Below are 72089 nucleotides of genomic sequence, written 5' to 3'. Positions count from 1 at the left end.
GAAATCCTGAGCGGTGCAGGAAGCTACTCAGGGAAGCGAGCCGATGCTTGGAGCCTGGGCGTAATGCTCTACACAATGCTGGCAGGCCGCTACCCATTCCATGACTCAGACCCAGCCACGCTGTTCTCCAAGATACGCCATGGTGCCTACGGCCTACCCGAGGGCCTCTCAGCGCGGGCGCGCTGCCTCGTGCGAAGCCTCCTGCGCAGGGAGCCCAGTGAGAGGCTGAGTGCCACCGACGTGCTCCTCCACCCATGGTTCCGCTGTGGCACTGAACACGACATCGACGAACAAGATGTCACCTTGGCTGAGCAGAGAGTACCTCAGGTGCACATAGAGTTGAACGAGCATCTCTTCTGCTGACAAAAACTTCTCAAATGCTCTGATTTGGACCAAAACCAGCTCCTTTCCTGATGAAACTACACCATGGTTCAAATTCAAAACTGAATGGTTCTTTAATTTAGAGCGGGACAAGCAGCTATTCTGTGGATGAGACCTCCCCAGTGGTTTGGATTTGAGACAAAAACTCAGATGTGCTCTTACGGGTTCTTAAATTTTAGACTTGGGCACAGCCGTGATTTACGGGCTCTAAAATGTTAGTCCTCAATGCTTTGGATTTGGACCAAAAACTGTTTGACACACCCTTATGGATCCTTAAATTTTAGACTCGGGAACACTTGTTAATGTTAATTTATGTGTTCTTTAAAGTGTATGCACTTGTGTATGTGCTCAAAGTGCCATATTGTCTGTGTTAGGTTAAGAGGCTTGACGCGCATTGGTTGGTGTACAATGAAGTGATTTTGGTGCTAATGACCTCCTTTATCCTGCTGTATGAAGTGAGCATTGAGGCATGGAAACTACAAGGCTGTCATAAAGATGACAAACCCCAGCTGAGTCCTGAGGACTCTAAATGTATTAACTAAAGAGGGGGAAGGGAACATGAGCCTGAACTGTAGATCTGCTCACGCTGTCCAATACCAAGGAATTCACTAACTCACATGCTGACTACAACAGCACCAAAATGAGCATGGACGCAAATATATATCTACATTGAGGTGAATACGTGGCATCATAACTCTCCAAAAGGTGCGAAAGGAGTGAAATAAAGGCCAGTCTCTGACCTCTGGGTCTCGCAATGCTTTTGTGGGCAATAGTTGACCATTGCAACTACTAGTATTGGATTAACCCTTGTCTAAAGCATATTGCATCCACTTTTCAGAAGCCTCTCATTTGTAAGTCATTTCCTGTATGATGTTTGACCCACGTACTACAAAGTATATGTGTTGAGATGTTATATAATGTTAACCTCTAGCCAGTAAACAAATTTATTCTTCAAAGTGTAAGACTATTTAACTAGATATTGAAGGACACTGAAGGACATAAGTACCATATCCATATTCATAGCAAATGCAACATTTCTTTACTTGAATTAGTAAAAGATGGTGCTTTTAGCACAGCTGGCAAGGTCATCTGTAGTCTTGACAAAGAAGTGAATTAAGCTGAGATTATTCTGATTAACGTGGGAGGTTTTTTTGCTTTTTTTTTTTTTTTTTTTTTTACTTTTGATCTACTGTAATCCAAGGTGACTAATAAAGCCACAATAACTCCGCTGAAAGGGTAGCACCTATTTTTGGAGGCTCTAATGTTTCCTCCCCCTCTGTTGCAGGAAGTTGTACTGTATGTTACCTCTGAGGCAAAGTGCTGGGCTCAAAACAATGTCCATGCTTTGAGAGTGATGACACGGGTGTGCAAAGTTCATATTGCACTGTGAATTCTGTATTTTATGACACAGCCTCAAGGTTAAACAATGAGGCCCTAACGTAAAATATTAATTGTAAAAGGAAAATGTGTAAATATGTACATATTATAAGTGTGTGAACAGATTGAATAAAGATGACCTTTTTTTCCATATTTGACATTGAGTTTTCTGTCAACAAGCCTTACAGAGCCTTGCAAAAGTATTCACCATCATCCCTCCCGAGCTTTCCCCACATTTTATAGTTCGAATTTGTACATAAATGAATTAATTAATGTATTATGTATCATGAATCCACACAAAATAACCCATAATATTGACGTGGAGGGGAAAATTCAATATGCCTTGCAAAATTGTTTACAAATAAAAACAAATAAATGTTGTGGTTGCATAAGTATTCACCCCATCACTCAAAATTACTTCTGGTGCAGTCATTTACTATCAGAAGTCACATGTAAATATACCTGTTCCTGGAAAACCTCAGTGTTTCTTAGAGAACAGCAGCATGAAGACCAATAAGCTTGTAATTTTGCAAACTATGGACACCACCTCCCCCCAACCACCCCCTTCCTTTTTCATTATTACGGGGAAGTGGTGGCTCAGTGGTTAAGTCATTGGTCTACTGATTAGAAAGTTGTTATTTCAAATACCAGCACTGCCAATCTGCCACCATCAAGACCTTTACCCCACACCTACTTAATTGTATTCTGTCTCATTTGTACGTCACTTTGGATAAAAGTGTTACCCAAATGAACAAATGTAAATGTATTATCGAGTGAGTTATTCTAAAAACATATGTTGACTTTCTGACAAACAAAATGTTAAAATTTTGTATTATGTTTGCATATTCTATTTGGAAATTCTATTTGGAAATTTTTAATGAATAACCAATATTACACAACAGTAAGTTCCGGTCCACTGATATGATTGGTCAAGCGTACCCATGAGTGCTGATATTTAGTATAAGAGCACTGGTACATTTCACTATTTGTATCATCATAGTTTGTTACATTGAAACCGTTACTACAACAGGCAGTAATTCAGTCTGGGCGTTGGCATGGCAACACACAACAGCTTTAAAGTTATACAGTGATGTCTATTATGTGGGAATTCTTGAAAATAAATTATCACGACCAATAGGTTAAGGGACAGGTTTATCACCATATTCTGGAAATGATTTTGAATATTTTTGTATAGATTTATGACATAGAGTGTAATATTATAAAAGTACAAAATGTGGAAAGGATCAAGAGGAGTGAAAACTTATGCAATCTTGTACTTATACAGTACTTATGTGATCATAAAAATGCCAGCAGTCATGTGCCATCTTGTAACTGAAATATTTAATAATTTTGCTCACTTGCCTGCAGGCTTCACCTGGATCAAGTGTCAATTCTGTATTTTAATGAAAGGCAGGTGAAAATCGGTTCCTGTGCTAAGTGCTGGGGGACTGAAAGAGAACGCTTGGCTTGGTTTATGATATAGGGAGTCAGGTATCTGCAGAAATCTGTTGTGGCTTCAGAGCACCTTGCGTAAGCTGCTGATTAGGTCTGGATTAGCTATCAAGATCATAGTGTTGCGTCATAGTTTCTGGGAGGCTGCCAGGCAGCGTCTCACGCCACAGATGCGTCTCTCTAACATGTCACGACCAGCTTAGATGACGCTTTGACTCTATGTGTGTGTCTTATGTTTTTATATCTTGTTGAGGACTTACTGTCCCCACAAGTATATGACATTTTTGATCTTGTGGGAACATTTGCCTAGAAATGAAACGTTTTGTTTGTTTGTTTGTGTTTGTTTGTTTAAAAACTGTAGCTTTTGTAACAAAAAAAAACTAAAAGAGTCAAAATGTTTCCATTTGGTTACTAAGGTTATGGTCAGGGTTAAATTAAGGTGAGAATAATACAGTAATTATGTCAGTGGAAAGTCCTCACAAGGATAGTAAGACAACCGTGTGTGTGTGTGTGTGTGTGTGTGTGTGTGTGTGTGTGTGTGTGTGTGTGTGTGTGTGTATGTGTATATGTGTGCAGTCTTCAGGCAATAAATTATGGGCAATATATCAGGAGTTGTTGGCATGTGTTGTTGTTGGACGCTAACACATTGACACTGTCACTACGTGTGATATTAATTTCATATAAATGTTATAATAACTCTCAGGGATAAAATTATTTCTTGAAGCTACAATATTTTTGGATTTTTGAGAACGTAATATTTCACAGTGCTCTCATCTGTTTCTTTTCAGCTAAACCTTCTTTACATAAATCATCAAAACTAATATTCGGGGGGGGGGGGGGGGGGTCTCTTTAAAGGTCAGGCTCTGAAACAAAAACAATGACCAAACAATCCAAGTGTCAGGAAACTTCTCAGCACTGAGGTAGTCTTTTCTGCCAATTATTACTTTCCCCTATATAATTGTAGCTTGGGGCATGGATGGTGGTGCAGTGGGTAAGTAACCACATCACAGCTTCATGATTCTGAGCTGGGGTTGCTGCTTGTGAAACTTCACACGTGTTCTCCCTGTGTCTTTGCGGGTTTCCTCTGGGTTCTTGTGGTTTCCTACCACCTTCCAATGCATGCTATAGGATCAGATGGTGAATTAGCTACCCTATATTTCCCCAGGGTGTGCATGGTGAGCTTTGTCCTAGAGTTTCTAGAGTGTATTCCAACATCACGCTCAGATTCGCCAAGTGCTCTGGATTCACCACAACCCTAAGAAGTATAAAGCAGTTACTGAAGATGAATGAATGAATGAATGAATTGTAGCCTATAAATAAATAGAATGCTATGCTAGTTTAATAGAGTAGGAAGCTTGCATGATTAAGCTATAAGTTCAAACTTAATATAGCAATAGCAGAGAAGTTCAACCAAAAGTTAAACCAACAATGGCTTACAATACAAAAGAGAATTAAAAAAAAAAAAAAAGAGTCCGGAAAAGAAAACTGAGATGGAGGAAAGACAAGAGTGAACAACAGTGTGTCTTTTCAAGGCTGGGGAGATTTGAAGGGAAAACCTGAAAAGCTGAGCTTGCCAGGTAGTTATTTCTATGGTATTATTTGTTATACTCAACAAAAAAAAAACTCTCATCCTCCCAAATAGTTATTTTTCTAGCATACAAAGGAAAGGGCTGTTTGCTTGGATGTAGCTTACAAAAGCTCTTTTTTGAGACAGACTTTGTTCCATCATGCATTTTCTATGAATTCAATCAGTGCAGACATTCAAAGGAGCCACTTCAGGGAGAATAATACATTGAAAGAAGACCACAAAGACTATATAACAAGGCCCAGAACTTCCTGCACAAATTCCTGGTAAAATCAGGTGTTGGAACAAAACACGACTGGTTCTTTCTGGATCACAATGGACAACATCAACATAATCGATTCATCAAGTCAAGAGTAATGTGTGATTTATACATAGCATACATAATGTGAAAGCCATCGTTTCTTGTGTAGAGCTGGCTAAAGAAACAAAATATAAATTATTGATGTCAGATCTAACTGTGTCACTGCTATAGGACAAAATAAAAGCTTATTTGGCATATATTTTTTTGTGAAACTATGGCTTTCACAACAACAACAAAAAAACAACTGAAAGCCATAGTTTTCATTTCATATTTCAGATGAATATGAGATGATAGAGCAGAACTTCAGCTTCCATTTCCTGATACTTACATCTCCGTATGTTAAGCAACTTAGAACATGGCACCTTTTATTTGAACCACTCGGTTTTTCATGTGAAAAATATTGGAACATGTGACTGATGTGTGTGCCCTGTAAAATTTATTGTTTAAAAAAAAAATGTCTTCTCCTGGTTTCACCTGTGAAGACTGCATTTGTAGAAGTAGGTTGAATATTTGCTATGATTAAAAGTTAATATGTGATTTGGAGGGTTGTGTCACAGCCATGTGGACGTTCCAGGAACTGCACTCACTGTCTATTTTATTTCTATTATTATTTATTCGCTCGTTTTTAGTAACTGCTTTATCCTCATGAAGGTTGTGCTGGATCTGGAGCCTATACTGGGAACACTGGCCATGAGGCAGGAATCCATTGTAGCCCATCACAAGGCTTACCAAGATTAACTTTACACGATTAATGACAAAACAGTCCCTTAATTAATTAAAAACAGTGCCTGCTTAAGTTGAAAGCTTACGTTTACTACTAGGAAGTAACAAATTCCTGTTTAAAGTGCACCTATTATGGTTTTGAAACGTGCCTAATTTAGTTTTAAAGCTCTCATACAATAGATTTACATGCATCCAAGGTCAAAAAACACTTTAATGTGCTCATTATTTAAATTGCAGCATTATCTTTTTTTCCCCTAGTGTCTCAAACGACTCGTTCAATGATCCGTTCTAAAGTATTCATTCTAAACTCCTTTCAGAGAGCATACTATGTTCTGATTGGTCAGATGTCCCAGTCTGTTGTGATTGGTCTACCGCTGTCAGCGTGTTCAAAAAGGAAACGTCCACTACCATAATGAGTTTCAGCTCTGTCTGTTCGCGAGCAGCTGATGAAAACCAGAGGCAGGGTTTTTTTGTTACAAACCTACGTAGGTTAGTACAGGAAGCAAGTCTGGAATCACTACCGACTCGTTTCAGCTGTTCAGAATCGCTTCCTTCTTTTGAGAATCAATAACCCTGTTTGTCATACATTTTGATTTTTGAAACTTTGCAGACTTTTTACATTCACAAACAGCTCTATAACACACCACATGAAAGGTAATATTTGAAAAACCATAATAGGTGCACTTTAAAGTAATACATCACCTTTAAGTCAGTTAGAAATGTAATATCCTAAGGAAACAAATAAAACCAAGTATTCGGATTTAAAAAGGTGTTTGCAAAGCTTATTTGTGGTAAAAGTTAAAATAGTTTCACAATATTTGTGTGTGTGTGTGTGTTTTTTCTACAGTCAGCTTCAGAATTATTGGCACCCTATATTTCAAAAGCAGTGATCCTCTCTTGATTTACTTTTCATCCTGCTCATATTTCCTATAGACCTAGAAACACCTTTTGGATGTGGCTGTTATATTAAATTATATCTGGGTTAGAACGACTAAAAATATTGCTACACATTGGACAGCTGATGTCCTCAACCGACATCCTATTACTAGGACTCCTTATTTATTGGTACTTATGATGGTTTCTTAGCAAGGCATTAAAAGAAATACTTCAAGGCTGATCCATAACAGCTTATGAAAAATTGAGTCTGATGCACTACAGCATTAATCCTCTCTGCACCAGGGGCACTGTATTATGGCTGACCCCGCGCTCTGACCCCAACTTCCTGACATGAATTTCACTCTGTTGTAATGTATATGTGACCAATGAAGACTCATTATCATTATTAGCCATCTACAGCTACAGAAAGGTTTCCAAGTACATCCCAAAATAGCAGCTCTCTGTGGTGTGCGTTATTTGAAAGGATTTTCTATTGAGTTTAAACACAATAAATTGACCTACATTTTACCCTTTTTTTTTTTTTTTTTTTTTTTGCTAGTTTCTAACTCCCTGGAGATTAAGAGATTATGCTTTACAAAAACAAACTGTTTTCTCACATCCTAATATTATTGTGCTAATCACTCTTATAGCTCATTCGTCTTCAGTAATTACTTTAAGCCTGGTCAGGTGGTGGATCAGAGACTATTCCAGCAACACTGGGCATGTGGAAGTGACACAACCTCAATGTGACACTAGTCCATCACAGAGCACCAAGCACACACACATTCACACCTAGGGGTCCTAGAGAAGCCACTCTACCTACTGCCATGTTTTGGGGAGGTGGATAGGAAAACAAAGAAGCAAGTGGAATACTGTAGAGTAACTATATACAGAAATTGAAGTTAAATAAATTATTTAGATGTGCTCAGAATTATTTTATAAAAAAAAAAAAAAATCTTAGAAAATTATTTTAAAAACTGCCCAAACACCCAGGTAACACCATTCGTTTGATGAAGCATGGTGGTGGGAGCATCATGCTCTGGAGTTTTCAGTAGAAGGACCTGGAAAGGGCAACATGGATAGAGGGAAACCAAAGAAGCAGGAGGAAACCCACACAAACATGAGGAGATCCAACATGGACATGAGGAGAAACTTCACTGGTCAAACTGAAGTAGCTTACTCAGAACTACAAGACTGATTGAGATTGAGCAGGAAAGATGAGCAGGACAGGAAATTAAGTTTGAGCCTGTCTTTCCACTCTGTCTGACAAATATGTGTGTGTGTGTGTGTGTGTGTGTGTGTGTGTGTGTGTGTGTGTGTGTGTGTGTGTGTGTGTGTGTGTGTGTGTGTGTGCGTATGTGTGCGTATGTGTGCTGGTGGGTTAATTGACCATATCAAGGAACCATCAAGAAACAGTACAATTGTTTGTTTATAGCAAAGAGTCTTTTGTCATACTTTATCAGTCTGTCATGGTATCTTGCTCATTCATCCATCTTGCTCACTGAAATTGACATGTTCTCATCACTGCTCCTGCACAGTCTTTCTGCTTTTCTGATTCTACCTACAAATGTGGGCTGTAGTTGTAGCTACTGAACCACAAATATAACAAAAGCCCCTTTGTGGCTGGATAGTGAACAACAATAATGTGAATGTGACAGTAAATCTTAGGAAAGCTAATCTTTTAATACAATTGTGAAATTGACCAAACTCAAATTAATGTTAATACTTCAGAACGTGCTAGGTACATCTTGTAACCTGAACAACACTGTCAGCTCAAAGGTACAGTATATCCATATAAATTCACCAACCACTTTAATTGGAACAGCTGTAGAATCACATGGCAACAGAACAATGCAAAAAAAATCATGCAGATACAAATGCAGGTAAAGAGTTTCAGTTAGTGTTCACATAAGAATGGAGAAAAATGTGATCTTAGTGACTTTGACCATGGCATGGTTTGTTTCAGAAACTGCTGATCTCCTGGGATTTTCACACACAGACACACAACAATCTCTAGAGTTTATACAGAATGATGTGGAAAACATCCAGCGAGAGGAAGGAAATGCTTTGTTAATTTGAGTTGTCAGAGGGGAATGGCCGGACTGTTTCGAGCTGACAGGAAGCTCTAGAATTGTATCTGTATGATTTTATGCACTGTGCTGCTGCCACATGATTGGCTGATTGGATGATCGCATGAATAAGTAGATGTACAGGTGTTCCTAATAAAGTGGATGGTGAGTATACTGTGTATATTCACTCATATAATTCACTGTCCTAAATGGACCAGGAAAATATCCTAGAGCTCAAGTAAGTAGGCTGGGAAAAGCTGTTAAATGTCACTGGGGCTGAATTCTGGCAAACAGCCAAAAACAACAATGGGGTTTGGACCAAAATTGGGTCTTTCTGCATATAATATACTCTGACATCTAAACTTTAAGAAAACATAAGTGTAGTTACCCAACGGAATGTAAAAATGTTTTATTAACTTTCTAACCTTGCCTTGGCTTTCTGCAAATGTCATGTTAGACAAATAAGGAGTCAGTTAAAAAAAAAAAAAAAAAAATTCTGTAGGCTATGAAAAAACTCTGGTATAGAAATAGACATACTGCTCATATATATTGTTTTTATATATGAGTGCACGGCAAAATTCACTCAAATTCACATCTATGGGCAATTTTATGGCCAATCCACCTACATGTTTTTGGACAGTGGGTGGAAACCAGAGAACCCAGAGGAAGCCCATATGAACACGGGGAAACATTCCACACAGACATTAACCCAAGGTCAGGATTGAACCAGGGACCCTGGAGCTGCGAGGCGACAACACAACCCACTGCCACACTCTGCCACCCAGTTACCTGTTAAATTCAATGTGAATGAAAGAAATGACAGTTATTTTTAGACAACTGGTGTGTTGGTGTCTCAGTGGAGGTGGAATGAAATCATTCAAATGTAATTTTCTCTTATTTCACTTTTGCCGCTGTCGTTTTATTTGTAATAAACCTTTCAAGGGTTTTCCACACAAACAATGAATCCAGAAAATATTCACATCCCCCCGCCAGGTGATTTATTTCACTCTTTGCTGTGTTGCAATATCAAATTTTGTATAAATTACATATTAGATTGGGGTATTTTGTCACCAACAGTGAGCCACTGAGTCAAAGCACGGGGCAAAAACTACAAAGGAGTGGCTTGAAGAAAAGGAGGTTTGTGTTCTCGGATGGCTGAGTCAAAGCCCAGACGTAAAACCAATTGAAAATCTGTGGCATGATGTGAAAATTGCTGTCCACCAACATTCTCTGTCTAATTTGGCAGAGTTGGAGAAAATTAGCATTAAACAATGGAAGAAAATGCCAAAATCAAAATGTGAAAAGCTCTCAAATATGTAAAAGCTGCAAAAGCACAATGCACATAGTGTTGACTCTAGGTGTGAACACATCAATTAAGCAGTATTTAGATTTATTTTTTTAAAGAGTATTTTTTTTTAATAGGTGAGTTTTTCTTTTTCTTATCAAGTTTAAGAAAGAAAAAAATGTGTTGGTGATGGAACAAGTGTTTATAGCTTCTAAAACATAAGTGATGATAGCATTTAATGGTTTTGTGTATGTTTAACCACATTAAACTAATACATTTAAAACATATTAAAACATATGACAGACCAAAATTGTTGGCACGTTGCTGGGATAAGAGGAATAAAACAGAAATAAAAGACATTTGTGGGCTGGTACCAATCTGAGAACATCTAAATAACTTGTTTAATTTTATTTCTGTAGAGAGTCATTTAAAAAAAAAAAAAAATCCCATTCTAATTTGACACAGTAAAAAAGCGAAATATGCACCAGGGGGGTGAATATTTTCTTTGCTTAGAACATACCTGTTAAAAACGATGAGGCCACTAGGTGCGTGGCAATATTCCATTTTCATATGATGACAATTGCCCAGACTTATCACCATTTTCCATATCGCGTTTGGTTATTCATTTACTGCACTATTAACATTCAGCCACATACCCTCAAGGACCTGTCAAAAATTTCAAACCTGATTTCTGATTACGACTCATGCAATGCTAAAATGAAAAAACAGCTGTGTTCATGCTGTTTTGACTGGAATACACTTTATCTTACACCTTTATCACAAACGATGCCCAAAAATGATGTCTAGCCACCAAGGGTAGAAGTTTGAACTTCTAACATTAACATCTAACAAGGGCTTCTAACATTCATTACAGGGCATTATGTATTCAAAGAAATATGAAGATTAATGATCAACACAAAGGAAGCTCACACAAGGGAAGAGAAGATATTTAACAGAGTAATAATGTAAGAAGGCTGGTGCTGAAGTGTAGGCCTGAGTTACCAGGTTTGATTCTTTATAAATCTTTTGAGCTTACAGTATGTGGTTTTTTTTTTTTTAATCTGTTGTCTCAGTAACAATAGCTGTTGTAATCACCAAGATTTCTGAAAAATGTGAGCAGAAAAATAACCAGTCTAGAATCTGGTGTCTCGATCCATGACCTAAACATGGATGACATGAATGGTCACAAGAACTCTAGTGTAAACAAGATAGGGTCAAGTGGACCTGTTTTAATAAACCCAAATGCAACAGAAAGACCAATCCTTCGAACTACAAGCTTGTTGGTAATATGTAATATACTCATTAACATTTGCTTCTAGATCTTTGTTAATATTCTGAGCTACCAGCACCAGCTAATTACATATTATTCCCTTAAGCATCCGTGTTGTTTCTCCACCTGTTTGACTTCCCCTGTGTGCGTGCATCTGTCGATAGTGTTGTTGAGACAACTTGCCTTGGTCTCTAATAGGCTGTAAGAGCAAGTTGCCTAAATAAATAAATAAATAAAATAAACAGGTGATAATTTTTTCTGTCTCAGAGCATGAATCATCACTGACTCAAGTCCACAATATATTAATAACTATATTAATTAAGCAATTTGCAAAGATTCAGGTTTTCCCTGTACATTAACAAACCTGCTCCAGATCATGATGTTATGGTAGAAAAGATTATAAGGAGTGTAAAATCTGTAAATGTAAATCAAACTGTCATTAAATAAGAAATTTTATTAATTACATTAAACTTTATAATAAAAAATGTTTAACTTGATTTTATTATATAAAATGTGTTAAATTTAATACTGTAATGATTCATTAACTGATGTTGAATTCTCGAATCTGATTGGTCAAAAGCAAGTCACAGGTTTCTATTAATGCTGTAGTATCGTTTCTATAGTAATAGCTACAGGGACTTGTATGGTGGATGCTCGACATCAACAGATTAATCTGTGTGTGTGTAATTGTTGATTCAATACCGAGAATTAAAACTACTGCCTGGTAAAGCTGTAACTAAGTTTTCCAACACAAGTCATCAGGACACAGGGCTTTTGTGGTTTCTGAGTTACACGACAAGGTGTTTTTTTTGTTTTTATATGTAAAGTTTAAGACAGAAAAACTGTGCTGGTGATGGAACAACTGCTTATAGCTTCTATAACGTAAGTAATAACAGCATCTTAATGGTTTTGTGTATGTTCAAGCGCATTAAATGATAAATGATTAAGACATATGACATCGCTCTTTAAGGAATTAAACTTTGTAATTAAAAAATGTTGGGATATAAGAGGAATAAAACAGGAATAGAAAACTTTTGCAGGCTGGTACGAATCCAAGATTCTGCTCGAGGATAAAGAACATTACAAAAATGGGAAAATGCAATTGGGAAAATTAGCAGTGAGAAAGCCTACACAGTAATCCCACAAATTATTTAGCCAGTTTGCTAGCCATGTTTCTTTAGATTCACCAGAAAGTGTTGCCTAACCTCGAATACCAATGAGTTCTTGTTTTAAAAGGAAATCTGTCAACATACAAAACTAACCACAGCTCTCAAGTGGATTCACAGGCACTTTAGTATTAGCAGGCTTGTTATTAAGTCATGGGCCACTGCTGGATTATAATTATAGTCACTGTTGAATTGTAATTAAAATTAAGGGGCAAAGAGCTTTCACCTGTACCTTCTACTGTGTCTAGACCGTTTTATTTTTTATGCTGTAAATCACCCATTTTTAGACATGAATGAGACAAATGTTATGAATCAATAGTGTCCATGTCTAAGCAAGAACAGGTCAACGTGCAACCACAATGACAAGGCACTGAAAGACCATCTGAGAGGTTTTGTTTGTTTGTTTGTTTGTTTGTACAGATATACAGTATAACTTAACCACTTTCAGTTGGCTCCAAATTTATTTTCAACAAGAGCGAGTTTTTCAGACCATTTCACTTTATGAGCACCTGAACCATGGATAAGTGCTGCCCTGCATGCATAATATATAGATGTGACTATACTCCTACATAATGTGATGCCTTGCAGTCTCTTAAAACAAACTAATGAAACCATGATGGGACATGGTTCAAGGCTGATGAGTGCCATTTTCGATTAAAATTCTTTCCATTTCTCGGTTCTTGCAAATAACTGGTACATCTGAGATTAGGCAGGATGATCACAGAACATACCCAATCACTTAGTGTTTTTGTTAAATCACTAAATATAGCACCCATCAAAATCATTCAAACTAGTGTACAGTAGATAGAGTCATTACTCATGGAGAACACCAATAACACCTGCAAGTCATCAGTTCAAACACACATTTCTGGTGCTATTCCAAATATGATAGATATATTCCGAGCAGATGGCCAAGAGTAATTTAAAGCTGAATTTAAAGAGGGTATAATGGAATATTAAAGTCGCTGCACAAATTTCTCACTCAGTCTCACATTTTGAGCTGTGCATGTCTCAATCACACACAATTCTGACCTTAGACTTAAGCTCATTTTTCTTTTACAATATCAACCTGAGTGAGGAGCAGTATTAAGTCCAGTAGCACTGTCTGTTTGTTTGTAACAACAGCATGCATTGCTGAAACTTATATTTGGGGTTGTAAATACACTCTAAAAACTATGGAATGCCATTTGAGACCAATGTTAAATGCACAGATACACAATGGGAATTAACTAAAAGTTATGATCCCCTTAAAGTGCATGAAAAGTATATATATATATATATATATATATATATATATATATATATATATATATATATATATATATATTTTATACAGAGGACATCTTAAGACAAATGGATGCAAATGCAGAAAACAAACACACTGACAAAATAAACAAAAGCAGGTAACAACTCATAAGCCTTGCATACAAGACCGCCTCAACAGACTACACAGTAATATGCTAAGCAGCTAAGAGGGTGGAACACAGAACTTATAAAGGGTAACTAATCAGGGGGAACACAGGGCAGGTGTGTGGCAACACAGGAAACCAGTGGAACAACAGAGCAAAAAAAATTTAAATAAATGTGAGGGTGCCCTCTGGTGGTCTGGCAGGGAATTGGAAATGACAAATGTACTGTAGTATTAAGACTTCTATTAATTTCAATGTTTGCCATCTTCTCCTTTATATATTATTGCATTAGTCTTTCTTTTTATTTGTTTATTTTCTTAATTGTCTTTTTTGCTTTTATGTTACATTGTATTTCATTTGACAGCGTGTGTTGTGGTCTATTTCTTTAGTCCGTACTTTCTATTCACCAATTTTGCGGGCTTAAATTCAAGTGCTTTTGTTTCTAAAGATATTCCTAAAAACTCTGTCTGTGATGCTGTTACTGAAGAAGATTCTGACAGCCTGAGTCATGAACTACACGCAGAACTGATTTGCATAATCTGAATGGGGCATGACGTAAACAGTCCTAAGCAGTTATATAATAGGAGTAACTTTTCCCGTGTAAATATTGGTGTAATTTCTGGACTTAAGTCGCCAATTCTGAATATGTGCTTTTTGGTTCATAGAGTTGTTTGCCTGTAAAGCTCCATTTGATGTTTTTGTTTAGGAAACCTGTATAATGTCCCTGTCTCATGCAAAATTCCTAGGAAAGTGATGCTATGTGATTTCAAAGAAATTAACTTGAAACCTTGAAAGTTAACCACTCTAAATGTAACCACTCGCAACTTTTAGCAAGAATTGTCTCATTGATCACACCGAACATCTAAAACCCTCAGGCCATGTTAGTTCAGCATACACCACTACTCAGTTGCAAAGCCTTACTACTTTGTAGATAACTGCATAGAACTGCTGATTGCCTCATGCCTCATGGGTTTTAACAAGTAAAAGCTAGCTGCATGGTGCTTTGCTCATTCTGTACTTAGCTCAGTCCTCCATCAGCCCATTATTAGAAGTCACTTCATTAAAATGGTGTTAATGTATAAAACATTAAATGGTGTTTGAAATGTGAAAGACTGGCAGAAATGAACGAGGGGAGAGAAGTGTACGTATGAGGATGTTTGGTAAAAGTGGGACAGATTTAATTGCATTTCATCACTGCTCTTTTTGAGATGCCCAACCTGTGGTTCTGGTCATCGCCAGCTGATTATTAGACCTTTGCTTTTGGATTGTAATTATTAATAATTATTTAAGAGCATTTTAACTTTTAGTGGCTTTGGACTGAGAATGTCTCTAAAACTTTCCACACAAGTTGTTAAAAACTATGTCACAACTGAAATTTAAAGACATCTTTATAAAACATTGTGTGCTCTTTGAGAACATACATGTTCCTGCATTCCTTTGAAGATTTCTCCACCTCCAAACAAAAAAAAAAGCCACATCCAATACCTTTATTAGGACTGGTATCATTGAAGTGGTTTGATGTCGTTGCGAGACAGAAAAGCTGTGATGTGTTGCGTTTGTTCTTTTATATGCAAGCTTTCCATGGATAGAGTAATAGCACAAGACCTCTTCCTGTTACATCTAACATGGTTGTAGGATTCTTGGACTCTCCTTCATGCAGGACATTTCAAGTCTCTTCATATTCATAAGCTTGTTCATATGGACAGCACCCTTCAATTCAGACTGCAGGATCAAATCCTGAGACATTCATTGGAACATGTGCTCCTACAGGAATTTCTACATCACTTGGGTGTATCTTGGGAGGACAAGGTTTAACCTCCTGGCAGAGGCAATCGGGTATTGGGCAAAAATGCCATGTTTGTAAGACCCCTGGACAACTTGCCATAAAATAGTGCATAATTCTATGAGCCATAAGTATGCACATGATATTTGTTTACTCACAGTCATTCCTTAGCTCCTTAGCTTAGATTAAAAGCAAAATCACAGTACCACATGCGTCATTTGAATTGAAATCCAAACAACTGGCACAAATGATTCCTCAGGTCAATCTTATGGCATGTGTAGTCCAATGTTTCTTCAATTCCCCACTCACAACTTTATTTTCTACCTGAAATTAGTTCCCATTTACTATGTGATACACAAAAGTGGAAGAAAAACATATAAATATAACATCATGTGGGGGACCCGTGGAGTCCGGGGAGTGAATTTCAAGGAAGGACGGTGTTCCAGTTCAAACTGGCTGCATTTTTTTTTCTGTGAAATGAAGAAGGTTTCTATCTTTTATCCACTCAAAAGCCTACGAAAGTGAGTTCCACACATAAATGCAAGTTCTGCACATAAGCGTAGCAGGGATATTATGTGTGTTGTTGTGCAATGTTAACTTTTGCACCTAATGGGAACACTTCTCTCTCAGCACACATCCTCACAGGACTGATCAGACCACCTCAGGTGAATTAACAGAGTATTAACAGAGCTAAACACCTTAATAGAAACAGTTACTTTAACAGATGCGATAGGAGAAACTTTGATATGGATAAGGCTGCGGGCTTTATTTTGAACGCCCTTATTCACCTTAATTAATTTTCACTATCATAGCTTGCTGAGTATTATATCCACGGTTATATTAGCCTACATGTTTATTATAAATACTGGTCAATAGTTACAAAGAGATATATGGAATGTTTGTTAAGCTATCACTCTTATTCTTGTTGATAGTCCAAAAAATGCAAGAAAATAACAGAATAGTTTAAAGGGGAGAGAGACAGTTGGTTGGGCAGGATGTAAAAAAAAATATTAAATTACATTGGACCACCTGGTAAAAACGCTAGAAGTGAGAGGGCATAGGGCCGTGATATGGAAGATAAGGACGAATGAACTATGTTTGTTTTGTGCCACAAATAATTCATGAATGTTCCTGTCTTGACACTCAAGAAAATATATTGTTTTACATAATCTGCCCCACTACAGTCCCCCCAGTGTATCTCGGCCATTTTCACCATTGCATATAGCTACTATCATTTTTCATTAGATATAAAAAATAAAAATAAAAAACACAATGGACATGCAACAGTAGTAGCAGTCAATACATGCCCACAAGTGACAAACTACAATGTTAATGAAATTTCATTAAAAATCAAAATATGAATAAAAAAAAGTTTGTCTGCCAAAACATGGGTCAACAGTGGCATTATTTTTTGGTATTCGCAATAGCATCATGCCTAGTAAACATCATATATTATTTCAAAAGATAATATGTGCATTGTAAATAAAAATATTCTTCCTTACTGCTGAGAAAAAAAATCAAAGCATTTGTTTTAGTTTTTGCAAAGAACACATGCTGGCTTTCAGCTGAAGCAAACAGCAGGTGTTCATTTATGTCTGACCAACACAAGCCTCCCACAGTGCCCTTCACCTGTGCTGGATGAAGGTCATTTCCCCCCTGGCTGACCGCAGGATTTCAAACAACTATACAGCTTTGAGTAGATCCACCTCATCTTTCTGGCTTTTAGAAGCCATAAATATAAAAGTACTATGATGCACAAAAACAAGAGGATTTTTTTTTTCTTTCATCTAGGTCATATGACATTCTGCAGAATAATGTATGGAATGCTGCAAAATTCTAGCACAGACCACAGCATGCATATCAAGCTAAAATACATCTTCCAAACTAGTGACAAAGACTGAAATGACAACTTAATCTCATGTGGAATTTATAGGAATTCTAACAATCTGGAGTGATATTTTATTTATTTATTTATTTATTACTTCTTAGAAGCTTTAACACCACTTCACACTCTGGGCTGTAGATGGAGTTGAGTAAAGGACAGAGTGAGAATTTAATACAGAAATTGTGCACATCTGTATTCAGTCATCAAACGTAACCACAGACTGTAGACGGTCTCATTTCCCTCCATCACAGACTTTTACACCACACACTGCATTCGCAAAGCCATCAGCATTGTCGATGACCCCACACACCCCTATCACACAGTCGTCACCCTCCTGCCATCTGGCAAAACGTACCAAAGCATTCGGGCCCTCACAGCCAGAATGTGTAACAGTTTCTTCCCCCAAGCCTTCAGACTCAACAGTACCCAGAGACTGGACTGGCACTAACACAGACACACACACACACACACACACACACACACACACACAAACACACATTCATACTCGACTTAGCACCATTCCACTACCTCTGCCATTATTGCACATTTCTCTCTTAAATTGCTGCTAGAACACCTTAAACAAAATACTGCATTGATCGCTTGCATTTGTGCTGCTAATTAGTATCTTATGTTTACATTCACAACATGTATTATCATATTGTAATATTTCTTTGCACCTTATTTCACACAGAACTGTGTACAAGAACTGTGTACTGGTCTGCACTGCACTGTCCTTTACTGTGTCTATTGTACTGTTTATTAATTATTGTACTGTCTTGCGCTGTTGCACACATTTGCACACATGCACTTTATGTACAGTCCCCTTCAAAACTATAGGAACAGCAAAGCCAATTATTTTATTAATTTTTTTTTGCTCTAAACTGAAAGCATTTAGGTTTGAGATCAAAAGATGAGTGTGAGAAGATAGTTTAGAATTTCAGCTTTTATTTCCTGGTATTTATATGTAGATGTGTTAAATGACATACGACGTAGCACATTTTGTGTCAATCCACCTAATTTTTAGGCAAGCAAAAATACTGGAACATGACTGAAAGGTGTTTCTTGTTACCCAGGTGTGTCCTGTTAGACTGGTTGTTTAAACAACGAATAGCTCTGAACATCTACTCTTGGTTTTAGCCTTCAGTTTCACCTGTGAAGACTGAATTTGGTATTAAAAAGGATAAGCCAACATAAAGATCAGAGAGCTGTCTATAGGAGAAAAGCAAGCCACTTTGAAGCTGAGAAAAAAAGGGAAAATCAATAACAGGCATTGCACCAACAATACAACAATTTGGAATGTCCTAAAAAAAAAGAGAGAGAGAGAATGAAATCACTGATGTACTGAGCAATAGATATCAAGTGGGTCAGCCAAGGAAAACAGCAATAGCTTATTTCAGAAACATTGCGAGAGCTGTGAAGAAAACCCCAAAAACAACAGTCAGTGACATAAACAACAACCTTCACAGGGCAGGGGTGAAGGTATCACAATCCACCATTTGAATAAGACTTTGAGAGCATAAATATAGAGGCCATACCACAACATGCAAACCACTCATCAGCAGTAAGAATCAGAAAGCCAAACTGGAATTCAGAAAGAAACACAGAGAGAGTTATGGAACCAAGATTAACTTCTACAAAAGTGATGGAAAGGCCAAAGGGTGGAAAAATAATAGTTCTGCTCATGATCCAAAACATACAGTAGAAACTCATCCGTCAAACATGATGGACGTAGTGTCATGGCTTGGGCTTGCATGGCTGCTTCTGGAACAGTCTCACTAATCTTTATTGATGATGTAACTCAAGATGGTAGAAGCAGAACGAATTCAGAAGTTTACAGGAACATTTTTACAGAGAAATACATCCAAATTAATTGGGAGAAACTTTATCCTGCAGCAAGACAATGATCCAAGAAAAAAAAAACCTACCAACTCAACAAAGGACTTTTTCAGAGGGAAAACGTGGAAGGGTTTAGAGTGACTGAGTCAGTCACCAGTCCTGAACCCAATTGAGCAACATTTCACCTCCTGAAGAGGAGACTGAAGGGAGAAACCCCCCAAAACAAACAACAACTGAAAGAGGCTGTGGTAAAAACCTGGAAAAGCAACACAAAAGACGAAACCAACAATGTAGTGATGTCAGTAAGTCACAGGCTTCATGCAGTTATTGTAAGCAAAGGATATGCAACTAAATATTAAGTGTTATTTTTTACTTCAAGAAGAACATTGTTTCATTCCACTGTGTACTGTAACACTGTGTACTGTACTGTATATGGATGAAATGAAAATAAAGGAACTTGAACTTGAACTATTCAGATGTTACATAAGTAGTTAGACTTGCAGGCTGGAGTTTGCCGAAAGCAGTGGTGTGTCTCAGTTACACATGATGTTCTTTAATTTAAACTGATTGTTTTGTGAGATATCATTCTAGCTTGTGCTAGAAACAATATTAAATCCAGCGCCGCTGTCTGACAGTTTGATCTGACTACTATGTGTCATGCTGAAATTTATGACATTGGCTGTCAATTTTAAATGCATAAACATGACACTATTAATTCATTATTAGCTTCGTCCCCTACAAAATTTTACTTGTGTATTTTTTTGCACAGAGTACATTGGAGGAGACACCATCTAAATCTGAGACTCTGATTATGTCAAGGACCGATTTTTATATTTTATTTTTTTAAACACTTATGAGCACCACATAAAGTGAGCTAGAAGTACAGTTGTGCTTACCCCTTAAGGAATCTGCGAAATGTTAATAATTTACAAAATAATAATAAGAGGGATTAAAATTGCATTTAGTTTTTTATTTATTTCTGCCCTGAATAAGCTATTTCACATAACAGATGTTTACATATAGTCCACAAGACTCAATAATAACTGAATTTACACAAATTAACCAGTTAAAAGTTTACATACGCTTGATTATTAATCCTGTGTGTCGTTACCTGGATGATCCACGACTGTGTTTATGTTTTGTGATAGTTGTTCATGAGAGTTGTCCATTTGTTTGTCCTGAGCAGTTAAACTGCCCACTGTTCTTCAGAAAAATCCACCAGGTCCTGCACATTCTTTACTTTTCCAGCATCTGTTGCATATTTGACCCCTTTCCAACAGTGACTATATGATGTTGAGATCCATCTTTTCACACTGAGGACAACTGAGGGACTCATACACTTTATTACAAAAGGTCCAAACATTCACTGATGCTCAAGAAGGCAAAACGTTACATTAAGAGCCAGGGGGGTGTAAACTTTTGAACAAGATGATCGGTGTGAATTGTTATTATTTTGTCTTCTGGGAAACTTGTAAGTACCTTATGTAGCTTCCGATGGGCAGTACTAAACGAAGAAAAAAAAGATATAATAACAATTTACAGCTAAGACAATTTATGCAAGATATTAGTAATATATAAGACTCCTATTATTTGTTTATTTCAATTCTTGCCATCTTCTCATTCGTATATTTAGTCTTTTTTTATGTTTAATTTTTTTAATTGCCTCTTTTTGGACTTGGGACTACAGCCCTGTAAGCATAATTACTCTAAATTTGCAATCATGTGGACTGTTATGAACATGTCTATTAGTCAAGTACCATAATGCAGTTGACTGTTATTGGCCCTTGAGGTACATAGAATTTCCACCATGAACATCCACTGAGCACAACTAGGAATATTCTGACCTTGGGATTGAAGCTTCAAGTACTCATGATTCAAAATTCAGCTGAGGCAATCACTGCTTGGCAGCGTCAAAACTTCGCAAATGAATCATTCATCTCATCCAGGGCTGGAGTGACGTGCAAAGTCTTCCTTGTGGTGCCTGTAGTGAGCACAATGGGCCAGGTTTCTGCAGGGAGGCAGTGGTTTTTGTTTGGTATAATTGCAACCAATATGATTCAGTGCTTGGTATTCGACAGCGCTGCTCTTGCGTTTGAGACGAGCTCCCGTTCTCTGGGGGAAACTGGACTGCAGGAGGTCCAAAATACTTCACACTGAATTCTAACATGACTGCCTGCATAATATGAAGGTGGAATGGAAATACTAGGAAATATCTGTCTGTTCCAGTGCCGGGGTAATATGCAGGGGTAGCAGGAATTACTGATTTAATTACGTTAAATTCATGTCATATAAATCTAAAACTAATGTGGAAATTTAACTTAAAGGAATAAAACACAATGCTGTCATAGGAAAATAATCAATGCCCATCAATCAATGTTGTGATTATTTTCCCGGATTGTTTTATTCCTCTCCTACTACAGCAATATGCCAGTGTACACTTGCTCACTCTGTACTTAGATTTAATATTAGAACATGACAAGAAGATAAGTTGTCACTTATAAACCTTTATAACAGCTATAAACCTTCGTTCCATAATGACCCAGATTCCAATAACAAATTAGAACAAGTGCATTAATATGAACCTCGCATTTGGAACTGCTGTCAGAGCCGTGCAGCGATAGAAAACATTCTGTGGTGTAAACAGTTTGATTTTTCCTCATTTATTCCTCTTCAGTGAGGACTTCATTCTGGTCAGGTCTGTGGCTGATATCTGGAGCCTATACTAGGAACACTGCATGTAAAGCAGTAAAGCAGCCCATCACAAAGCATCCATCTCTATCTCTCTCTCTCTCTCTCTCTCTCTCTCTCTCTCTCTCTCTCTCACACACACACACACACACACACACACACACACACACACACAGACACATACCTAGGGGCAATTTAGAGTTGCCAATCCACCTACTGGTGTGCTTTTGAGAGGTGAGACCAAAGTAAAAGAAAATCCATGCTGACATGGTGATAATGTTAAACTCCAAACAAACAGTAAACAAGGCTCAGGATCATGTATAAGTGAGCAGATGTACACACCCAAAAGCAATGTTTCACAAAATATTATCTTGTTTGCTCACTATCACTGCCATATATATATATATATATATATATATATATATATGTGTGTGTGTGTGTGTGTGTGTGTGTGTGTGTGTGTTGACATCCCCCCCCCTTACAAATTTGTTTGCAGCACGATGCCTCTATGAATATGATATCTCACAGTATTGTCATGCAGAGTGCATACTTCTCTACTCGCATGATTATCGTTGTGCTCAAGCCCTCCTCTGCTCTTTCATGTGTCTACACTCTCCATGACTGTGCTTGCTGTGCTGCTTTGCCATGCTAGCACACACTAGCACACAGATACAAAACCACTTAACCAGTTAAAACTGTCATCCCTTCCACTCTTTGATTGCTTGTAGCAATTAAGAATTAAGAATGATCAAATTAGAGACGATGTTAAATAAATGAATAGTGCAAGTATTAGATAGTATGCTAGTCTGCTACAGTTATATATAAATGTACATTCATTTATCTATTCATTCATTCATTTATTTCTGTGAGCAATTTGTCCTGGTAAGGTTTGTTTAGCTTTTCCTTGTTAGGTCAGCTTCCACCCACAAGGTTAGTGGGTTAGCCTTCACTTTCTAGGTTAGTTTTCTCTTGCTAGATTAGCTTTCTCTCATTAGATTAGTTTCTCTTGCTAGATTAACTTTTTATCATTAGGTTAGGTTCTCTTGCTAGATTAGCTTTCTCTCATTAGGCTAGGTTCTCTTGCTAGGTTAGCTTTCTCTGTTTAGGTTAGTTTTCTCTAGCAAGGTTAGCTTTCTCTATTTAGGTTAGTTTTCTCTTGCTAGGTTGGCTTTCTCTTGCTAGGTTAGCGTTCTCTCATTAGGTTAGTTTTCTCTTTCTAGGTTAGATTTTGCTTGCTATCAGTTTCCACTTGCTAGATTAGCTTTCAAATGCTAGGACAGACCTTCACTTACTAGGCTAGTTTTCTTGTGCTAGGTAAGCTTTCACTCACTAGGTCAGCTTTCATTTGCTAGGTCAGTTTTAATCACTAGGTTACTTTTCTTCTATTATGTCAGCTCTCACCCGCTAGGTCGGTTTTCTATCACTAAGTTACATTTCTCTCACTATGTTAGCTTTCTCTCGCTAGATCCATTTTCACTCGCTAGTTTAGCTTTCACTCACTAGGTTAGCTTGCATGCACTAAGTCAGCTTTTGCTCGCAGGGTTACTGGGTTAGCCTGTACGCGCTACCGGCGTGTTTTTGAGAGCTGGAAGGAAGAATCCCTGGAAGCGGAGAATCCCACAAAGAAAACTAACATATACTGGGAGAAGATGCGAAACTCCACAGACAGTAACCTGAGCTCAGGAACCCTGAGGCTGTGAGCCAGCAACATGGCCTGTTACACCACCATACCGGCCTTACAAAAATATTACACAGTAAAAAAATAAAATAAAATAAATAAATAAAAAGTGACATAACTGATATTACTTTCAGGGGTGCATAATATCTGTATGGAGACATTGGAAAATGATTTTCTCTCAAATTCACTCAGTGTGTGGTAATTGCATCACTAGCCAACACTGTTGTTTAGATAACTGATAGTAGGCGACTGATTGTTTGGTACTCAAACTCCCCAAACTTGACTTCCATCGTCACCCCGGCATATTCCAGCGCTTATATTCCCCTGCATATCTCAGATGGTTTACAATTCGTCCCCCTGAGTTAATCAAGTTAGAATAAGGCTTTCAGCCTGCTGGCACCCCACGCAGTGCCTTTCCATTGTGTTTATTATTGCTGCTGCCCAGCATTGTAATCAGTCCTCTCAAAGCTGGAATTTTCATCACTGTGACTGACCTGGCAGCCACTAAAGCTAAGAGTGATCAAAATATGCGGGTACAAGTGCATTGCTGCAACAAATGTGAAGAATGCAAATGAAGCAGGGGGTGAGGAAATGTGTTACCAAAGGTACATTTACATTTCACCCAGTTATGTGGTAGGCACTATTATCTAAAACTACTTACAAGTAAGGCAAACAAGCATAAAGCCACATTAAAGGATAAGGGACTTGATTTGAACTCATCTTCCAGTCACTAACACAGAACCTTACCCGGGACTTCTGTTTTGTTTTGTTTTTATCACTATCAGCGCTTCATGTTCTACACAGTTTAAATGTCAACGCTCATCTCAGTTAATGGCTTATCTACATGCTCTTTTGTGTTCTTTAACGGCGCAGACAGGGTTCAGGGATATTCAATCATCCTCTATAAATATACGCCTTTTAGGAAAAATATCTCCAACATTTTGCGCTCAGCAGTGATGTTGTGTTTCTCAACAATAGCTTTCATGCTGCTGATTAAGAATGCTTTCCATATTACCAAGACGATAAAGCAGAGAGTCATCATTTGAATGCAGTTTAGGATGTTCAAAGGAAAACTGGTTCCGTTTTTGTGAGCCCCAATGGATTCATTTTTAACGTTGTAGGTCGACAGATTATAAAATAAAAGACAACGGCTTCGTCCTGTCTTCTTCCAGGTTAACTGAAAAGTTTCATATCCAGCCATGATTGTGAGCTTGTTCAGGGAAAATAGGGATAAAGATTATGCAGGATTTATTCACATGACAACAATGCAGGCAGAGCAGGACTAGAGGTCTGGAACCTGTAGGAACCTGCAGCCACTGAGGCAAGACACCAGCCAGATGACGGAAAGGAAAGTGTAATGATCTGTTTATGCAAATGAAAACCAATTAACCACCCAAAATATTCACTCGCTCTCATACTCTCTGATGACAGTAAGAGAGATTAAGAGTTTTAATGAGTGTTTATTTCTTTCCTCTTAAAAGTTAAAAACACATCCTTAAGTGCTAGTACAGTCCAAAATATTTTGATGACTCTGCGATTTCAAAGCTTTACTCTGTATCATTTTATAACATTGAATCTAGAAAAGTTGCATTTAACCATTAAAAATGTGTTACCTCATTTCATGGTTTCCAATAACCGTGGCATTTTGCTCTTAAATGAGTAACAGGTGTGAGTTTCCTAGCACAGGGTCGTACATTTATCACAATATCAATGAGAAAAGAAAAAAGAATGAAAGAACTTACTTCTCTTCAGGTAATTCAGATTATGTATCTTCCTGTTGAACATGTGACTTGAACATATGAATATTCCAAATAATTCATTCAGGTGTCAGGGTTCGCCTCAAACCACCAGGGCTGGCTGGTTTTATTAATGTTTTAACTTTTACAAAGTACTCTGACACTGTTTAACATCAGCTGATTTTGGTAAATTAATGTCTAACCTCCAACACTAAAACATATATTTTTTTTTACATGGTTTAGCAGAATTAAAAAGAAAATCTGCTAGATAAAGTTAAGATAGATTATATAAAGTCATAATAATGCTTGGGGCATTATTAAACACAGATTATCACACTCAGATGAAGTGTAATATTTTTTTCTATCACAGTCCCCAGTGATCACATTTTTACACTATATTAAGTCTCGACACACCTGAGCAGTGTTCTTGTTTGTGTGCTTCAACTGTGTTGGGAGCTGCAGTAGAGACAGTGTTAAGGTCCCTGAGGTCTGGATGAGGGAACACTGGTATAAAATAATGAGATGAGTGGGACAAAATTTCCATCATACACTGGCAACAGTTGGCAAACCGGGTTATTTCTGAAAAATCATTACTCAAAGATTCTACAGACATGTGCTGATATATATATATATATATATATATATATATATATATATATATATATATATATATATATATATATATATATATATATAGTTCACTCCACTAATATTGGCACCCTTGGTAAATATGAGCAAAGAAGGCTGTGGAAAAATTGTCTTTATTGTTTTACCTTTTGTTAAAAAAAAAAAAATAAAAAAAAATACTGTGCAGGTTTGTCCAAAAATATATATATTTGTTATTTGTTAAATATAGGTGTGCAACAATTATTGGCACCGCTATGAATTCAAATGAGAAAAATCTATTTGAAGTATATTCCCATTGGTATTTTACTTTTTTTATTTAGTACACCTGGGTGACTAGGAACAGGAAATTGTACAAAATCAAGGTCCTGCCGTGGCCATCCCAGTCCCCTGACTTGAAACCCATAGAAAACCTGTGGGGTGAACTGAAGAGGAGAGTCCACCAGTGTGGACCTTGAAATGTGAAGGATCTGGAGAGATTCTGTTTGGAGGAATGGTCTCAGATCCCTTGCCATGTTTTCTCCAACCTCATCAGGCATTATAGGTGAAGTTATCTTGGCCAAGGGAAGTAGCACAAAGTATTGACTAAAAGGGTGCCAATAATTGTTGCACACCCATATTTAACAAATATATATTTTTGGATAAACCTGTGATTTATTTGCAATTGTTTGATATCCATGAAAGCAGAGTATTTATGTGATTTTTTTTTAACAAAAGCTCAAAAGGTTAAACAATAAAGACAATTTTTAACAGCCTTCTTTGCTCATATTTACCAAAGGTGCCAATATTATTGGAGAGCACTGTACACTATATGGCCAAAGGTTTGTGAACACCTGACCATCACCGCCAGTATGTGCTTGTTGAACATTTCATTTCAGAGATAGTCTCCCTTTGCTGTTACAATAACCTCCACTCTTCTGTGGGGATTTGAGTTCATTCGGTCACAAGATCATTAGTGAAGATGGGCACTGATGTCAGCTGAGGAGATCTGGGGTGCAGTTGGTGTTTCAGTTCATCCCAAAGGTGTTCAGTGGGGTTTAGGTCAGGGTTCTGTGATGACACTCAAGTTCTTCCACTTCAACCTTGGCAAACCATGTCTTCATTGAGCCTTGCTTTGTGCATAGGGGCATTGTTATGCTGCAACAAGTTTGGGCCTCTTAGTTGAAGGGAAACTGTAATGCGAAAGGATACAAAGACTTTCAATACAATTGTGTACTTCCAACTTTGTGGAAACAGTTTTGGGAAGAACTACATATGTGTGTGATGCTCAGATGTCCACATACTTTTGATCATGTAATGTACAATATATCAGATATCTAACTGGCATGATATTGTTATCTTGAACACAAAGCAAGTGTTATATTCCATTCCTTATATACCCATACCCTTATATTCCATTCCTTATATACCCATACCCTTATATTCCATTCACAAGTCAGCTTGTGGGCCAGTTCTGAGACATGAGATTTGTGTGTAATAAAAAGGAAGTGTAAAGTCTTCTAAGGCTGTGGTTGTCAAAGTGAGATCTGTGAAGCATAGCCAGAGGGTGCATGCCTTTTTAATTTAGTTACTGCGGTGGAAATTACAACCCACCATCCAAGTTCTTATATTTATTATTGAGTTATAATAACCTATTTACTTGGTCCCTTGATTTGAATATAATTACTCCAAACCTCAGTAACTCAAAAATAAGTAGGCTCTAATTAATGTCAGCCTAGACATAATGTGTCATCAGTGGAAAGTTCAGGAAGAAAAATTTCCCTGGCTCTAATAAAAAGCTAAAAATTGTATTGTACACATTTGAATCATGTTCATTAAATAGATGTGTACTGAGGGAGTCTGTGGGATCTAACTTCCAGTTAAAAGAGGTCCCTGGCTACAAAACAATATTTGATAAACAATGTTCTAACATACTGTGCCTTATTTTGGTCGATCAGACATGTAGTACTATACAGCTAAAGTTCCATTTAAGTACAACCAGTGCCTGAAGTTACTACATCTAACCTGTGGACCAAGTTGTATTAGCAGAGTAATGAGGTTTCTGCCGCAGACACACAGTATACTTACTATAGGCCAATTCTTTACCGTTGGTTCTCTCCAGGGGAAATGTAACCCTCTTCTTCTTAACAAAAGTCATCCCATGATTCTTTGATGTCTCATAACTCTCCTTTTCATTAACTGTTTTATCAGACGAACTGAAATAATTCTCATGGATCAATTGTATGGCAGGTATTTTATGTACCTTGCTAGCTAGCGTTAGTTATCTAGTTAATTTAGCTACCCTTTCAACACGTGTGCTAACGCTATTTTAAAAGTCCAGTTGTGAACCTAGCTGAAAACAGGAGCATGGATCACAATTTTATTGAGGGTATTTTAGATAATCATTAGTGTCATTCTATTCTACTAATGCTAAGCTAAAACGCTAGTGAACGGTTATCAGTAAATAAATGATTTAGACCAGACAAGAAGTCCTGAATGTGATGCCTGCTAAGGATCATTTTTCACTCAAAAGTAATTGATGATAATATTGTAAAAGGATAAGCCGTTATCGTGACAGAACTTTACAAGTCAATAATCATGATTCATACGCATGTCAAATTTACACACTGAGTTTAAGACATTATGTTTCACATATTTTCATAGTTTTTTTAATGATTTTTTAAAAATCATAATTGATTTATTTTCGTCTCATTTTCCCCCATTGATTTATTTATTTTCATAATTTGTTTATTTTTACTTTTTGCAAAAAAAAATTATTTTTGCATGTGATTTTTTTCCCAGCATAATTCATTTATTTTCATGCAGTTTTTTCAACCAAGTTCATTTATTTTTACAAAATTCTTTTTTTTTTTTCCCATGTGATTTTTAACACAGGCCATTATTTATTTATTTATTTTTTACGTGATTTTTCACATGATTTGTTTAATTCCACATGCTTCTCTTCCACGTAATACATTTAATTTCTCTTTTTTTTTCCCCTCCACACAATTAATTCATTTGCACATGATCACACGTTGTTCATGTGCGTGTATGTGCACCTCAGGGCATAACTTGTGAGTTATGAAACTCACTTCTACATATTTTTCCCCATATGATCACATATAGTCATTATGTGAAAAACATGATTACATCTTAAATGTATTTCAGAGACAAAAAAAAAAAGGTCCAAGTGGGTGGATTGAGCCTCGGGTTTCGTTGAGTTCTATAGAGCTAAGCTGACGTAGAGTGACAGAAAACGTGCAGCTGTGCTAATAGGTTAGCGACAAGCAGTGTTCTCTGAGACGCACCTCCACTGACTCACTGCTCTAGAAGCACACAGGGATTACAGACTGCAATGGTGTAACCACAAAGCTCATTTTTCAACACAGGACTGAGAAAGAGACAGCGCAAATACACACAGACCAAACAGGACGAAACGCTTAACAATTCAATACGTCAATCTGTATGCTAGCTGATTTTATTAGACGATGAAAGCGTTTTTTCCACACTGAGGCTCTGTCATAACAGGGCCGAACAGAGTAATAACAGAGTGCAATTGTGAGAGGAAACAAAGAGCCACCTGCACCGTCCCTCAGGCTGAGCGCAATATCACCATCGTCTTCTGATAACCTACACACAGTGCACAGCCACAAATCTGCCACCAATCACCAATCACGCTCACCGCTTGGCTAAAGAAGCGCTCATTAGGGGGCAATTGTTTTGCGGCAGCATTAGAGCCAGAGCTAAAGTGACGCACAAAGAGAGCCTTGTTGCCTTTGCGCACGGCCATTACTCACTGGTGGTGGCAGCTGTAATTACGTCGCTCTGCCCCAGCATCCCCATGTTTACCCACAACGGCTCTGAGACATAGAGACATCGCACTCAGATAATAAAATACCCTACTTCCGAAGGTCATAAAGAGCCTCGTCTCAGCCATATCTCACAAGCATACTAACTGTGTTATGGGATTATTTGCTGTACTTGTGAATTTCTCTGGTCATTGACTCAAGATTCTGCAAATATGCTCACATATTTCACGGGCGATCACCATCAACTTAGAGACCACGCATTTATTCAGTCACAAAACTCATAGCCGAGATATCAGCCCAGAGTCACCACTTTAGAAGTTTGAATTTAAATGCAAAAATCTGAATTTGAATGTTATTATTTTGAATTTGCATCACACCATCTGGAATTTAATTTCGCTATAGGGCAATCCTCAGTCTGAATCTGAATTTTCATGCTGAAAGGACGTCTGAAGTTCAAAATGGTATACACACAGAAAATCCATTCATTCTCTATTAACCACGAAATTCGATTTCAGTTCAAGATCCAATTTCAGATGGTAGGGTACGAAATCATCTTAGAGCGATGCGTCGAGAGCGAGTGGTTGAAAGTTTGTAGGATTTATATGGAATTATTACTGTGACAAGCAGATGAACTGATTAAGATTTGGGAATTGAGCCAAACAGGGCCAAGGTCACAGCAAGGTCAAATAAGTTGGTCTTCAATAGTTTCCTTCCTATTTAAAGTAGTATATACTGTATATATATTTTAAGCCTATTTTGAGGCATACAAGTAGGATAAGATTTGTTGTAAGTGTTGCATTTAAATTCAAACGTCTAACGCAACGATTGTAACTCCATAGCCGAGTCCCGGGTAAAGAATTATGCGCTGCATAATATAGCAATACACTGTATATACTTTTGGAAACTCATCCTGAGAGTCAAAGCAACGGAATATGAAATGTAAAATGGCCGGTTTGAAAGAAACGCAGACTTAAACCCACTCCCATCAATCATTGTGTGTAAATGTACACAGCAGTGTTCTTTTTAACATTCACAGTGTTATATTCCTCCTTCTAATAACTACATACCCTTCCTGTTTATCCTCACTGAATCTCATTACCGAATCATTAATACGATTTAGTGAATCACATGCCTTAAGACGACAAAAATAAGCTGAGACTTTAAGTTGTTAATACTTACACTATTGAAACAAGACTATGGTATCAACTGAAAGCAAAATTGTGATTCATTTTGTAATTAGTTTTAAAATTGACCGTGTTTGAATCATTTATTTGTGTCTATTTCTAGCGTTTGGGAATTTTGTGTGTGTGTGTGTGTGTGTATGCAAAATATGATCAATTTTTATAAAGAATAATGAATATGATTTAAGGATTTGCAGCATTTGTGAGCTGGCCTTGAACATTGGGTGTTCATTTAATACTGTAAAAGAGCTGTAACCCTGGTCAGTTGTAACACCCTCGGTTTCTCTGACTTGTTCTGTACATGCTCATTGTAGAATTCAAACTTCACCTGAAAAGGTCTACAGGCCAGTTAAACAGGCTGAGTTTAACACGAGTTGTTTTTGTGGTTGACATTCCTGTGATACACTAACAAATATTAAACTTTTTATCAGATGAACCACAAATATTTTCGGATGTGTGAAATACCTCTGTTTTTAAATGAGCCTTAATGATTCATTGCAAATGTAACGACAAACTTCATTTTGTTACATCAATGTTTTTGTTTGGAGAAATTTTACTATTTGTCACGGGTTTGTTTTGGTTTCTGTCCTGTCTCCGCCCCTGTAATGTAATTGGTTGTTTCCTAATGTGTCTCAGCTGTCCTGTGACATTCCCTTAATTACTTTGTATATTTAAACCCTTCGTGTGCGCGTTTGTTCAGGGTGAAGTATTATAGGCTTCAGTGTTTGCCGCCTTGAGCCGTACTGAGACTTTGTTCACTGTCCTCGTTCCCGGTTTTTGATCCTGCCCTCGTTTCTCATCTATGCCCTGTTTATGCCCGTTTGTAGATCGCCTGATCTGATCCACGCTTGTTTCTGGATATTGATATTGCCTCACGATTTGGATTCGTCTACCTGCCTTTCATTAAAGCTTTTAACTGCACTTGCATCCATCTCCACTTTGTTTACACGACACTATTACTATATAATATTACTTGGCAAATAACCATTTTTGCATGGTCAGCCATGTGCGTTATATTCTGTATATGCCATTCTACTTTTACCACTATATTCATCAATATATTGTTGTTATTTCACAACAGAGCACATTACAGGTCAATCGTAACAGTTCTCTCGTAGTGTTTAACACGTACTTAAAGCAAGACATGTATAGCCAGCCAGCTGCATCTTTTCGAACTGCTGCTCATGCTGCATCCCAGGTCAGTGTAACACACACTGAGGAAAGTGCTGTCTGCCTTCTTCCGCATACATGAGCGTACGGATGTCTCTCAGTGACTAGTCTTGTTGTGATGGCCAGCGGAGAAAGTGTATGCCATCCCTCACACCCAGAAAACCAGTTTTGCTCCCTCGGCTCCTGGCCATGGAGGGCTGTGTCTGTAAGATTTCTGCATGAAATTTTGGTTAGTCAGGACTCATCAACTGGAAGACCCAGCAAAGTATCACAGCAGACCAAACCAAGAGACAATAAACACAAAAAATAGCTGCAACTCTAGTAGTTTTCTAAACATGCACCATGCTTCTGTAGTAGATCCTCTGATCAGGCATCCAATCACGTGCATGCATGTAAATATTTAGTTCAAGGAAGGACATCAGACCGAGGCTAGCTAGAAACAAGGCTATTAAGCTAGAAAGTGTAGTTTTCACAGACTTTCATAGATGACGTAGCTTGTTTAAAAAAAAATAATTAAAAAGACAACGAAAAACAACGTTTAACCATGAATGGACAGGGAGGTATGCATTTATTCTCTCCACATCATATTCAAAACAGGTGTGGCTCATCTGTTCAGAGTCGGTGGTATTAATCAAAAGTGGTAACATGAAGTGTCACTAGGAAAACAAACAAACAAATAAACAAACAGAAAACAGCCATTTCGAATTGTATCCGTAAATGTTATGTATTAAGCGGTAAGTGTTTTCGCCATTTAGTCATCATAATCAGACTTTTGTAAGCAAAGAAGTTTTACATAAATGGTCTGAAAGTAAACTGAAATTGTTACCATCATCTACATAAAATAAGATCAGAGAGAGTGTCAGAGAGTGTGAGCAGCATTACAGATATCTGTGCTGCTGAATAAACCGCTGGTTTATGATATTTACTTAACTGTTCATTTACCTCTATCAGGACTCAGAACTTGTGGAAACACTTTAGGTGTCAATTCAACGAAAACAATGTGGGACATAGAGATGATGCAGTTTTTTTTTTTTAAAGCGTTGAACATACAGTACAAGGTGCATATCTGTGTCAGTTCACCTCTGTCCCTCCAGCTCATGCAGCACGGCCGGTTTGCCCAGCCTGTCCCTGCGTCTCCTCTCCATGATCGCGTCCTCCAGACTCTGAAACTCGAGCTCGTGCGCCTGTTTGCCGTTCAGCAGCAGCTTCAGCTTGTACGGCTGCTTTCCGATGCGCAGCTCTCCGCCCATTTTGAACTCCCGCCTGCCAAACTTGCACCAGGCGGCGAAGCACTCCGAGTTCCTCCAGCTCAGCTCGCGCTCCTTCATGCCCACGTGCTCGGTGGCGTTTCGCACCACGGCGTTGGCGCTCAGCGGCTCGTACTTGTAGAGCTGGTTCACGATCCGGCAGCGTCTGCCGCGGCCCGCGTCCATCACGAAGCCGCACTTCACCTCCGCCCTGTGCAGATGCACTACCTGAAAGTCGCCGATGTACACAGCCCAGTGGGGACTTTGGCCGGCGGCGACGAACTCCAGGACGTCCCCGGGCACGCACTTGCTCATCAGGGTTTCTGCGGACTGCGCGCGCATGTCTCGCGCGCGCCTCTCGTACACGCACGCGGCCGTGTGGTAGACGGCGCACTCGAGCTCGTGCGGTGGAGGCGGCGTCCTCTCGTCCGTCCTGTCGTCCGTCAACGCGTCGTCGTTGTCCGTGGAGAAGATGTAGGACACGCCGATACGCGCGCCGTCGTCCTCCGCGTCCGTGCCGCTCGGCTCCGCGGTCGGCACTTCGGCGTAACTCAGGTGCGCGAGTTTATCGACGTGGTTGCCCATCAGCACTAAAGCCGACGTCCGGTAATCCCGGGGAAAGCGAGCACTAGGAACGCGCGCTGCACCTGTTAACCGCGCGCCCAAATACCGACATGCGCGAGCCACATTTCATTCGAAACACGCGCGCGCAACCGCCCCATAAATAACTTTTTCGGTTAAATGTACAACTGAACCCGTGTTCTTTTACATATCCGGTCATCCTCACTTAAAGATTTTTTTTTTTTTTGCTTTTATACCAAAAATCTGCATTTAATCCTCCAAAAAAGTTACACGAATAACGACAACTCCTATAAGGTCAGCTCTGTAGACTATATTTTAAATAAGCGCGTGAAATGTAACAGAAACATTACTTTCCAATAGCTCAAGGATGATAAACACAGTAGCAATCCGAGTTTGTGGGCTGTATCCGCCTGGTGTGTGTGTGTGCGCGCGCGCAAAATAACTGGATGTTGCAATCACACACACACACACACACACGGCGTTTCGCTTAAAGAGACAGTGCACTATTTGTGTGACACGAAAATCCCAAAAACCTGTTGACCATATACAACAGAGATGAGACACAATACCACGTGTCCAGAAAATATTGAAACAATGGTTGTTGTTTTTTAAGTATTAATATGTTAGTCTATTTTCACTTTGGCTAACAGTTTCATACATTAAGCATACTTCAAAATGGCTACCCATTGATACTGGTTCCAGTAAGAGCCTAAACAGTGCAATGGAGCAGGGCTTTCGTCCTTTAGTCTGTACACTGTGCTCAAACAAATCAGCTTCCAATCAGTCCCTCCAGGATTTGATGATTTTGCGACCACAGAAATTAACACAAAAGCAAGCAAACTCCACAATATTCGGAGAAGGTTGCAATTTTCCAAATTACCGTAGATTTTCCGCAGACTTGCGCCAAGACATGTCATGTGACATCACAACACGCATTCAATTGAAGCTCTCTTAAGCCCTTTTAAGATGGTCTCCCATGTTGATCAGAAGACAATTTCCCCCCCTGCAAGTTATAAGGAAGTAGAACCAAGTGCATTGGATGCTGGAAAAGTAACTGGCAAGACAGCAATAATGGCAAGGTTTTAAAACTACTCTCACCAATCTCAGCATAATAAATTAGAACACAAATGCTTCTCAGAGGAAGAACGAAAATACAGCACCACCATCACTGAACAAATAAATACTTCAATATAAACATATTTAATGTGTTTCAGCGTGGAGTTTTGTTTGCTTTTAATGTTCAAACACGTTCACTGTTTTATCTAATAGAATTGCTTCTGGCAAGCTGGGCCACTTAATTAAAATTGTGTCCCTGTCCTGTAAGTCCCACCAGCGAGGGCATAGTGGGGAGGTTTAGCCAACGGTTTTATGCTCCACTAACTTTTGATTCTAAATAGGCCACTGTGATTTCTCTCTGTTCTCTGTATTATAAAGAGCTGAGCTCACTTACGCACAGACTAAGCTCAGAAGTCTGACACTTGTATGAGAACCTTTTCATTATGCACTGGTTAAATGTTTCAGTATTTAACACCATGTTTAAGCCTACTTTCTCTTAATAAAAGAAGGAAAAATATATCGACAAACATTTTAGAATAGAGTCCGCGGCTTTTCCATATAAAAACGTTAGACGTTTTAGATTTGTTTAATAGCTGTCAGTTGAAGTATGGTCACACACCCTTCACTTAGTATAATGAAAGGGGAAACTGCTCATGGAAGCTCAGGTTTAATGATACAGCAGTTGACTATAATTTGTGCCTATAGTGAATCTCAGAGCTCAAGCAAGTCTCAGTTGTAAATAAGTATAATTAAGTTTTCTTATACCACAGAGTTCTTGATTCTGATTGGTCAGAAGCTGTCGATTAATGTGCTCATTATGGTATTGTTTATATTCTAACGTCTAACTCAGTCTAATAATAGACACATTTTTTTCAAAATGTATACGCTTGCTATTGGGAATGTTTTCCGTATGGAGACATTTCTGGAATATTTACAGCATGGAAGGAGTCTCTAATGTCAAAGCTTTGTAACAAAGCTTTCTGCCACAGGAAAAGCTTCAGGACATGGTTTTTTTCGATAACATAACATGCCTATTTTTGTCAATTTCAAGTAAGAGACTACTGATTGGAAGGATGTGAGTTCAAATCCCACCACTGCCAAGCTGCTACTGCTGGGGCCCTTGAGCACGGCCCTTAACTGCTCTGATGTATAAAATTCTATATAAATGCAAGTTGCTCTGGAGGATAAGGGCGTCTGCCCTATGCCGTAAAAACAAAAGCGAGACAGTTGCGGGAATGACAACGTTTATAACAAAAGTGATGAAAGGAACTAGCTTGTATTGTGGACATTTCATGATATTACATGCAACTCTAAACAGTTTAAACTGTAATTCAGTAGTAAAAATAAAATATAAATCGTTGTATAAAAGCAATAAAACACTTCAGGGATGTGCTATTATTGGAAATGAATCAACGCTGGAGTGGTGATAGTAACTGGGCCACATCATGCCACTCTGTTGTTGATTAAAAAAAAAAAACATATGTAGTAGTTTTTATTCTTTACATAAAATAATCCAGAATTGTTTCTCAAAGCTAATGGAAAGCTAACTACTTATATAGACTTACAGAGACATTAATAATTAGGTATAATGAAAAGGATTGAAGGTTATTCTTCCTGTGACTATGTACACAGACATTGCTGAAACAGCCTGGCTATACTGACTGTATGCAGAGAGCCAGACATGGACTTGAACAAAGCCCTGTGCTCATATACAGTAGTTGGCGAGTCTGCAAAATGACGGACACACAACTGCACAATTGCAGGTCTAAAGTTTTTCCACAGAGCTCTTGTGGCGTGTGTAACATGACTCACAGAACGGCTGACAGAATGTGAATGACCTAACTCGTCTGCTCAGACGTTGCTGGAAATACGCATGGTGACCAAGAAAAAGATGTCGGAAGTCTGAAAAACAGCCAAAGAAAAACTTGGCCAAAATCAGATTTTTCTAAATATAACATACTTTGATGTCTCAAATTTGAGAAACCATAAATGTTCATTCTTTGGTCACTGCTTTATCCTGGTCAGGGACACTGTGGATAAAGAGCTCATCCTGGGAACACTGGGCATGAGGCGGGAATATACCCTGGATGGGCACTATTGAAGGGCTCCATACACACACTTTCACTCTCATTCACACCTAGGGTCAATGTAAAGTCACCAATCCACCTACTGGCATGTTTATGAACAGGTGGAGGGAAACAGAGAACCAGAAGGAAACCCACACAGACCAGGGGAGAACATGTGAAGCTCCACAGAGACAGTAACCCAAGCTTGGGATCAAGCCGGGGGCTGTGGAGCTGTGAGGTGGCAATGCTGCCTGCTGTGCCACCGTGCTGTTAGCCATAAACACTGAGAAAATGTTTTTATTTACTTTTTAATCCTGCGTAGGCTCTCTTTAAATGTAAAAATAATCACTCTGCCTAAAGATGTCTAAACCCTGGATTTGTGATTTCCTCACACAGTCAATATCACAATTTGAGAACGTTAATTTCTTAGATAGTTATGTGACAGTGAAACGAGCCTATGATCTCGCTTCAGTTTGTAATCAGATGCTAGCTGTCAGATACCACTTCAGTTTGTAATCGGATACCAGTTAAGGCTGTGGGTTACTGATCAGAACATTGGGGGTTCAAGCCCCAGCACCTCAAAGTTGCCACTGTTGCGCAATTGAGAAATGCACGTAACTGACCGTCATTGCTGACCGTGTACTCTAACCAATTTCCTAACAAGCTGGGATATACAAAGGAAAGAATTTCACTGTGCTGTAATGTATATGTGACAAATAAAGGCTTCTTCATTGGAATGCAATCCATGAAAGAGACTTTCTTCCTTTTTACTTTTGGAAGTAAACAGATTTTTTTTTTTTTTTTTTTTTTTTTAAATGCTATGACTTACATCCCAGAGAAAAAACATATTTCAAGAAAGTCTGTAGTTTTCAGGCCTGTATATTATAGAAAATGTCACCATTTCACCACGTGTATAAACATTACATTTGAATGCAATGAAGGAAAATATTCAGGCACAAGATGATGAGACAGAGAGAAAAACATTCAGTCCCGTTCTCATTTCACATTCTCACCTTTGCTCAGACTGTTGCATTTTTATGCGTTATCTGCTGACCCGTTGCCGACACCCTGCATTTGTGTTTCAGTAGCAATTACAGCACCAGGCAAGCACTGTGTCTAAATGGGTTTTGAGGGGAACATCGTTGCACCATTTTTATTTATTTAGATTTATCATATACTTTGTACATACTGGTATGCCATATATTTTTGGGGGGTGGGGTGGCGTCAAAGGGAATGTTACTTTTAGACCCATTTAATTACAAGAGAATTATTCACAGTCCCATCAAACACCCTACAACAAAGAGTTCCTAAAATGCAGCTCGACATTATAAAACTAACATGTTCTTCTCTAACACTGAGATGGAATAGTTACAGAGAAATGGACAGGGTTCGTGTTTTCCAGAGGAGAATGTCCCGTGGGGTGCAAATAGGAGGTCAGCGGAAGGGAATGTGGGAAAGAAGGGAGGTGGGTAAAGGAGGTGCATGAACGATGCACAATACACACAATTGGTTTCTAAACACTCATCATGCTGCACCAAGATCTCATGGCAATCATTAATAACCATGACTATAGAGCCGGAAAAGGGAAATGGAGCCTGACTGGCTACATGATTTAACACAGTAGCAGCACTACATTATTATAACCAAAGAGACTGGTAGGAATATAAAAAAGAATGATCTTCCAGGTTTGTGTGAGAGCCAGGCATTGGATGACACTCTCTGGACTCCAAAAGAGCTGTAAACTCAATCCAAATGAGTAACTCCTTAAACAGGCCGATGATTATTGAGTACACAAGCAGAGAGTTGATTTCAGTCACCTGGGAACCAGGCAATTCCTGTATAATATTGCAAAATAACACTAAAATCGTTATGCAAATAATATTTTTTTTTTTTAAAAAAAAGGTTCATCTTTGGTGATACAACAGTAAAGAATGAAGTTGAAAGCATATTTTGCTCCTATGCTCTGGTTACCCCAAAAAATAAAAATAAAAGTTATGATGAAATCAAAATCTCGCTCAAATAACGAGCATGAATTAGAAAAAAATAGAATAAAAAAATAAAAAATAAACACTTAAAGGAAAATCAGCATGTGCAAAAGTAAAAACCCCATTTCCATGGCTCTTCTGAGATTTTGTGCAATGACATCATGCATCAGATCACACGACATGACAGTACAAATAGGCATAATTACAAGATACCTGGGTGACTTCATCCAACCACAGGACTTGTCCTATTCTTTTCCAAGCAAAGTCACACTTATATGAGTTTACAGGTGCATCTCAAAAAAAATGTATATATCGTGGAAAAGTAAATTTTTCCCCCATAATTTAATGCAAAAAATGGAACATTTCTGTATTATAAATTCTTTATTCTAATATTTTGAGATAATGGATTTTTGATTTCCATGAGCTGTAAGCCGTAATCATCAAGATTAAAACAAAACAAGGCTTGAAAATATTCTACTTTATGTATAACGAATCTAGAATATATGAAATTCCACTTTTTTGATTAAATTACGGACGGAAATGAACTTTTCCGCGATATTCAAGTTTTTTGAGATGCACCTGTATTTTGTATCTCAATATGGAATAAACTCAAGATAGAGTGATAGCTGATGAGGGGTGCGATCATGTCCAGATCACTGACTTAGCGTCGAGTGTTACGCTCGGCTGTAACAAAACAGAGCTAAGACAGTAACACCGCTAGCTCGAGAATCGATCGGGATGAGTGGGACTGGGTGTGAAGGTGAAAGGTGTGTAGAGGTTTTTTGACAGGTGGAGGGTGTGGTTTTATGTGGGCTGGTCTCTTTGTGTGGTGGAGAGGTGGAGAGAAGGTGGGGCTCGCCCGCTCCACTCCTTCAGCTGCTCGTCCTTAAAGAGGAGGTTTATGCCAGGGAGGGGGACGCCAGACTCAGCCGGCGGCTGGCAAAGAGGCGCTGATATCCCACTGTCCGGGTCACCGGAATGGCTACAATCCTATAAGAAAAAAATATACAGTTAGGGTTACAAGTTGTTAGAGAACTAAAAATCATTCTGTAATATAACATTACATATCTTCAAATGTTATTTATCTGGAATGACCAGAACTTCAAGACTATGTGACTTGTCCTACAGTTAGGGAATACTGACAGGGTGCCAAAATATTATCCAATGAATAATTACAAATGTGCAGTTAATTGAGGCTTACTTGGAATGATTGGACAAAACTCAGAACTTTCAAGGAAAGCTTTCGACTGGAATGTAGTAGTTCTTGAAGACTGGAGGGAGAAGTAGATAATTTTTATATACTTTATATTCATTCCATTTGTTTAATACCGTTAAGAGTAGTAATACTGTATGTATATTGCTTATTACTATAGTGTGGCAGTCTGGGAAAACCTGTATGTCACTGTGGCTGAATTCTGAAAAAAAATACTTTTGGTTATGACCAAAATCTAGCTTTCTGGACATTTCTACTAAAATTAAAAAGTATTAAAAATGTTTAAATCGCTTAATAAAATCACATTAAGAACCAGAAATGCATCAAACCAAAATGACGGAATTATATCAGTGATTATTTTCCTACCAATGTTCGCATGAACAGAGGTCATTTGAGTGAAGAGATGATTATGAGGCTTGTGTTTAAATGCCGTGAGTGAATTTCAGCTCGGGTGATGAGGCAGAGTGCGATGTGGATGATGCTGATAATGAGTGAGAACTCATTTCCCATTGTACACGTACAGTATACAGGATTCCCACTCTAAGTCAAAATGTAAAATTCTATGACTTTTCCCCTGACCAAAAGCTTGAATTTCCATGAGCTACTGTATGAAGAATGGTACAATGTATTGCCTGGGTACTGAGCAGAAAAAAAAACAAACTATTTTAACCCATTAAATCTGTAAGCTCGATTTCCTGGTTAACAGACATTTTCAGTTGAAAACTTAGTTTTCATTGCTTAAAAAGAACATATTCGTATCTCATGACTAGTCTTTACACCTCATAAAACAAAATATATTTCTTTAATGGAAATAAAATCAATTAATTTACAAGGTACTATAAGCCATTTTAAGTACATTTCTAACCCATAACACCATGTCACATTCAGAAAATGAGCACACTGTAAAAAAAAAAAAGAAAAGAAAAAGAAAGAATGATAGATAATATATTTTATCACATTTTAGCTAATACATTTGAAAAATTTACAAACAAAATTCCCTGATATTCCCTGACTTCAACCCCAAAATGATAAAATTCCCTGACTTTCCATGGCTGGAATAGCCTTTATTAAAATTCCATGTCATTCCAGAAATTCCATGACCAGTGGAAACCCTGAGTATAATTCTCTATAATCTGGCAGTATCGTTATGTCGTGCTGCATGTGGTTCAGGTTATAAATGCAGAGGTAGGCGGGGCATCTTTCATTGGAACTGGAATGAAATCTTGAAATGCAATTTTATGATTTTAAAAGCTGCAGTTTTCACTTCAGAACTACATTTATACGAAAATGTCCAAATCTGATCATGTGACGGGTTGCTCCAGGCTGCCACACATACAGTACACGCCAATACAATATTTGGACTGCAGGTTTTAGTTACCTGTCTTTGCTGCAGAGTTTGTGTGAGACAATCCTCTGACACACTTTACGGTTTAGCTCCGAACTGAAGAGCGGCATTCCAAAGCACAGCTCCAGAGGTACCCACTCGTCCTCACTGGAAGACCCTGCATAAAAAGAAATATGACTTTCAATGGTCACTTGTTTATGATTTATGTCTTTCGCGAGCTGGTCTCTTTATGCCAGGTGTACCTTCTGTCCCCTGCTTCTTACTGCCGTCCCCATTGTTCTCGTCGGTAACCAGCTCAAAAGACTCGCTGCTTCCATTGGCATCAAACCCTGTACCAAATTCGCCGTCTCCTAACACAGAGAACACACGATGCCCTCAGCAAGTTGCATCGTATGCATATGGAAGCAAGATTCACTCAAGCATAAAGAGCAATTAAAAGGCCAACCGAGTTAGAGATAAAAAGCTGTCCTATTAAAATGTTTTTCCTTATTCTAATGTAATTGGTTCTCTTGCTGATAGTGCGGGCTAATGATTGTCTTAAAGGTCTTTTCCTAATCAGCCGATCCAAATATGGACAAAACAAACGGTTTAATGATCAGCGCTGGCTCTCACCAGCTGTGTCTGCGTCACTAGGCCTGAGGCGGTTCCTGTTGTTACTGTTTAACATTGTGATGTAGCCACACTGGTGCTCCAGATCCACTTTGTCACGCAGGACCTTCAGGGCCTTGTGTGCACACATGTTGGAATAAGAGAATTCTAGGACAGGGGAAAGAGGAACTCTTCAGAACACAAGTCGGACAAACAGGCACATGCGGATGCTTTCATGGAAGTGGTATACCTCCTTTGAGGTCCTCTTCGTCAAACGGGAAGGGGATATGAACCGTTTCCCCATGTCCATGCATGCCATGACCCTGTACATACAAAAAATAAAGATGGAGCGTCAAAGGAGCTCGCTCTGTCGCACTAAAGTGTCTTTCGGTCATCATTTGTTTTCCTTACCTGTATGAGCACCGCGGAGTGAGTCAAGGCATCGTTCAGCATGGTCAGGACATTTGACGTGGGCACCACACCAGGGTCATGACCCCAGGACGTGATGAGGAGCCTGTCATAGGCCTAACAAAAATACACGGGTTATAATATTAATATCAACAGTAATAACTAATTCTGATTTATGCAGAACTTTCTATAAATGAAATTCAGCCTAAAAGTTCTTTAGATAATATTAAAACTAGGTAGAACTGCTAAATAGAATAATTGTGTACATAAAATATATAACGGGCTGCACCAAAGCGCTGTCGAATTCTCGAATCTCGACTGGTCAGAAGGTGCTGATCAATTTTTTTTTGCAATAGCAGCTCTGACAGTAGTTCCGGCTGCAAGGTTCATATTAGTTCACTCGCTTTAATACGTTGACGTTCCTATAGTAACGGATTGTTCACTGTACTTGTACGGCAGACATGTCACGTAATCGAAGAATCGTAATAAACATATTTATACAAAACGTGTTGTTATTTAAGAAAGAAAAATAGAGTATAATCGAGGATATGGTGACGCGTTCCCTAGGGAGAACCATTTGTTTACCATTTGTGGAAGGAGTCTCTAGTGTCAGTGCTGAGGTAAAGCGGTTTTTTAAGTTTTCAAACATGGGAAAGTCGTCAGGACAAAGGACATGCATTTTGCAATTTACTGGTAACATTACGAGCTGCATTTTTTGTTTTGTTTTAATATCTTCAAGAGAGAAAACACAGGCCGGTGCGAGAACGATGCATATAACTGCTATAATGTAAGTGATAACAGGAAGTATCCTTCTGTGTGGACACTGCACAATATTTAATGGAACTCTAAATGGATGATATTTCAAAATAAAACTTGTAAATGCGGACAAATTGTTTTAGTGTTATAAAATAAGTATAGTACCTACCTGGAAGATTTCTGGTAGTTTCCGTAGTCTAGAGCCCTTGGACAGCAGCAGAGAAGGAGGGCCGTGCCCAGTCACATGGTACAAATACAGCTTAAACCAAATGGAGCTAACCTCAGGGATTGCTGGCCCAATGTGCTGGAAGACAAAACAGCAACCGTGCCATATCATAAACATTAATCACACCAGCAGCCTTCACATATAAGAGATGCACCAGTGCTGAACGTTTTAGGAAATAATACATGCTTTAAAAAGGAGAACAATGTAATAGAAGTGCAACAGAGGAACATTAGCCCGAAGGAAGTGATGGAAATCAATATATTACACAAAAGAATAATACAATTGCACTTGTATGTCAAACACGCCATATTATTTTCCATGCTCATAATATTGCACATTTACAATAACCCAGACAACTATCCAGTACAATTCTACCCCGTTTCTAGGAAATGTGTCATCAACACACACTTGATCAAGTGGCGTGGGAGTAGAAAAAGCTGTGCACTGCAGGATTGCCGTCTTAGACGTTATGTAAGACAGAAAAAAAAAAACTCTTCAGTCTGCACCAGTTTTTCAATTAAACTTCATCTTCTGTTCAGTTCTGTTCAGATTCCCTACTATCTCCATCTCAGTTACTGGCAATAAACAGCATTAATAGAAATAGGCATACTTAACCCGTTCTGAACCCTACTGATGATAGGTGGAGGTCTAAATAATAGACGGAGATCACGTGACAGGGGCTAAAATGAACTTTTTGTTTCATATTAACAAATAGCAGTCATACCATGTAACTCTTAGATTAACTGACCACAATTATTAATCATGGAATTCATTTTTGTATGTTTGTTTAACAAAAATGATTCAAGCGCACGAGCCACGTGATGGACATATTGCCTGTCAATATTGTTTCACTTTTAATTAACATATAAATTTGATATAATTAAATTAAAGATATGATATACATTATCACTGAACTAAGCAAACAGTAGTGTGAATCCGAGCTGTCTATCTACAAGTGACTCTCTACTGTCTCCAGAGAAGGTGGGGCTACCTGAGGTGTACAGCTGCTGATTGGTCGGATCTCGTTGCTTAGCGGCGCCATGGAAACCAGCAGCTTGTAGTTCTTGTTGAGCACCCGGCTGCAGGTGGCAGGATCCAATCCCAGCAGACTCTCACATCGGAGGAGGTCCAGAGGCAGGCCTGAGGGGAAACGCACACACACACACAAAAATCAAATGCACCGTTATGTCTAATACATTGTGTAAACACAGCTGTATTTGTATTAGCAATTGAATCATTGAATTGAATTATTCTTCCTTCAAATTAATGATACATTTAATTTGGAAGTAATGCGAGTATAAACATAAATAAATATAAATAAAACACAGATGGTTCACCTATATTTGGTATGTCGGGGCCCTGATCAGGAGTGAGCTCTTTGTTGTAGCGCAGAAAGAGTATTGTGTTCCTGAGGGTAAGTGCATGATCAAAATACCTCTGAGCTTCTCCTTCAGCAGTGCTCTCCACCTTTACACACACACACACACAAATGTACACAAATGCATTATTATTACCAGCCTTAACATATACATAGTGTGCGTGTTTGGGCGTGTCTGTGCATATACTGTACAACTGAAGCAGAAACAGGGTTTAGGCTTAAATAAATGACAAGAAGAAGCCAAAGAGAAATAAGTGTGTGTACTTTGTATAATAAGCCATCAGGCTTTCCTGCCTTTGGCCCCGCTTCACAACTGACTCACAGGATGAGACTGTTTGCCTCCCGTTAAGAGGCTCAGTTCCCATGGTGCTTGGTAATGAGATCTTTACCTTCTCCAGTTCCATCAAAAAACTGTCCAGGGTCTCATCTGACAGCTTTCCCACCTCAAACATGGTCACTGCATGGCTCTTTAAATTCTGAGACGCAAAACGAAAAAAAGAAAAGGAAAAATCTGAAATACATGAAACTAAATGCAGTATGATAATCACTCACTGACCACTTTATAGGGAACATCTGGACACCTGTCCGTTCATGCAATTATCCACATTGGCTAATTTTTTGACAAAAATCATGTAGGCACAGGTTCAGTTCAACATCAATTAAAGTTCACATCAAATATAATAAGAAGGAATATAAAAAGGAATAAAGAAATGTCAGTGACTTTGACCCCGTGGTAGGGTTGTTGAAGCCAGACAAGCTGGTTTAAGTAATTTAGAAAACATCCTGTGATCGGCAACACTGCAGGCGGAAATGCCTTGTTGGTGAGAGGAGAATGGCAGACTGGTTCGAGCTCACAAGAAATCTACTGTAACTCATATAGTCACTCTTTACAACAGTGGTGAGCAGAAAAGCATCTCAGAACACACAACACATTGAACCTTGAGGTGGATGGCCTACAACAGCAGAAGACCACATCAGGATCCACTCCTGTTAGCCAAGAACAAGAATCTGATGCTATCATGGGCACAGACTCACCCAAACTAGACAGTTGAAGACCGGAGAAAGGCTTTCAAAGACTTCAGAGAACCAGAAATTCTGATTCTGTGCCTTTTTACATATTTAATTACAAACCACCAACCCTTCTCCTGTGTTGTTAATGGTCTCTAAAGCTTCTTTACCTCAAATGCGTGCACATGCTATTATTAAACCATGTACAATTAAATGAACAGGACCAAATATATAAAAATTTAGCCGCATTAATAAAACCATGAGGCCACGCTTAGTATACTGTGTTTTGAATTAGTTAGAATTTGGTCTTTAGAAGGGCTATTGATACAATTCTTCTGACAACGTTCATGTCAGTTTAAAACAGTTGCATGGTCATTAGAGCTGAATGCGCATTAATGAAATGTTTCACATTCTGCGTTTCCATTTTTATTCACTATTGAACTTTTCTTGACTGGACATTCAAATGTGCCAAATGCAAAACATTCAAACAGCAAAACTGATTCAAAAGAATTTGCTCGCAACATGTTTCTGACATAAAAATTAATAAAGTGAATTTTTTTTTTTTTTTTAAAAAGGTGAAAATGCAGAGTGACTCAAGATTCAGGTGCGCCATAATACATAACAGTAAATCTAATTCGGGTAAATTGATAACTGTGCAGTACAACGGTTAAGGTAAACTCACGGGGGAAAGGTTGCCCATCATGAGGAAGGCTGTGAGGGTGGAATCAAACAGGAAGGCGATTCTCTTTGTAGGGGCCACAGGAATACTTAAACTACTCACACTCACTGCATCTGAAATAGGGGCAAAGAGAAGAAAGGGGGGGAGGGGGGGGGAATTGGTCAGAATAAACAATTTAATCTTTAAACCTGACATGTCAGTAAGGAGATGCAAAATTTCTGTTCATTATTTGCCATTATATCACAGCACTGTTGAATGCTCAGTTATGATTGGTCAGACGGTGTTGATTAATTTTCTATAACAGTGACTCTGATAGCCATTTTGGTGGGAAGGCAAATCATAGGTGCGTGTTAATTCACTCGTTCTAATGAGTTAATGTTTCTGTAGTAACAACGTACACAGGGACTTCAGTTACAGTACGACTGGTTAAAAAATATACAGTTGCAACCAAAATTATTCAACCCCCATTGAAAATCAGGTTTATTGTCAAAATTTACAGACTTTCAGCTGTTTGTAATGAACAAATCAAACAAAAGCAACTGAAATAGTTTAATACAATGAATGCTTCAAGCAGTTTCCCTAAATTCAACTGAAAATGCAACTTATAATAATTTTTCCAGTTTCAAAATTATTCAACCCCTTCATGGAAAGCCTCTTTAGTACTTAGTAGAGCACCCTTTTGCTAGTGCTAACAAATTGCTGTGGTATAAGAACAATAAAACACTTCGGTATTGGAAAGAATAATCAACTTCGAGGCGCTAACTGTAGTGTACTAAATACGCTTCGAGTCGGCCTGCATCACACCACCCCGTCATTGATTATTTTTCTGTAACAGCAAGTCCTGTCACGTTTTATTCGTGTACAATTCTCTCCCAAAATACTCTACCAGTTTGCTTGTGGATTTGCCTCATAGCAGGTTTGTGGGCTAATGACCTTGTTTCATGTTTTCAAGTCACGTTTAACAATTTTTGAACTTACACTCAGATCAGGTCTCAGGTCACTACAAAATTAAACCGAGATGAGATGTTTTTATCTGAATAGGATACAAGGTGAAACGAATGAGTGTTTCTCCTTTTGTAATTGAGCACTTGCTGTGGATATATAATGTTTTCCCACAGAGGTGTAGTCCAGGAGTTGCACCCGCTCACCTTGGTCCTCCAAACTGGTGGTGTCTGTGTCAGTAGCAGAGGAACCAGCCTCCATAACTGGACTGCCCCCCTCCCAGGATAGCAGCATCTTCTGAGGGTCCATAGTGCCCCTGTCTCACACACACACACACACACACACACACACACACACACACACACACACAAAAAGCCGAACTTCAAAATGTGCTCGGCTCTAGCTCTAAAAGTAACCGAAAGTCATGCAGAAACACAATCAGTTGCCATACTTTAGTCTGTTGACAGAGGGAGCGCTTTTCCATGACAGGTGCAGCTGGTCGGGGCTGATCACCTGACCTTTCTTGATGGCAAAACCAAGTCGGCAGTACATGGACACAGCATTCTGCATTCAAAGCACACAGCTAAGAGTGTGGTTTTTTGTTTTGTGGAAACAGCAATAATTGTCAGTTCCAAAATATATCACCAAGACTTTATAATATTTCCAGAGAAACCTTTTAATATTAATAACACAGACAACTAATGTGATAACATCAGTGCCTTTATATCGTCTAATTGTAAGCGAGATACATTATTGCTATGCACATCCTGGCATAAAGTGACCGCAAGACATCAAACTTTTTGGTTTGTACATCATAGCAATTAGAAAACCACCTGCCTGAAATGATGCGAGGAAAAGAGAAAAGAAAATGAAAAGTCAAGAACATTCACACAGAGATAAAATTGCACCGCCTCCTAAAAAATGTTAAATGCTGCAGACGAAAGTAGGTCAGGCACCAGTTCGGCTGAAGACCGTTTTCTCTGTTTGTGGTTGCGCGACGAGAAAACCTGTGGTTTCATTTCCATATGGTTTACATGTGTGGGTTTCATCTAGTGTGTCCATACTGTCGGTTTTAAAGCAGGTTCTATACTCAAAAAAGATGTGGGTTTTTCCTGGAAGTAATTTGCACTCTGACATTTGTTCATATCCAGAGTTGAAAATTGAACTTTATAAATGGATTCAAACTAATTGGATTAGAGGGAACAAATGCTTTACAGTCCGCACATCTTAAGAAAATATCAAAATTATCAAAGTAAATGCACTAGTAAAGGTCAGGTCTGAATGAGCTCTTTAATTACAAATAAAATAATTAGGCTTTTATCATGACGTACTAAAAACAAGCTTGTTTTCCACTGTGTCTGATGAGGAAATGGGCTCTAATGTCTAAAAAGAAAATTTCATTGAATTTCTTTCCCTATTCAGAGTGAGTAGAGTGAAGCTGCACATCACCAAGTGAGATGGCTTTCTTCTGCATCCATTAAAAGTGCACCATGTTTGAAAACAATAATGGTGTAGTAATGATGCATGTACGATTTGTCTTTTCTCAGTCACTAAGAATGGCTTGACTGCATGTCCAACATAGTATGAAAAGTTGGGATTGAAATACATACCTTCACCAGGCCCAAGTCAATCTCCAGTACATTCGCCAGCTTATGGTACAAATAAGAAAAATTGAGTCAAAAAAAAGCTGTGATGGATGTAAAAGTGAAAAAGTATTTGTCCCCAATCCTGATTTCCTCCATTTTTGTATATCTCTCATACTAAATTGTTTCAGAAATTAAAACAAAATCTAAGATAAAAGAAAGGCAACCGGAGTAAACACAAAATACAGTTTTTAAATGATAATGTGATTTATTGAAGGAAAAATGTTATCAAATACCAACTGAGCTTGTGTGAAAACGTATGAAATGAGTCTATGAAACTGCATTGATAATGGGGTTCAGCTGGACTAGATGCAACCAGGCCTACAAACCCTGTTCAATCAAATCAACACTCAGATAGAACTTTTTCAACAGCATGAAGTTGATTAAAAAGGTCTTACCCAGTAACACATTATGCCAAAGTTGAAAGAAATTCCAGAAATGATGAGGAAGAAGGTGATTGAAATACATCAGTCTGGGAAGGGTTACAAAGCTATTTCAAAGGCTCTGGGACTCTAAAGGACCACAGTGAGAGCCATTATCTCTAAATGGAAAAACTCGGCACAGTAGTGAACCTTCCCAGAAGTGGACGACCTTCCAAATTTCCTCTGAGAGCATAGCAACGACTCATCCAAGAAGTCACAAAAGAGCCAAGGACAAAATCAAAGGACCTACAGGCCTCTCTTGCATCAATAAAGGTCACCGTTCATGACAAAACTATCAAAGACACTGGGCAAAAATGCCATTCATGGAAGAGTGGCACGGTGAAAACCACTGCTAACCCAGAACAACATTAAGGCTCGTCTGAATTTTGCCAAAACACACCTTGATGATCCTCAAACCTTTTTGGAGAACATTCTGTGGATTGATGAGTCGAAAGTGGTACTGTTGGAAAGACAGGTGTCCCATTACATACATTCCACAAAAAGATAATCATACCTATGGTCAAGCATGGTGGTGGAAGTGTGATGGTGTGAACATGAATTCTGCTCTCTACCAGAAAATCCTAAAGGACCAGTCTTCAGTCCATAAGTTGAAACTTAAGTGCAAGTGGATTATGCAGCAAGACAATGATCCAAAACTGATCTCCAGTTATCGGAAGCATTTGGTTGCAGTTATTGCTGCTGAAGTTGGCACAACCAGATTTTAGGTTTAAGGGGGCAATTTGTTTTTCACATTGGAGATAACTATTTTTCTTCAATAAATTAAATAAATAAACAAAAACTGTATTGTGTGTTTACTCAGGTTGCCTTTGTTTTATGTTGTATTTCATTTGAAGATCTAAAACTATTTAGTATGAGATGTACACAAAAACAGAAGATAATCAGCAAATACTATTTCACAGCACTGCATATTTAAAAATACACACACACACACACACATATAATATATACATATACATATACATATATATATATATATATATATATATATATATATATATATATATATATATATATATATATATAAAAACACACACACATTGCCCTCCACTAATACTGGCACCCGTGGTAAATATGAGCAAAGAATGCTGTGAAAAATTGTCTTTATTGTTTTACCTTTTGATATTTTGTTCAAAAAAATAAAAATAATAAAAATCACAAAAATACTTTGCTCTCAAGGATATCAAACAATTGCAAACAAAACACAGGTTTATCAAAAAAATATCAAAAGTAATAATGGGAAGTGGCTATAACAAAATAGCACACACATTGGAAATGCCCATTTCCACCATCAGGGCAATAATTAAGAAGTTCCAGTCAACCGAAGATGTTCTAAATGAACCTGGAATTGGACACGTGTCTATATTGTCTCGAGGCACTGTGAAACTACAATCCGAAGTCACCTACAGTGGTGCTTGAAAATTTTCTATATATCTGAATAAATATGACCCAAAACATTTAAAAGTAGACCAAGAGATCCTAATTAAACAAATGAGACAAAAATATTATACTTGGTCACTTATTTATAGAGGGAAATGATCCAATATTACATATCGGATCATCATAAGGCAAAAGTATGTGAACCTCTAAGATTGGCAGTTAATTAGAGTCAAGTGTTCTCAATCAATGGGATGACAATCAGGTGTGAATGAGCACCTTGTTTTATTTAAACAACAGGGATCTATCAAAGTCTGATCTTCACAACACATGTTTGTGGGACTGTATCATGGCATGAACAAATGAGATTTCTGAGGACCTCAGGAAAAAAGTTGCTGTTGCTCATAATGCTGGAAAAGGTTACAAAACCATCTGTAAAGAGTTTGGACTCCACCAATCCACAGTCAGACAGATTGTGTTTAAATGGAGGAAATTCAAGACCATTATTACCCTCCCCAGGAGTGGTCGACCAACAAAGATCACTCCAAGAGCAAGACGTGCAAGGTCAAAAAGGAACCCAGGGTAACTTCAAAGCAACTAAAGGCCTATCTCACATTGGCTAATGTTAATGAGTCTACCATCAGGAGAACACTGAACAACAATGGTGTGCATGGCAGGGTTTGGGGGTGTTTTGCTGCATCTGGCCCAGGATGACTTGCGATCTTTGATGGAACATTGAATTCTGAATTATACCAACTAATTCTCAAGAAAAATGTCAGGACATATATCCATAAACTGAATCTCAAGAGAAAGTGGGTCATGCAGCAAGACAATGACCCTAAGCACACAAGTCGTTCTATCAAAGAATGGTTAAAGAAGAATAAATTTAATGTTTTGGAATGGCCAAGTCATAGTCCTGACCTTAATTCAATAGAAATGTTGTGGAAGGACGTGAAGCAAGCAGTTCATGTGAGGAAACCCACCAACATCCCAGAGTTGAAGCTGTTCTGTACTGAGGAATGGGATAAAATTCCTCCAAGCCGATGTGCAGGACTGATCAACAGTTACCGGAAATGTTTATTTGCAGTTATTACTGCACAAGGGGGTCACGCCAGATACTGAAAGCAAAGATTCACATACTTTTGCCACTCACAGAAATGTAAGATTGGATCATTTTCTGCAATAAATAAATGACCAAGTATAATACTTTTGTTTCATTTATTTAATTGGGTTATCTTTATCTACTTTTACAACTTGTGTAAAATTCTTATGATGTTTTAAGTCATATTTATACAGGGAAACAGAAAATTCTAAAATGTTCACAAACTTTCAAGCACAACAAGTTGTTTGGAAGGGTTTCAAGAAAAAAGCCTGTACTCTCATCCAAAAACAAACTCAAGTGTCTTCTGTTTGCCAGACACTACTGGAACTTCAAATGAGATCGGGTTCTATGGTCAGATGAAACCAAAATAGAGCTTTTTGGTAACAAACACCAGAGGTGGTTATATGAGGTAGCCATATGGAGCCTCATGCCCATGGTTAAATATGGTTAAATATGGTGGTGGCTCTTTAATGTTTTGGGGCTGTTTTTCTGCCAGAGGACCTGGACATTTTGTTCGGATACATGGCATCATGGACTCTATCAAATATCAACAGATATTAAATGAAAACCTGAATGCCTCTGCCAGAAAGCTTAAAATGGGCTGTGGTTGGATCTTCCAGCAGGACAGTGATCCAAATCATACATCAAAATCAACACAAAAATGGTTTACTGACCACAAAATCAAGGTCCTGCCATGACCATCCCAGTCCCCTGGCTTGAAACCCATAGAAAACATGTGGGGTGAACTGAAGAGGAGAGTCCACCAGCATGGACCTCGAAATTTGAAGGCTCTGGAGAGATTCTGTATAGAGGAATGATCTCATATCCCTTGCCATGTATTCTCCAACCTCATCAGGCATTATAAGAGAAGACTCAGAGCCGTTATCTTGGCAAAGGGAGCTAGCACAATGTGTTGACTAAAAGTGTGCCAATAATTGTTGCACACCTATATTTAACAAAAAAAAAATTTTTATAAACCTGTGCTGTGTTTGCAATTGTTTGATATCCATGAGAGCAGAGTATTTTTGTGAATTTTTTAACAAAAGATCAAAACGTTAAACAATAAAGGCAATTTTTCACAGCCTTCGTTGCTCATATATATGTACACACACACACACACACACACACAAAAAAACACACACACACACAAATATATACCTCTGACACGTTGGTCTGCTCATCAATGGACACAAAGATTTTGTACAACAGTGTCTCGAAGTAATCGCCCTGGACCCTGTTCATGACGAAACCCTCTAGAGGTGGCACTGCAAATGGACCAGAACCAAAAGCATCAGCACAAATGTTTTCTCTGGAATTGTTCCAAATGGAAGTGAGATTACTCATTTTCCACTACGGATTAATGGTCCTCTCAGCTGCTATTACACATAAAAGCTGCTAAGAAAAATATTAAAAGGCAAGGATGAGCTAAAACCTTTTAAACCTATACATGGATATGCCTATGACATACATACAGTCCAGGTGTCTAAAAAAAAAAAAAAAAAAGAAAAAGAACACATTAGTGATGTAAAAATAAAACCACACTCTTTTTGGTCATTGCCAATTCCCTCCAACTAGTTAGTTCTCTCCTAGCTACAATCTGGAGAGGATGAGGGCTAACAGGTTTCTGCTGAGTCACTGCCGCTGCATCTTTTTAAACCTGCTGCGTGGGCTACAACACAGGGCAAAACACACTCAGAGGGAAACACTATCTACCCTCTTCCACATACAAGAGCTCAGAGGTGCTTTCATGGACTACCAATTTGATCTCCCTTCCTGTTTAGCTATTCAGGAACAAGCTACTCATTTAACCGATAACTACATACCTGATATACAGCTGTCATCAGATATGGGAACATCAAGGTATATAAAGCCCCGGTTATACAGACCTTTAAAAGGGAATAAACAAAAAAACAAGCATGAGATTTGATGTCACAGTATACCGTCATTTGAAGCACAAATCAACTGAATAGCTAAATTGTCATTCAACAGCTTCCCCAGTACTTTTCCAGAGTACAGACTGCACTTTGAAAAAAATAAATAAAACTTCATACATACTCTCAACACTTCTCTTCGCTTCTTCTATTAGCCTTTATTCAGCCTACATGAAGAACAGCTCTAACTACTGCACTCCATCATAAGCCATCTCATTATTTTTAACTGTTTTTCATTTAGCTGAATTCCTGTCGCATGAGCCTCTCGGATACGACACTCACTGAGAACCACATTGTACTCCATTGATCCAGCCAGCTGGGGTCCGGAATCAATCATCTTATCAATGGCCCTCTTCTCCGCTGAAGAACAGATCTGTAATCATCCAACAAAGTGGCACTCAGAATAATACCACCACTGATGAGCAACTATAGAAGGACTGTTTTGAGAGGTTTGGGACAGGATTTGTTTCCATAAAGACAAAGTTTTTAAAGTGTAAATACCACCCTGAACGGCTAAGTTAAAGGTGAAAAAGAAAATTTTTTCCATTAAATATAAGTGGCATACTAAAAAAAAAAAAAATAAATAAATAAAAAAAACAAAAAAAAAAAAAGGAGATAAGCTTAAAATAATTTGTATTATAAACAAAAATGGTTGGTGACTTTCTATATACAATATTATTATACACCTATTTTATCAGTTAAACCTTCATACTGGTATGTTTTTATAGGTATACACAATCCATATCAGCCACAGTCGGTTCATTTTCAGCACAGCAGTAACACGGACACGGTAGTGTGTGGTGCTGGTAGAAGTCTAACCGGCATCACAGAATTTCTCGGATTATTAAACACCTCAGTGTCAATGCTGAGTTGAAAATAGTCACACACAAAAATAATAATAATCTCCAGCTGACAGCAGTCCTGTGGTCAGTAGCGGATGGTGATAATGGATGAACGGATGATTAATAAGAAGTTAGCAAAAATATCCCAAACTTTGAACAACCTGCAGAGCGCCATTAAATCCATTATTAATGGAAATGGAAGGATAATGGAAAGAATAAGCGCGACTCAGCTAAAATCAGTGACCAGGTAAGACATCAGTCAGAGATGCAACCAAGAGGCCAAGGGTAATTCTGAAGAAGTGAGGAGGACAGATAAAAAAATCAGATGAAAGAAACAACCATAGCCTGGACACTCCTTAAAACTGGGCGTTATCAAAAAAAATAAATTGGCAAGAAGAAGATTTTTTTCAATTAATTTAAAAATCCATATGAAATCCCACGTTCACAACTAACCAAACATGCAAAAAGTTATCTGGTATGATGCATGTACAAATCTCTACATTTAGCAGAAACCCAACACTGCACATGACAGTGAGAACACTGTGCATGCCGTGAAACATAATGGTGGTAGCACTATGTTGTGGGGATGTGTTTCATCAGCAGGTAATGGGAAAATGGCAAGATGGATGGAGCCAAATACATGGCAAACCTGTTCTAGACTGCAAGAGACTTAACAGAGGTTTATCTTTCTTAAGGAAAACAACCCTAGGCACACTGCTAAAGCTATACCCGGAGTGGTTTAAAATCAAAAACCTGAAAGTCATAAGGCCTAGTCAAAAGCCCAGACCTCAATCTGATTGAGAATCTGTTGCAAGACTAGTGCTTACCAACAGACTCCATCCAATCTGACAGAGCTTGAGCAATTCTGCCCAGAAGAATGAGCAAAAATATAGAGCCCAGATGTGCAAACCTGATAGAGACATATCCCAGAAGACTTGCAGCTACTGTATAAGTGCAAAAAAAAACGTGGTTCTTGACCCAGGGGGTGAATACTTTCAGTAAATTCACCATTATTATTATTCTACATCAGGTATTAAGTACCAGATCCTTTTCAGTAGCCTGACTTTTTTTTTTTTTTTTAAATATGCATCATTTAATCCAGCACTCAAAAGATTGCTGTCTGATTATTTACCCTTATGTCATCCTCGGTGATGAAGCCGGTTTGCGCTACCCACCACGGCTCCACTGAGATCTCCACTGGTTTGGCTGGCAGAAGATCCCTTGCTGATTTTCTACGGAAGAATTTCTGGTTGGGGACAGATGCTTGGTTAGGCAAGAGCATGTGAATTTCATTACAGCTACAAGGCATGACTCTCTGAGGAGTGCTACACAGCTCTCCTCTGGGCTCTTCCAACACAGCCAGACTTAAAGAACATCTGACGATTTTCATGCTGAAAATCCTAAGAGAGCTTCCACACACTTCATTAACATAGCTGCAAAAACATGAAAGGACATTGACAGATTGAGGTACATAAAAAATTCTTTTTTTCTCTCTCTCTTACTTTGGATGACCTGCACTGGTTCATCAGATCGATGTATTGGTTCCGCCCAATGCCGAGAAGCCTCAGACCTGAAAGGCAGAGAGTCGCATCAATAACCAGAGCCGTTTATAACACTCTGTATAGATTCCACGCTAAGACTATTCAGATTTATTAAACACAGTGAATACACACACCTCTCTACACTACTTAACTCTCATAATTATTCATTATCATACCCCTTCACCTTAGGGGTAGTTGTTTCTTCTTTCCGCCCCTCAACCTCTATGCATGTGCATAGGTGCAAGTTTCGCAAATAATAGTGTAAAAACCATAAAAGGCCCCTTTTGTGAATATGTTTTTCATAAATGAGGCTCCTGGACAGCAAGGTTATGTACAAGGTTTAAAACCTACAAAGGCCACTTGAATGGCTAAATTAGTAGCACTCATGCTAAAAATGTCATTCAACAGATTCTCTACTGTTAGTCTACTGAGCGAGACAAAACATCTCATATATCTCAGGGCTTTTAATTGTATATAAATAACTAATATGGATGAATATTTTATAGCATTGTCCCCGGGGACTTGACTCTCAAGTGCTACTAAATGTCAGTGAGTGTGTGCATGAGTGTGTGAATGGGAGTGTGTATGTCCTATCCAGTGGTTCCAGGATGCGCTCTGGATCCACCATGAGCCTGACCAGGACGAAGCAGTTACTGCAGACGAAATGCTGAACGGATTAAATAAATGGCATGACAGATTTCTTAGATTTCCACTGTCCCATAATGGTGTTTAGAGGAAAATGACAAAACTTTCATTCACAAAAAAATTTAAACAAAGATATTACAAACAATTTTTTTTTAATGCTGTTTTGCAAACCGTTTGTCTCATATTTACAACTTTAAAAAATGAAAAGAAAAAAAAAACTTAAGCACCCTTGCATGACTCACTTGTATGACTCACGACTTGATTAACTTGCACTACCATTGCTCCCGGAGGTGCAACACAAAAGCGTTGGCATTATCATTGGGAAATTGCGAACTCGAATCAGAATGATGCCGCAGCCATCTGTGGCTGGGAGCCAAGGGAGCAAAATTAGCTGTGCTCTCTGGGTGGGAGGGATGGCACACTGTCTCTCTTTCACCTGTCAATCACTAGCCAATCGTAGGCGTCTGTGAGATCATGTATGTAGAAGAGGGCAGATTGTTAGAAGCCCTTATCCAGAGCGAATTACATTTCTCTCTTTTTTATACAACTTGTTCAAAACTGCAGCTTGGTGGTACTGGGATTTGAACTCACGACCTTCTGTGCAGAATGTATTATCCACTGACCTACCACTGCCTAAGGAGGTAATATTCCTTTCTACTGTGTCTACAGAGGCAGAGCTGTGCTCTATATTTCTCTTACAGCTGACCTTTGAGCCATCCTAGTGGCGTTATGATGTGAGCAACCTAAAAAAGCTCAGAAACACAATGACTCATCCTGTCTCCTCCTTACACAAGTCTCTGAAGCCAGCCTCTTTCTAGACAGACAGACAGACATATACACACAAACACATCTTTGGCCACAAAAGACAGCCCTTTCTTTCTTTTTTTTCTCCCCTAAAATGTTTGTTTGTTTTACACTTGGATTTTGCTACAGTATGTCACAAAGGTGGACAACGATCTAAAATTATTTATCTTGGTTTTATTTTTGAACAGGGGTGTGTAGGCTTTTTTCTTTTTTTATATCCACTATATGTGCATTCAATTTTGAACTTTGGGGCATTGTTGATTTCAGGGCCCCATGCTACATGTAGGGCTGGTCAATATGATAATATAATGGTGACATCATGATGAGTTATGTCACAATACACTTTTCTGAGATATTGCCGATACTGTGATGTGTTTTTTCGTCAAAACATCTTTGACAACCAACCATGATATGCTATTACTGTGACCCCACAGAAAAAAATGATACTGTATGAAACCTTCAGCTATTAAAAAAACTTAGTCGCTGCTAAGATATATTACAAGGCATGGCTTTTCAGTCACTGCTACAGCCAACTGTGTGCACACTGGCAAGCTCTTTTGGCTTCTGGCCATGTTAGTGAGCATGAGAAGGTCACTGATAATAGTTAATCACCTTCAGAGGCTCACAGGGAATTGGCAAAGGTAAAACGGCGAGAGAACTTACAGTCAGCGGCAGTGAAGTTTGGCAAAGAGTCGTAGCTCTTCTCACTGTTCATAATGTCCTGAAAATAGGAGGTAAAGAGTATGTGTTAAATCTTCCACAGAGAACACTGTCAAAAACGTTAGCTACTAAGATCACAACCATATATCAGGTGAACATAGTGATTCTCGAGTGTCAAGTCTCGACTGTCGGTGACGGGCAACATTTCTCTTAAGGCCCGCAGGACAAATATGGCCTTCTCCTTCAATTCATTAAGCACACAAGAACCTGAAAAAGAAATATGCTGGGTAAAATGAATGTGTAGCTGCTGCATGTTAAGTGCAGATTAGCCTTTGATACAATGATTTACCCAAATGTCACAATCCATCGCCCAGTGTAGCGACCTACAAAATGGTAAAAGTCAGGGGAGAATAGTTCTGTTATGTGACGATAAGCCTGTGGGATTTCATTACAGCACTACATTAAAGAAGCTGTGGTATAAATGAAGATTATTTGTGTCATTATTAAGCAAAAGTAACTACAATAAACCGAGTAATTATTACATAAGGGAACAGATGCACTTATAATGTTTTTTTAAAAAACACACACACAATAATTCAAAACTTCAAAGGCACAAAAAATTAAGAAAAGAATGTAAAAAAAAAAAAAAGAAAAGAAAAGAAAAGACAAATCTTAATTGCTAGAATAATATATTATATAAAAATTACTACAAAGATAACCGGAATAAATACAGCTAGAACACAGGGAAGTCCCATTTACAAAATAAAAGTCAGACTGAAAACATTAATACAAGGTGCCTTTTTTTGTTGTTGTTTAAATATGCCCAGTGATTTCACAACCAAAATGAAGGCTGGGACAGACATACAGTGGATATAAGAAGTATACACACCCCTGTCAAAATGGCAGGTTTTTGTGATGAAAAAAAATATGATCAGAACCTTTTCCACCTTTATTGTGAAATTTTAACTTATTCATTAAACTGAGAAACAATAAGAATCGTTTTAGGGGGAAAATGAAAAATAAAAAATGTAAACTAATACTTAATTACTTTTACTTTACTCTCTTACTTTTGAGTAAGAGTTAATCAGTTTGGCACCTCTTGTCTTGACTTAGCAATATTTTGCCATTCTTCCTTGCAAAAGCCTTCTAACTCTGTCAGATTCGCTGGGTATCTCCTGTGCACAGCCCTCTTCAGGTATCCACACAGATTTTTGATTGGATTTAGGTCTGACTTGTTTTGGTGAAGCCATTCCTTTGTTGATCTGGAGGTTTGCTTTGGGTCGTTGTCATGCTGAAAGGTGAAATTCCTCTGAATCTTAAGAATTTTACAGAAGCCTTAAGGGTTTGCGCTAAAATTGACAGGTATTTGGAACTATTCATTATTCCCTAAACCCTGATTAAAGCCCCAGTTCCAGCTGAAGAAAAACAGCCCCAAAGTATGATGCTGCCACCACCATGCGTCACTGTGAGGATGGTGTGCTTTCAGTGATGTGCTGTGTTTTTTGTGCCAAACATATCTTCTGGTATTATGGCAAAAAGTTCAACTTTGGACTCAAATGTTTTTATAACCCTCTCCTGATTGATATTTTTCAAGAAAGAGATCCCGTACCTGCTTTGTACACTCTTTACCTGTTGGACATTTTCCAGTTGGATGCTACCAAGAAGATCCTATAGAAACAGTTGTACTTTATTTGGGGATAATCAGTCAATTTAATTGCTGGCAGATGTATACTACTTAGTATTTAACATGAGTTTGAATGTGATTGGTTGATTCTGAATACTGACACCAAATATAAAAGGGTGTACACACTAATGCAAGCTGGGTATTGTTTTTTTTTTATTCTTGTTGTTTTTCAGTTTAACACTCCTATTATGTTATTTCCACATTTGAGATATCTGAAATACTAGTAAATCTCTCTTTTTCTTTTTGAATTTTTTTTCTTTCTTCATTTAGGGTTATGAACTTATATGCAAATATTTCTTTTTATGGCTTTTCTCGGGCAAGCCATAATAAAGGTTTACTGTTTTAAGCTGGGCTTTTTTTGTTGTTTTTTTGTTTGTTTGTTTGCTGTTTTTTGGAAAAGGTTCTGAAATGATATCGCTTCAATTTTTCATCTGTTCTTTTTTTTTTTTTTTACATCACAAAAACCTGCCATGTTAACAGGGGTGTGTACACTTTTTAGATCCACTGTATACCCTTCAGACATAATCTCTAATGCCCAGTGCCTTGCTCAAAAGACTCCTCATTCAACCCAGGAGTTAATGAAGAGAGTTATTAGATGTGTTAGATCTGAGAAACACTCAATTCCACCCCTCCGAGATACAAATTTGACCCCGTCATAGACTATAGCCTTTATAGTCAAATGTAATGATGAGGAGACACTCTATCAGCGCAGTTATATACTGAATTATATAATAATGATCAAAATTAACCACCAGAAACTGTTTTATATGAAGTTCTGCATGTATTTATGTCAGAAAGTGCAGCTTCCGGTTTCCCAGAGCTGTTTAAAATGTATGTGAAGACGCCACATGCTTCATAGATTTTATAGAACTATCGACCTTCAAAATTTAGCCTATTTCTTCATATTCATATAATTATATTCATTTTTACATGCACTTTAAATATGATAGAAGAGTTGTGGAGGTGTGCACAGTTTGAACATTCTGCAGAGCTCCAGTTGTGGAGGACAACAGACATTTCGTGACATGAACTCTTTGTCAGCTCGGACATTTTAAACGTCTAGTCAAGGTAACTGGAATTGAGGTATAATATAAAAAATAAGACCTGAACATCACGACCTGAAGTGTTTTAGTCCTCTAATTCCAGTCCAGTTTGCCAAGGTTAGCAATGTTTTATTTATTAAATAGTGATACGTTCATGTTAACACTTACATTATAACAGCTATAAACAGTCGTTTCCTTACCAGCCTCTCTTTTTTTTTAATCTAGATTTAAATAAGACAAACATAGAAAGCGTAACATACTCCATCCTGAAGACTTGTTGGAAAATGATATGTTAATTTAGCTTGCTGAGAAGAGAGGTCAGACGGAAATGGCTAGATTGGTTGGCTTTCGTGTCTTGAATTCACAGATTGGCTGCCAGGAAGGATATAGTAACTCATATAATCACACTTTAAAGCTGTGGTGAGCAAAAAAGCATCTCAGCATGCACAAAACATCGAACCTTGAGGTGGATGAGCTACAACAGCAGAAGGCCACGTCAGGTTCCACTCCTGTCAGCCAAGAACAAGAATCTGAGGCAGTCATTGGTTAACTCAACTGAAAACTCTTGTCTTGTATCGGCATGATTTTACACACTGTGCTCCTGCCACATGATTGGCTGAGTGGATAACTGCATAAATGAGCAAGTGTGCATGTGTTCCTATTAAAGTGGACATTGAGTGTACAATGAGTGTAGTTATCATGTCTTGAGTCCAAAGTGTTAAATCTATACACTACCTTTGAGGTGTCCAGTCGTATTCGGAAAGGGCCGGTGTGGGTGCAGGTTTTCATTCCAACCAAGCAGGAGCCACACCTGAGTCTATTGAAAGCCAAGATCAACTGTTTAAACAGGTGGAATCAGGTGTGCCTCCTGCTTGGTTGAAATGAAAACTTGCACCCACACCGGCCCTTTGCGGATAAGATTGGACACCCCTGCACTAGCTAGTCTAATGACACACAGCACAGTGTTCAGTCACTGATCTGTACTGGAAGTGCACTGGAATTGTATTAGGTATGGAATGGCATGAAAAATTCATACCTATGAGAACTGTACAGGCTAATATCATAGTACACACTTACAAGTTCAGATATTAAAATATAACACTCTCCTGGAAGTCAGTCAGCTGCAATAAGGAACACTAATTGTCTTGTAGTTCATCAAAACAGTGTATAAATGCTGTTTTCTCATATATATATATATATATATATATATATATATATATATATTTTTTTTTTTTTTTTTTTTTTTTTTTTTTTTCTTGCAACGAAGTAACGTTTTTGTGACATGAAAACAATATGATCATGTGAGATTTCCATACCATAATCGCAGCATGAGGACCTTTTTCAATCCTAGCAGGGTTAGAGAGCACTCACTGAGAACCTGATGGCCAGCCCAAGGCAACCATCTGCAGAGACAGATTGTCAGCTCGCACTGTTGTACGATTGCAGACGGTGATGTGTGGGAGAAGTAGTTCTGTTTGTGGTGCAGCGTGGGAATTCAATGACAACTTTAATAAACACTATCCCTGCACTTCAAACACATGATCTCAGCCTAGAGGTTTACTTAATCTTAGGACAGGCTGCTACACTGTTTACTGTGTTGAAATGCGTTGCTTATCGACTTGGCTGGACTTCTGAAGTACACTTCTTTCATCTTTCTATCAGAAAACGATCAGCTCTCATCATTAAATTGTAGCATGTTCCACAGACCATTTGTCTGGTGCATTAACTAAAAACACTGAATACACTGTGTGACAGGATACTACCACGAAATATGACATACTAATGCTCTATGAATTTACATCAATCAGTGATGGACAATTTAGTAGCCCGAGTGCCTGATCCAAGAAGATGTCTCCAGACTAGAGCAGTATTTTCGGTAGGCTAGTGCTCAGCAATGTTGGAAAAAAAATCCTTCCTGCTATTGACTTTCGCAAAACAAAACCTTTTATTTGCTATTTATATTTACACAAAATGCACTTTACTGCTATGACGCACCTCAACGCTGTAACTATAGTGCACGCTACTTGCTACAAATCCTACCACGTATAGCGCTACACACATCGGTACTAGTAATTATCTTGCACAGATGACATACAGCTCGAATAAGATTTTATGTCAAAGGTGAGGAGAAAACACCACAGCTCATAGCCAAAAGTTGCTGAATTTTTGTCAAGAGTGAAAATATTCTGTGTACATTGGACACATTCGAATTGTCCCTTACAGAGGAATCTATCTAATCATTTGTGACTGCATTAATTCAGTGAACTAGCTAACCGCCATAGTTTATTACATAAGCCATCATGTTTTAGTCAAACTTAAGGTACTGGACAGCACATTAAGGGACTCCTCCAGGATTTAGCGATTTCGCGATCACGGAAAGGAACGCAAAATCAAGCAAACTCCGCAACATTCGTCGGAGCTTCCAATTGTTTTTTTAATTACTCCAGATTTTCCGCAGATTTGGGCCAAGGCGCGTCATGTGACGTCATCGCAAGGCGCATTCAGGCAAAGCCCTCTTCGATTCACGTGCATCGAACAGGAGTACGGCTAAAAGTACTTATTTACCAACAAAAACCACTACGAAAGACCGCGCAAAACAATTTCGCCAATTCAAGTAGTTTTCTGCAAAAAAAGCACAAAAAACTCCACAAGTCGCCTTGCAAATTTTGAAAAAAAAAGGCGCAGAAAAATCAAGTATTTTTGGCCTCAACAATCACAAAAAAAATGTAAAACCCAGCGGAATCATGTACGGGTTCATTAGGGCTTTTCATTGCCCTGTTGGATGACTAATGAATGTATGACTTGTCCGCTCTTCCCAATAACGTTACACAATACTGGTATGAGTGATGCAGATGAGACACAGATTTATAAAATGGCACTGTTACTTACACTATATATGGCCAAAATTTTGCAGACACCTGACATTCATGCCCCTATGTGCTTGTTGAACATTACATTCCAGATTTAATCTCCCCTGGCACAGACTTTTCATTCCAACCCATCCCAAACGTGATTAATGGACTTTTATGCAGACCACGCCACTTCTTCCACACCAATCTTGACAAACCGTGTCTTGTCATGGAGCTCAATTTGTGCACACAAGCATTGTCATGCTGGAACAGGTTTTGGGCCTCTTAGTTCCAGTGAAGAAAAATTGCAATGCTACACCAAACCAAGACATCCTATACAATTGTGTGCTGACACCGGACACTGATCTAGCCTGCCAGTGCAATTCAAGAGCAAGTAGAAGAAACTAATTCAACACTGTAGATTTGTGCCTTCAAATAAACTACTGCTGTAATCATAAATACAGTCCCACGTTCATCCCAGGAGCCATACTGAACATCTTTTCAACACACTTAACCTGTATACAGCATTCTGCTATCGGGTGTCACCCAGAAGGGTTGGGTTTCTGATTTCTTCTTCATGTCATCTCGGGGAGTTTTTCCTTACTGCTCTTGCTCCTGGTTTGCTCTTTAGGGCTCTAAACCTACATCCATGTTGGGAGAATCTTGCTTCTCTGGGTTATTTCTTTCACCACTGTTTTTATTCCATCAATGAGTGTTCATGTGCAGATTACTTGCTTAAGGTTATAGAGAACCACCTTCTGAAGAAGAAGAAGATGTAGAAACGTATATACACCCTTTCTATACAATTACGAATATACAACCTATGAGAAATGGTCTGATGGTTTAGTAGTTGAATAGGGAAAATTCTCCAAAAATCTCGACTTCTGCCAAAGCTTCTCTGCGACAACATATATTGTTTAAAGTGTTATACAATTTTTTTTATGTATTTAACAGAAATGAGTCGCACCTACCATACATCACAGCCAACAATAAAAAATAATGATGTCACTATGATTGACGGTTATTCAGATGAATAGACAACCAAAAGCCTGTCTATATAAACTGACGGAAATTTAGGCTGAACTACGCTAATCATCACCTGACTACACAGGAATTAGTGGGTGCAGTATCACTTTCTTCAGAAGGATTTAGCTTAATGGCAGCCATGTAAATTATATCAATCATAATGTGAATAGACAGCAATCAGATGATGAATACGGCTGGCATGAGCTACCTGCGGTTTCTCTGAATGCCAATGTGACAACCCAGTCCATGAAAATCAAAGTTGTTCCCTTGCTGAACAAAATGGAAGAATGAAAAAAAACTGGGATAAAATCATCCTGGTTTAGCAGCAAATAGAGAAAGGAATCATAATCAATCGCAGTCACCGCAACAGTGGGAAAACGGTTCGGAGCAATCAGATCATCTCTTCATAAAAAGAAACATTTATGCATATAAGTAAGAAATAAAACATGACAAGGTGTGCTGTTAGAGGAAACAAAACAAAACGGAGTTACTGTTACCACCTTGAAGTTTGCTATTTTCTAATACCAGTACGTATTAAACGTATTAAATGATCGGTTTTCGTGTCCTTTACCTTTAAGCCTTCAATTTGCCTTTGAATTAATTACCAACTCCCCCCTGCCATAACACTGTATTCCGTGACTGAGCGCTGGTGGGCGTGGCCAACGGTTCGATGATGTAAAAGGGAGGTGTGGAGGTCTTGTTGTAGGGGCAGTCACATGCAAATGTCTTTACCCGTGCGACGTCACAAATCCCTCCACATCCAAACGAGCTTTTTTTGGAGCTCGGTTAAATAAATGCTCTTTTTGTACCGAGGAGGACGTATTAAGCTAGAACACTTGCAGGACGTTTGAATGGTACAATGACCTCTTATATGTCAAAAGATCAAGGAAATATTGATTTCTCATGTCATTTAATGCATTAATGAACAACGTTGTGCTTTCTAACTGCTTAAATGTTGTGGAACGTTCAAGAAACATGATAGTTCATTTATGCTATAGCAGCTATAAACAATTCCCACATCAGTCTCTCTTCCCCACTCTCTCGCTCGCTTCTCTCGAAGTTAAAAGAACCTGAAGACTCTCCTGTTGGCCAAAACCTTACTGACTGTTACAAAGAGCTGACACTAGAGACTCATTCCATAATTGTTACATCATAAGCACGTCCTTACGGAAACCGTTTACCACATCAACGACGTATAAGTTTTTCTCTGTTAAATAACAAATACGTTTTTTTATTAGGTTTTGGATTATGTGTAGCATTTGCCATACAAATCCCTGTGAATGAGCTGTTACTACAGAAACAATAACATGGTCAGAAGAAGGCATAAATATAAACCTGTGATATGAATTACAGTTGAAGGAATAAAAGCACACTGCACCTCCATGATGCTGATGTAGTACGAGAAGGGAGTGACCCGCAACCCTTTGACCGTGATGTCGGACAGATGGTACGGGTACAGCATCAGGTGCTCGCGGCTGTACTTCAGCAGTTCCTCATAATAGTTCCGCTCGTCCTTCTTCACGTGTCTGACTGTCATGGGAAACATGCTGTGCTTTAAACGTGAAGTCCACCTCGCAATCTACAGTTAGCTTTCGTGTAAATTAACAACAATCATGATCATACCGCACTTAATCTGTATATCACACAGTGATATCTACATAATGCACTACAGTGTTGAGCTCTTACCCAGATTATTGCGAAACCGCAGCTGGTTTCGTATGCTGTACAGCAAGACCTGCTTTTCATATTCCCTCTGTGAGTTTCCAAGACTCTGCAAATCAGAGAAAATGGATGACAAGACAAAAAAAAATAAAAAATCAGTTTAAGCATCTCAACGATGATCAATCAACATGATGGAGCGGTACAGTACTGCTCCTGGTTTCGATCCTAAGCTTGAGTGGAGTTGTGTATGTTCTCCCTGTTCCTGCAAGAGTTTCCTCCAGGTTCTCTGGTTTCCTCCCACCAACCAAAAACACAGTCGACTGGTGACTCTAAGGTGGTTTTCACACTGGGCGTGTTTGCTGTGATCCGAATCCGAGTGCGACTGTTCCCAGCGTTGGTCTGGTTTTAAATTCACTTGATTCATTCGAATCCCAGTGCATTTACTGGAGTTCAATAGAAATTGAAACCAGACCAACAACCGATTCATCTTACGTCATCACAAACGCGCATAGAGAACACAACGTGATGTAGGTCGACTGATGGATCGGTTCTGCCAATCGATCAGGACCGATAACAGTTTGCTGGAACTATCGGTTATCGGAAAAAATCTACACTGATTTTTCCCAGTTACAGGAGCGGCTGAGAAGAGTCCGCTGTCATTATACGGTACGTGAACGACCTCTAGAGGTGAAATAAAAACGATCACTGACCAATTTTGTTGTGTTCTTTATTGTCTTTTGATTCATTTTCAACTTCTCTATTTTTATTTGTTATTTGGAATGTTGCCTTTTGGTTCAGTTTGGATGTACAGTATATATTTTATTTATTTTACTATGTCTTAATAGTTAATATATTAATATTTATTTCATTTAAATACATACAGTACATTCTCATGTTACAGTCAGAACGGTTTATTTTTGTAATAAAGTTCAGTAATATTTTACTCTGAGTGTTATGTTTTCGTTCAGTATCAATTTTAAAAATTATCGTTTTAATGAGTTATCGGCAGGTACTGCACAACTTAGTTATCGGTAAAATCAGTCGACCTCTACAAATCGAGTCACCATATTTTTGTTTTATTATGCACAGCAGTGGACCTCTTCTGTATCCAACAACGTTCCCCTGCTACTGAAACTAATGATGTCGTCATCGGCTACAACACACATGCAGGTTACTTCCCGAACAAGTGCGGACCCGAGTACAAGCTGCGTTCACATTTGGGGGAATCGCAGCACAGTTCCAGTGAAACTGAACTCAGACCACCTCCTACAGGTAGTCTCGGGTTCGGTACCGCGGTGCACTTCCCGGTCTGCACAACAGCTTTCACATTACCAATTTTTCATGCAAACTGTGCTCTGTTTTGGACTAAACTGCCAGTCTGAATCGCCCCTAGGTGTGACTATGTATTCGCACACGTAGTGCCCTGGGTTTCACTAGCATCCTATCCAGGGTGTATTCCCACCTTACTGTACACCCAGTGTTCACAGGATAGGATTCTTATCCATCACAACCCTACTGAAAATGAACGAATGAATGAAAGAATGAGGAAAGAGTGAAGGCATTGCTTAATTTTTGGATATTAAAGGACACAGCATATACTGCAAAAACTATATAACTCTATGCACATAATCCAGCTCAGCTTGATTTCACGTCTGTAACCTGCCAAACTAGGTTGAGTTACTGATCCGGAGCAGGGGCCCTGTGTGTGGTTTCATGTTGCATGTTCTCCCCATGTCCATGTGGGCTTCCTCAGAGTTTCCTCCAACTTCACAGAAACATGCATGTAGGTGAACTGGCTTCATTAGGTGTGAACAGATGGTGTGTTCCCGGGATCGGCTCAGCAGGAATGAATGAATGAATGAATGTTTTCAGGCAAAAGTGACACATGAATGAGCGTATCTCTAACCTAGGTTGTTGGAAGTTCTGACTCAGATCGCTTTGATGATAAGGAACCAGACTGTCCTGGACTCTCAGCACAGTCGGATTAATGAGATCCAGGATCATGTTTACACTAAAGCCTGATTCTGATCTTTTCAGACACTTATTGGACATGTTTGAGGTCTTGATGTGGGGATCCGCAGTGGGCTGAAATGCGATGCGATGCTCCAGGTGAATGAGAAGAGAAGGAGAGAAGAGAAGGAAGGAATCACACTGATGATGATGATGATGATGATGATGATGATGATGATGATGAGGGTCGTTAAGTCTCATTACACAGTTGTCATAATGAATAAATAACCTGCCAGATAACAGATTAAAGCAGATTTATTCAGAGTCGTATCGTTTTATTTCGAGGTGTTTACCTGCTTGACATTAGCTGGCAGCTTGTTCCACGGATAATTTTGCCTGATGTGAAATTCCACGTCCGTGTTCATCGCTGAATCCGCTGTTATGCAGCTAAAATGGCTAGCAGCGGGTTTCCGGGTAAGTCCGAGCCCGACTTTACCCTCCCGACACTTACTACAACCTTCCAAATATAACTATCAATATATAAATATGCAAATATTTATTTTACTCCTTTCAATATGATTTAACCGACGTTACTAAAGCTCCACTTCCTTGTCGTATTTTTAAGCAACCCCTTTCGTCACACGTCCACCTACCTTCGTCACTTCCGCCCAGCGCGTTACGTTACGATCGGTTAGAACAACAGTCCGGATTGCAAAAGACTTTCTGTTAGACACGTAGTGGACTATCTAGGGCGTTGAAGCTATTATCTGAAACCCTAGGAAGGGCGCGTCTACAGGAAGTAAGGCGTTATTTGGGATACACCCGATGTAAAGAATGAATGAGCGCCTGGTTTATGCTGACAGAGAGAGAGAGAGAGAGAGCAGAAGATGATTGATGTACATTTATGTCAGTCTTATCATTTAATTGGACCCCACTTAGAGGTTAAACTAGACTGTCTTGTTTGTTTGTTTGTTTTCTCTTTCTTATACAATAGATTTATTTATCCATTCAATCGTGCTGTAATTTTATTTTAGTCTCTTATTGCTTGTGACCTGTATGCTTGTATTTATGATTTGCACTTTTTTTTTTTTTTTGGAAGTTGCCATGTTGGTTGGATTTGTAATTTTAATAAATTTAGAACAATAATAATAATAATAATAATAATAATAATAATAATAATAATAATAATACACAAAACATTCAAATCATATAGCAAATCACATCTTTAACTCTTGTGCGTCAATTAAAAAAAAGTTACACATAGGTCCATAAAGGACAAAAATGTCCATGTCCAGACACTGTCATAAAAATATTGTATATTAATATTCAGTAACGTCATTTTTTTTTACCAGCATCAGTTCTAACTACCAAACATTCATTCATTTTCAGAAGTGTAACCCTTTAAATGCTGATTTGTTCACATAATACCACAGATAGTAATTATTTTCCATATACTAAATGCTAAGCAGAGTTTATTTTTCTTTGATTATTACAGTCTTTGATATGTCAATGATTAACAACAACATTGATTTTGAAGAATTTTTTTTATGCAGTGTCAGATTATAAAAGTAAATAAATTAATAATTCCACTCAGGTCATAGAGGCCAAAAATGCCCATGTCAAAAAACTGTCATAGAAATATTATATATTAATATTTTTCCCACTTTTACTGACTTAGATTTTTTTTTGTTTGTTTGTTTGTTTTTACCAGCATCAGCTCTGATCATAATTACCAAACATTCATTCATTTTCAGAATTTTAGCCCTTTAAATGCCGGTTTCTTAACATAATGCAAAAATCTTCAAAGCTCAGTAACCTACTTTTACTCGTATACATGGGGTGGGATTTGTGATTTCCAGTACAATATCATGTCTTTCTTTCAAACTGTTCACACACATAATATTTTCAGTGCACACATACAAACCACAACTCTGATATCCATACAAACACACACACACACACACACACACACACACACACACACACACACACACACACACACACACACCCATATGCTGCAGTTATCATAATAATATAATACAGCATGAGAAAAAAAGGAAAAGCATGTATTTTCCTCAGAGGGTAACTATTTTGTGTACCTAGTTTAAAATAGATTCATGAAAGCAAATGAGAGTGAAATATTAACATTCCAATAAAAATACAAACCTTTTGCAAAATTTATGATGTTTGCATTAACACAGACAAAATTATTTTTTTTTAATTAAAAAGACAAAAATGTCCATAAGGATGCACAAGGGTTAAAAAAAAAAAAAAAAAAACATTTAAAAAAACATACACACTTTCTTATGTATGCCCTCAGATACGGTTGACTTAGGATATATTCATTATGGTGGAATTCTTCATTTCTGAAGACATAAACCATTAAAGGAAATCTCCACTATGAAAAACATGAACTGTTTTTATACTGAAATATTTGTGACCTAACTTGTGACTGGTGTGTATTTGTTAGTTGGTTCCGTATTTTTATTATTCCCATGAGAATTAGCAGTTGTGTACCACGCTGATGTCACAGGAGGGATGTTGCCAGTGTATACTAGGAGAAAAAAAAATCTAACATAAGGAATAATGGTTTTGCTGTTTAAGGAAAAGGAAAAAAATTACTTTTTTTCTCACTCACTCAACATTTTACAGCGATGTCATATTTAATGAGAAATCCAACGTAGAAACAGGACACGTTGGACTCCAAAATACAAGGCAGCTGTACGGCACAGTAGCGCTGAGTTATGGTGGACACTCGGCAGACACTCAGCTTGGCTACTGAGCAAAGTGTACAGATAAAGAGATGAGAGACAGACTAAAGGACTAAAGTGCTGCCGATCACTCTCTTTAGGTGGAAATGAAATGAGGACTAGGGGGCACTCTGGTTTAGTGGTTAGCACTCTAGGGTTGGGGGTTCAAATCCTGCCTCTGCCCTGTGCGTGGAGATTGCATGTTCTCCCGCATACTTGGGGGCTTTCCTCAGGGTACTCTGGTTCCCTAACTCAGCCCAAAGACATGTGCTGTAGGCTGTTATTAGCAACACACTAGCCATCTAACTGTGATGAATGCTGTATATTTTCCTTGTTAAAACAACAAACTGTAGAGACAAAGTTATAGATCTATAGTTTGGTATGTTTGGTATGATTTA

The 72089-nt window shown here is 38.3% G+C and overlaps 3 protein-coding genes across 3 annotated transcripts in view; 1 reads left to right on the top strand and 2 right to left on the bottom strand.

Annotated features, from left to right (window-relative positions):
- trib1 (tribbles pseudokinase 1) overlaps window positions 1–1909 on the top strand; it is a 7039-nt gene extending 5130 nt beyond the window's left edge. The window contains exon 3 of the mRNA XM_017481845.3: window positions 1–1909. This exon is cut by the window's left edge and continues 100 nt beyond it. Coding sequence (XP_017337334.1) covers window positions 1–363 — 363 coding nt within the window. The 3' untranslated portion in view covers window positions 364–1909.
- Window positions 1910–32814: 30905 nt separating this feature from the next.
- On the bottom strand, window positions 32815–34516 carry lratd2a (LRAT domain containing 2a). Its single transcript, XM_017480803.3, has one exon. It carries the CDS (start codon window positions 34093–34095, stop codon window positions 33340–33342), a length of 756 nt encoding a protein of 251 aa, XP_017336292.1. The 5' UTR covers window positions 34096–34516; the 3' UTR covers window positions 32815–33339.
- Window positions 34517–38077: 3561 nt separating this feature from the next.
- On the bottom strand, window positions 38078–69597 carry fam91a1 (family with sequence similarity 91 member A1). Its single transcript, XM_017482254.3, has 24 exons — window positions 69295–69597; window positions 67016–67100; window positions 66708–66859; window positions 58731–58788; window positions 56580–56647; window positions 56210–56323; window positions 54518–54608; window positions 54128–54190; window positions 53463–53569; window positions 49353–49391; window positions 48194–48306; window positions 47949–48058; window positions 46804–46913; window positions 45503–45589; window positions 45073–45202; window positions 44727–44875; window positions 43679–43813; window positions 42757–42870; window positions 42596–42668; window positions 42370–42513; window positions 42000–42107; window positions 41791–41914; window positions 40401–40470; window positions 38078–40189 (listed from the first exon to the last, which is right to left on the bottom strand). The coding sequence occupies exons 1-24, from the start codon at window positions 69364–69366 to the stop codon at window positions 40004–40006; spliced, it is 2502 nt and encodes an 833-aa protein (XP_017337743.1). The 5' UTR covers window positions 69367–69597; the 3' UTR covers window positions 38078–40003.
- Window positions 69598–72089: the final 2492 nt, after the last annotated feature.

This window comes from Ictalurus punctatus, chromosome 12, assembly GCF_001660625.3.
Source record: "Ictalurus punctatus breed USDA103 chromosome 12, Coco_2.0, whole genome shotgun sequence".
Taxonomy (NCBI): Eukaryota; Metazoa; Chordata; class Actinopteri; order Siluriformes; family Ictaluridae; genus Ictalurus; species Ictalurus punctatus.
This window is presented reverse-complemented; position numbering and strand designations above follow the sequence as displayed.

What these genes read in the sequence shown, in the direction of transcription:
- lratd2a (XM_017480803.3), bottom strand. Translation starts at nt 34,095, where the DNA reads ATGGGCAACCACGTCGATAAACTCGCGCACCTGAGTTACGCCGAAGTG.
- fam91a1 (XM_017482254.3), bottom strand. Translation starts at nt 69,366, where the DNA reads ATGAACACGGACGTGGAATTTCACATCAGGCAAAATTATCCGTGGAAC. An exon ending in TCACCGAGGATGACATAAGG is followed by an intron (nt 54,609 to 56,209) that starts GTAAATAATCAG and finishes GGATGATTACAG; the next exon opens with ATCTGTTCTTCAGCGGAGAA. An exon ending in AGCAGACCAACGTGTCAGAG is followed by an intron (nt 49,392 to 53,462) that starts GTATATATTTGT and finishes TTGTACCATAAG; the next exon opens with CTGGCGAATGTACTGGAGAT.